The following is a 72,089-nucleotide window of genomic DNA, read 5'->3' on the forward strand; positions in this document are numbered from 1 at the left end:
CAGGACTGAAGGCCCTAAGTTTCCTGACTGAAAAAGCCCACCAACAGCTTGCCACAATAATTGAAATAACAGTAAACACGTCAAAGCAAGCCACCTTAAAATTTCAGAAAACTGGGAAAAGTGAAAAGACCCTAGTATGTGCTAGAGAGAAAACCAGGCACACATAGTGGGCCAGGAATCAGAATGGCATTGGACTTTTCAGCAGGCAGAAGAGTAATGCCTTCAAAATGACTTTCAGCATAGAATCGTTAAGTTGAAAACATCATCCCAAAACATCAGTCAAAATATGAAAGTAAAATAAATACTTTTTCAGACAAACCAGTCTCAAAAAAAGAAAGAAAGGAACTATTAGAGGTTGTAATTAACCATAGCAAAGAAATACACCAAGAATGAGAAAGATATGGGATCCAGGTAACGGGATATCCAACACAGATGAGAATTCTTAGAGTGGTGGATGAGATCTCCAGACTGATGACAGAGACTCTACAACTGGCCTAAGAAAGTACCAGTCCAGTATTGGAAGTAGAAAAAAAAAATGCTCTGGAGGAAAAAAATCTATGGGAAAATGAGGACAAAGTAAAATGCTTGATAGACTGGAATAGAAATCTCTAGAAGGATGTTAACCAAGAAAAATATGAATCACATAGATTACTTGATATGTGGAAATGTTTTAGGAATTTTATACTCTGGCAAAGAATTTGAGGATATACAATAAAGGATAGGTACATTACAAAAGCGGGAAATTTGAGGGAACTATTAATTCCCAGGGAAACAAACAATGACAGTGAAAGAAAATAGTTACAGTATACTCCACAACATAGTTGTTTATACAATCGTGATGCTGGAAAATAGAATTTTGGTTTAATCAAACATGAATCTATAGGATTAACTATTTTGGGAGAATGTGAGGAGGGGTATGAAAGGAATTAAACTTATGAAAGGAGTTAAACTTCACATTCTATATGTGCTGTGCTTAGTCGCTCCATCGTGTCTGACTCTTTGTGACCCCGTGGGCTGCGGCCCACTGTTCTCCTCTGTCCATGGGGATTCTCCAGGCAAGAACACTGGAGCGGGTTGCCATGTCCTCCTCCAGGGGATTCTATGGTTATAAGTTAATAACATGGTGTCTATTACAACTGAATGTTTGTTTTCCCCTGAAACTCATATCTTGAAATACTAACCACCATGTGATTATGTCAGGAGGTGTGGCCTGTGGGAAGTAATTAGATGAGGTCATGAAGGAAGAGCCCTCATAAATGTGATTAGTGCCCCCGAAGAGTCAGGCTTTAGCTTGCTTCCTCTCTCTGCTCTCCTCCACTCATGGACACAATGAGAAGGTGGCATTCTACAGCCCACAAAAGGGTCTTTTCAGAACCCAACCATGCTGGTGACCTGGTCTCAGACTTCCAGCCTCCAGAAGTATGAGTAATAAATTTGTGTTGTTCATAAACTACCCAAACTGTAATACTTTGTTATAGCATCCTGAATGGGCTAAGACAATGTCTAAAACTGTACAATAAAAAAATAGCAAGTAACCTTATTATTTTACATTGTGAAGATAAGAACCAAAAAAAAAGAACTAAAAGAGTTTAAATATTTGCCACAGGAGTAGGAATTGGGATAGGTGAGGTGGGGTGGGGAAAGACTGCTTTGATTTTTTGTTGTTGTTGTAAAACTGTTTCACTTTCAAAACTATGCACATGTGTTGACAAAAATGAAAATTAAATGAAAAATGTTTGTTGACGGTCTGTGGCTCTTACAGTAAAAAAATTAAATTAGTGTAACAAAGTCCTTACTAAGTACATGCTCGTATGTAGCAAGTTTTAGCTTTCATAAAAATTATTTACACTACACTGCTCTTTAGAAAATATGTTTTCATATACATTATCAATTTTCTTCAAAAAACCATAACAGAGCTTCCACTGTGCTCTGTCACTGCAGTGGAGGCTGAAGGTGCAAAGATGATAAAGCTCTGTCTTCACACCCACAGGAGGACCCCACAGTCTGGCAGTGTGGCCCAACCCTGTGGCACACGCCATGCTGGGAAGAAGCCCATGGCACTGTGGGAGAAGCATGCATCCTGGGGCAGCCGTTTAGACTTTAATGTTGCTTGTGTTTCTGAAGCCAGGGCACATTATGAACAGTATCCTAATGAGACAGACTTTACTGTCCGCTTTAGTTCGATTTGTCACATTTTTTCACACCTAATACTTACGTGATCAAAGAAGTAGCAAGAAAGCTTTTTTGTGTATTAAAGCAGAGTTAGCTCCTAAAGGTGTTATTTGTCCTTCCAAATTTTCATTATAAAGAGTTCAGCAACATAAACACTATCAAACACTGAAAGAATCGTAAGATGTGAGATTGCAATCTGGAGCTGCAGACCATTCAAAACCCAGCATGAGAAAAGGGAGTGAGCACCAGTGAGGCTCTCTCACTGCCCCCTGGCTCTAGGGGTGGCCACATCTGCACAGGATGCAGCCAACTTGCAACAGTGAGGATGGAAGCCAAGGCTAACTTGTGAAGGATGACAGGAAGAAAGAACCTGGGTTCTTGGTGGTATCATCTGAGCTATGAAATTAAGCAGTCCTAGAACTGTCTCACTTCTGGACTTACAGTTACTTGAGAAAATACATTTCCTTATGAGTCATTCTGTTCAGTTCAGTTCAGTTACTCAGTCATGTCCGACTCTTTGCAACCCCATGAATCCCAGCACGCCAGGCCTCCCTGTCCATCACCAACTCCCAGAGTTCACTCAGACTCACGTCCATCGAGTCAGTGATGCCATCTAGCCATCTCATCCTCAGTCGTCCCCTTCTTCTCCTGTCCCCAATCTCTCCCAGCATCAGGGTCTTTTCCAATGATCAACTCTTCACATGAGGTGGCCAAAGTACTGTAGTTTCAGCTTTAGCATCATTCCTTTCAAAGAAATCCCAGGGCTGATCTCCTTCAGAATGGACTGGTCGATCTCCTTGCAGTCCGAGGGACTCTCAAGAGTCTTCTCCAACAGCACAGTTCAAAAGCATCAATTCTTTGGCTCTCAGCTTTCTTCACAGTCCAACTGTCACATCCATACATGACCACTGGAAAAACCATAGCCTTGACTAGACGGACCTTTGTTGGCAAAGTAATGTCTCTGCTTTTGAATATGCTGTCTAGGTTGGTCATAGCTTTTCTTCCAAGGAGTGAGCGTCTTTTAATTTCATGGCTGCAGTCACCATCTGCAGTGATTTTAGAGCCCCAAAAAATAAAGTCTGACACTGTCTCTACTGTTTCCCCATCTATTTCCCATGAAGTGATGGGACCAGATGCCATGATCTTCGCTTGAGATCTAAGCCAACTTTTTGACTCTCCTCTTTCACTTTCATCAAGAGGCGTTTTAGTTCCTCTTCACTTTCTGCCATAAGGGTGGTGTCATCTGCATATCTGAGGTTATTGATATTTCTCCCGGCAATCTTGATTTCAGCTTGTGCTTCCTCCAGCCCAGCATTTCTCATAATGTACTCTGCCTATAAGTTAAATAAGCAGGGTGACAATATACAGCCTTGACGTACTCCTTTTCTGATTTGGAACCAGTCTGTTGTTCCATGTCCAGTTCTAACTGTTGCTTCCTGACCTGCATATAGGTTTCTCAAGAGGCAGGTTAGGTGGTCTGGTATTCTCATCTCTTGAAGAATTTTCCACAGTTTATTGTGATCCACACAGTCAAAGGCTTTGGCATAGTCAATAAAGCAGAAATAGATGTTTTTCTGGAACTCTCTTGCTTTTTCCATGATCCAGCGGATGTTGGCAATTTGATCTCTGGTTCCTCTGCCTTTTCTAAAACCAGCTTGAACATCTGAAAGTTCATGGTTCATGTATTGCTGAAGACTGGCTTGGAGAATTTTGAGCATTACTTTACTAGCATGTGAAATGAGTGCAGTTGTGCAGTAGTCTGAGCATTCTTTGGCATTGCCTTTCTTTGGGATTGGAATGAAAATGGACCTTTTCCAGTTCTGTGGCCACTGCTGAGTTTTCCAAATTTGCTGGCATATTGAGTGCAGCACTTTCACAGCATCATCTTTCAGAACTTGAAATAGCTCCACTGGAATTCCATTACCTCCACTAGCCTAGTTCGTAGTGATGCTTCCTAAGGCCCACTTGACTGCACATTCCAGGATGTCTCAGCCTATATGAGTGATCACACCATCGTGATTATCTTGGTCTTGAAGATCTTTTTTGTACAGTTCTTCTGTGTATTCTTGCCACCTCTTCTTAATATCTTCTGCTTCTGTTAGGTCTATACCATTTCTGTCCTTTATCAAGCCTATCTTTGCATGAAATGTTCCCTTGGTGTCTCTAATTTTCTTGAAGAGATCTCTAGTCTTTCCCATTCTGTTGCTTGCCTCTATTTCTTTGCAGTGATCGCTGAGGAAGGCTTTAGCTGTCATTCTGTTAGCTGTAGCTAAAAACATCCTATATGATACTCTTAGTGCCTTGCCTCTGCCGATACTGGCTGTATGATACATGTAATTTGTATACATAGCTTCACTCCAACTTCTGGAGGCTCAGTTTTAAATTTTTAAAATGGTTATTAGATACTTTATAAAAGGAAGGGTATAAATAGCACCTGAGACAAAACAGACTCAATACATAGGAGGTCATGTTATGTGTACTAATATACCATCCTTCCAGGTTAGCCTGGAACACACAGACATTCAATGCACTGAGCCTGAGGAAAAACAGTGCTAGCACAATCTTAGGCTTTGTGACCAGAAGACTGAGACATGAGGACTAAGTGCAAAAGAACCCCTGCTGGTGCTCAGTTCATTGCACCACAGATTGTTTCACCCCTGAGTGAAATGATGATTCCTACCAAGGAATGGGGCTTCCCAGGTGGCTCAGTGGTTAAAAAAAAAAAAATTCTGCTGCCTGCAATGCAGTAGACCTGGGTTCAATCCCTGGGTCGGGAAGATCCCCTGGAGAAGGAAATGGCAACCCACTCCAGTATTTTTGCCTGGGAAATCCCATGGAGAGAGGAGCCTGGTGGACTACAGTCGCTGGGGTCGCAGAGTGAGACATAACTTAGAGTGTCTCCTGCAGAGGTACAGGTCAGCAGTGGACTGCCGCAGGGCAGGGGCTCTGGATGGGTATGGCATAAGCCCTCTTGGAGGAGGTCACCATTAACCCCACCATAGAGCCACCAGACCTTAACACAGGTCTCTTGGAGGGCACAAACAAAAGCTTGTGCACACCAGGACCCAGGAGAAAGGAGCAGTGGCCCCACAAGAGACTGGCCCAGACTTGCCCAAGAGTGTCCAGGAGTCTCTGGTGGAGGTGTAGGTTGGCGGTGGCCTGCTGCATGGCTGGGGACACTGACTGACATCCTTTGGAAGGAGGTCGCCATTATCTTTACTACCTCCACAGGCCTCAGGTCAAACAACAGGGAGGGAACACAGCCCCACCCATCAACAGAAAATTGGATTAAACATTTACTGAGCATGGCCCATCAGAAGAAGACCCAGTTTTGTCCAGTCAGTCTCTCCCATCAGGTAACTTCCATAAGTCTCTTATTCTTTTCAATTAGAGGGCAGAGAGACCAAAAACCGCAATCACAGAAAACTAACCAATCTGATCACATGGACCACAGCCTTGTCTAACTCAATGAAACTATCAGCCATGCTGTGTAGGGCCACCCGAGATGGACGAGTCATGGTGGAGAGTTCTGGCAAAATTTTGTCCACTGGAGAAGGGAATGTCAAACCCCTTCCATATTCTTTCCTTGAGAACCCCATGAACAGTATGAAAAGGCAAAAAGATAGGACCCTGAAAAATGAACTCCCCAGGTGTGTAGGTGTCCAATATGCTACTGGAGATTAGTGGAGAAATAACTCTAGAAAGAATGAAAATACAGAGCCAAAGCAAAAATAACACCCAGCTGTGGATGGGACTGGAGATAGAAGCAAGGTTCAATGCTGTAAAGAGCAATATTGCATAGGAACCTGGAATGTTAGGTCCATGAATCAAGGCAAATTGGAAGTGGTCAAACAGGAGATGGCAAGAGTAAACATCGACATTTTAGGAATCAGTGAACTAAGATGGACTGGAATGGGAGAATTTAACTCAGATGACCATTATATCTACTACTGTGTGCAAAAATCCCTTAGGAGAAATGGAGTAGCTATCATGGTCAACAAAAGAGTCCAAAATGCAGTATACTTGGATGCAATCTCAAAAACAACAAAATGACCTCTGCTCATTTCCAAGGCAAACCATTCAATATCACAGTAATCCAAGTCTATGCCCCAACTTCAGATATGCAGATGACACCACCCTTATGGCAGAAAGTGAAGAGGAACTAAAAAGCCTCTTGATGAAAGTGAAAGAGGAGAGTGAAAAAGTTGGCTTAAAGCTCAACATTCAGAAAACAAAGATCATGGCATCTGGTCCCATCACTCCATGGGAAATAGATGGAGAAACAGTGGAAACAGTGTCAGACTATTTTTTTGGGCTCCAAAATCACTGCAGATGGTGATTGCAGCCATGAAATTAAAAGACGCTCACTCCTTGGAAGAAAAGTTATGACCAACCTAGACAGCATATTCAAAAGCAGAGACATTACTTTGCTGACTAAAGTCCGTCTAGTCAAGGCTATGGTTTTTCCAGTAGTCATGTATGGATGTGAGAGTTGGACTGTGAAGAAGGCTGAGTGCTGAAGAATTGATGCTTTTGAACTGTGCTGTTGGAGAAGACTCTTGAGAGTCCCTCGGACTGCAAGGAGATCCAACCAGTCCATTCTGAAGGAGATCAGCCCTGGGATTTCTTTGAAAGGAATGATGCTAAAGCTGAAACTCCAGTACTTTGGCCGCCTCATGCAAAGAGTTGACTCATTGGAAAAGACTGATGCTGGGAGGGATTGGGGGCAGGAGAAGAAAGGGACGACTGAGGATGAGATGGCTAGATGGCATCACTGACTCAATGGATGTGAGTCTGAGTGAACTCCGGGAGAAGGTGATGGACAGGGAGGCCTGGCATGCTGTGATCATGGGGTCGCAAAGAGTCGGACACGACTGAGTGACTGAACTGAACTGAATGCCCCAACCAGTAATGCTGAAGAAGATGAAGTTGAACGGTTCCATGAAGATCTACAAGACCTTCTAGAACTAACACCCCAAAAAGATGTCCTTTTCATTATAGGGGACTGGAATGCAAAAGTAGGAAGTCAAGAAACACCTGGAGTAACAGGCAAATTTGGCCTTGGAGTACAAAACGAAGCAGGTCAAAGGCTAAAAGAGTTTTGCCAAGAGAACACACTGGTCAGAGCAAACACCGTCTTCCAACAACACAAGAGACAACTCCACACATGGACATTACCAGATGGTCAATACCAAAAACAGATTGATTATACTCTTTGCAGCCAAAGATGGAGAAGCTCTATACAGTCAGCAAAAACAAGACCAGGAGCTGACTGTGGCTCAGATCATGAACTCCTTATTCCAAATTCAGGCTTAAATTGAAGAAAGTAGGGAAAACCGCAAGACCATTCAGGTATGACCTTAATCAAATCCCTTACAATTATACAATGGAAGCGACAAATATATTCAAGGGATTAAATCTGATAGAGTGCCTGAAGAACTATGGACAGAGGTTCGTGACATTGTACAGGAGGCAGTGATCAAGACCATCCCCAAGAAAAAGAAATGTAAAAAGGCAAAATAGTTGTTCAAGGAGGCCTTACAAACAGCTGAGAAAAGACAAGACACAAAAGGCAAAGGAGAAAAGGAAAGAGATACTCATTTGAATGCAGAGTTCCAAAGAATAGCAAGGAGAGATAAGAAACCTTCCTCAGTGATCAATGCAAAGAAACAGAGGAAACAATAAAATGGGAAAGACTAGAGATCTCTTCAAGAAAATAAGAGATACCAAGGGAACATTTCATGCAAAGATGAGCACAATAAAGGACAGAAGTGGTATGGACTGAACAGAAGCAGAAGATATTAAGAAGAGGTAGCAACAATACACAGAAGAACTATACAACAAAGATCTTCACGACCCAGATAATCACGATGGTGTGATCACTCACCTAGGGCCAAACATTCTGGAATGTGAAGTCAAGTAGGGCCTTTGTAGTGGGCCATCACTACAAACAAAGCTAGTGGAGGTGAGTTATGGAATTCCAGTTGAGTTATTTCAAATCCTAAAAGATGATGCTGTGAAAGTGCTGCACTCAATATTCCAACAAATCTGGAAAACTCAGCAGTGGCCACAGGACTGGAAAAGGTCCATTTTCATTCTAATCCCAAAGAAAGGCAATGCCAAAGATTGCTCAAACTACTGCACAATTGCACTCATTTCACATGCTAGTAAAGTAATGCTCAAAATTCTCCAAGCCAGGCTTCAACAGTATGTGAACCGTGAACTTCCAGATATCGAAGCTGATTTTAGAAAAGGCAGAGGAACCAAAGATCAAATTGCCAACATCTGTTGGCTTATCGAAAAAGCAAGAAAGTTCCAGAAAAACATCTACTTCTGCTTTATTGACTACATCAAAGCCTTTGACTGTGTGGATCACAATAAACTGTGGAAAATTCTGAAGGAGATGGGAATACCAGACCACCTGACCTGCCTCTTGAGAAATCTGTATGCAGGTCAGGAAGCAAGAGTTAGAACTGGACATGGAACAACAGACTGGTTCCAAATCAGAAAAGGAGTACATCAAGGCTCTATATTGTCACCCTGCTCATATAACTTATATGGAGAGCACCCCATGAGAAATGTTGGTCTGGATGAAGCACAAGCTGGAATCAGGATTATCAATAATCTTGAAATATCAGGAGAAATATCAATAACCTCAGATTTGCAGATGACACCACCCTTATGGCAGAAAATGAAGAACTAAAGAGCCTCTTGATGAAAGTGAAAGAGGAGAGCAGAGAAGTTGGCTTAAAACTCAACTTTCAGAAAACTAAGATCATGGCATCTGGTCCCATCACTTAATGGCAAATAGATGAGGAAACAGTGGAAACAATGACATACTTTAGTTTTTTGGGCTCCAGTATCATTACAGAACCATGAAATTAAAAGACTCTTGCTCGTTGGAAGAAAGTTATGACCAACCTAGACATTATATTATAAAGTAGAGACATGACTTTGCCCAAAAAGGTCCATCTAGTCAAGGCTATGCTTTTTCCAGTAGTCATGTATGAATGTGAGAGTTGGACCATAAAGCTGAGTGCTGAAGAATTGATGCTTTTGAACTGTAGTGTCAGAGAAGACTTTGGAGAGTCTCTTGGACAGCAATAAGATCCAATCAGTCCATCCTAAAGGAGATAAGTCCTCAATATTCAATATTCATTGGAAGGACTGATGTTGAAGTTGAAAGTCCTTGGCCACCTGATGCAAAGAACTCACTCATTTGAAAAGATCTTGATGCTGGGAAAGATTGAAGGCTGGAGCAAAAGGGGATGACAGAGGATGAGATGATTGGATGGCATCACTGACTCTATGGACATGAGTTTAGGTAAGCTCCAGGAGTTGGTGATGGACAGGGAAGCCTGGCGTGCTGCAGTCCTTGGGGTCGCAAAGAGTCGGACACAACTGAGTGAGTGAACTGAAATGAGCACACACTTACACATCAAGGAATATTCAGATTCATGCCTGCAGAATTTTTCAATAATGTATTTGAAGTCTGCCATGTGTAAACACACTATTTTTTTCTTCTTCAGATGGCCTAGGCAGTTTTAACCCAAGTTAGGAAGGTCCCCAAAGTTGCTAATGATAATCCAGACCCTGCCCCAGGTGGAACAACCTTGCAGACAAATCCTCTGGTAAAATCAGCAAATGTTACAAAGGGACCACATCTGGTTCCTTTGTATTTATTTCATCAGACAGACCAAAATTTGAATAGGAAATAGAAACTGAGCCTCCAACTCAATCTCAGATGGTCCCCTAATTTCTGACCAAAGGATATTCATTAGAAGCTGCAGAAATGTCACTACTGCTTACATCAGCCTTCTCTTAGACTGGTATATTCATTTCTGCTTTGAAGCTATTCCAAAAAAAATAACCAACTTTAATTTTTTTTCTTCACAATTTGTTTTGTGGGACTATGGACTCTTACAAGTAGTTCTAAGGAAGTTCTAAAGTTTATTCAATCACTTCTCCTTCGGAACTCCATCTTCCTGCAGGGTGGTCGGAGGGGAGGGAGGCAGTCTGTCCATCATGGCCCCTCCTCCACCAGGCAGTGAACACAGGTCCCAGAAGGCTGGAGAGCCCCAGGCCCTGGACTGATCAAAGTAACTGCTTCAAGAATGAGTGAGCAGCTAAGGCTGGTTCTCCAGGACTATTCTTAGAGAGCATAGGTTGAACACTGAATGCCTACATGGCATTTTAAAAAGCAGAAATTTTTATATGAAAAATCCAGATATCAGGCTTTTCTTAAAAACTGGAAGATCTGGCGACCCTGGGCTATATCCCTGAAGTAGCCATGGCTGTTGTTGGAATCTCAGTTTGTCACCGTGCCTGGCACCCTTGTCAATCAGATACATTTCCTGTCTAGACCAGTTCCTTCTCTATAGAGCTACTGGGAGAAACTGCCCTGTCCTGGAGACCCTAGGTAAGGAAGCTGTCCAGTGAGGGCTTCTCCAGGCAGGGAGGAAGCCTGTGCCCGGGAGGGGAGAATGAGACAAATTCAGAGGGTAACAGATCCAAGAAGTGGAAAGAATGGACCTGGGACACTGCAGGCAAGACTGAGCAGTGCTGAGGGACTCAGCTGTTTACACCCTCATGGTCCCATCTGTGCCATGGGCCTGCCGCTTTCCAGCTGTGGATCTTGCTTCTCAACCTGTCCCTCAGAAAATGAGATGAGGAGAGAGCCTGGGCCATTGTGTGGGTGGAGGTTAGATGCCTGGGCGTGAGCATCCTCTGTTCAGCGCTCAATGCATGTTCACTTTCATTCAGCTCACTGGAGTGCCTGAGCTAATCTGAACTTCCAGCTGCAGAAGCCCAGAAATTTCCTTTGCTGCTTTGGCCAGTGTAGGGCCTCCTTTCACACACAAGTTAGTAGCCATTACCACAACCAGAACTCTTTATTCCCAAATCATGTTGTTTTCAGGCCTCCCAGGTAGAGGGAAACTTGTAATCACTCCTTTGCAAAGACCCCAAAAGTCTCTGGCTTCCCAGATGTGAGTAGGATCTGGGGTTCATAAAGTAAGCATGAAAACCCCGAAGTCTCTGACCCACCTTTTCTCAAGAGGGCCTGACATTATCAATGTGACTTAAATTTGGAGTAAATTACAAAGGCAACATGCAAATACTCTATGTTGTTTGCTTACAAGTAACTTGTGAAATGGAGTTACTGTGACAACACACCTTCAAAGAACGCCACCACGCCAGCCGCCAGGACTGCGTGCATCACCCGGAGGCAAACACATGTTTTGTTTCAGGCACCACTGGTTGTGTGAATCAGGGGATCCAATCTCAGGGCACAGGCTGCTGAGAAGCCCTGATGGTCTTCGGGGTTTTCTTCTATTTGGGAGGTTGTATAGGTTTGCGAGTGAGTATGTGTGTCTGTGTGTGCGTCCCTCCTCTCCATTGGAGAGCTGAGAGCTGAAGCACTCGGTGGGTACATTTGCAGCTTCTCAAAGGAAGTAAAGAGCCAGTAAAAGGAACTGGTGCTTTTTCTGGAGCTGTTTACAGGGAAGTAACCCCTGTGTCATTTTCTCTCACAGGGAGGTCCTTCCCTTGATTGCTAATCGTCTGTGTACTTTAGCCATGTGTGGTGTAAGCCGTGGTCGAGGCCCTGAGAAGCAAGTTCCCTCCACCCTGCAGTTTTCTTTTAACTCCACAGAGCACAACAGGCGGGGCCACCCAGGGAGCAGCCATGGCCGAGCTCTGTGCATGCAGGAGGCCTCCCTGCATTCCCCCCACCTCCCCTTGCCCACCCGCCCATGGCTCCCCACCAGAACAGCCAGCAGCCCTCCTGACCTCCTGCTCAGGACACCTTCTCGAACCTTCCATCCCTCATCAGCAGCATACCCTCCCTGCAAGCCATTGAGCAAGCAGCCCTCTCCTAAAGGGCTCAGCAGTCGTCCAGAAAGGAAATGGGCAGAGGAGTGTCCCCCTGAGAGCATGACTGCCGGCCTTGCTGCCTCCACAGGGCACAGCTGGAGGGCAGCACTGGCACCTCCAGGAAGGTCTTTTTTGGAGCTTCACATGTGACCCTCGATGGCTCAGACTACCTGGGGTAACTCAAAGACATCACTTGGGGTGACTGGGAGCCAGTGTGTCTGGCTGAAGCCAAGGGACCGAGGGAGGAAGGAAGGGGAGGTCAGGGCCAAAGCACAGCTTGCCTTGTTCTAAGGACTAAGAGCGAAGGATTGACGGGAGTCTCACAGAGATCACACAGGCTCAGGATGGAGCCTGGCCAGGGGCGGGTGAACGGAAGGAAGGAGGGGGACCAGCCGAGGGCTCTCATGGTCCAGAGTGAGAGGACAGCATGCAAGACAGGGTCAGTCTTGGCACGTTTCAGGAGCCAGCTAGGCCCTGGCCTCTTGGGATTTATGTTCTAGAGGGGCTTCTGGACAACCAAGCAATACATAATCCAATAAAATTCCAAGTTGTGATGAATTCAGTGAACAGCACTAAGCAGAGTGAAGGTAAAGGAGAAGGCAAATGAGAAATACCGCTAAGAGGAGAGCAAAATGACTGAGCCAGGACCCATTAGAAAGTGACCGTGCTGACCTCCTGCCCCTGCCTTCTGCTTCCTGATCAGCGTGGGTCAGTGCCACCCAGAGGGGCCTGGTGACAGGCCTGTGAACACGCAGATCCTAGGCCCCAGACTCACTCAGTCAGCCATCCAGGGGTGAAGCCCAGCTACACGTTCATTCAACAAATATCCCAGGTGAGTCTTATCAGATAGCTTCAGGAAATAGAGACATGAAGACTGTGGTTTGTGGAATCAGATAAAAACTAGAGCTTTAGTGCTGTTCCTACCACTTTTCTTATGACCTTGGGCCCTCTGCTTAATCCTCCTAAGCCTCACCTACCTCATCTGTAAAATGGGAATCATAGCAGTGCTAACGTCACAGGGTTGCTATGAAGATTAATGATAAAATGCATATCAACCTCTTTGTAGGCTGCCAGGTTCATAGTGTGGCTGATAAAATCTGAAGGAGGGACTCTACAGTATGATTTGTATACCTGAGGATACTTTATCAAGTCAACGAGTCTGTATTTAGCTCTTCTGTTTATGTTTTATATCTTAGAATCCAAACTCCTTTCTCTTGCTCCTCAAGTTAAATCAAGTTCCAATGATCACATCTCATGACCATGTGTCCCATCCCCATGGCCAACACTCTGGCCCAGCCATCACCACCCCTACTGCAACAGTCTCCCGCTGAGGCCTCCCTTACCACCTCCAAACCACCCAGCTCCAAGCCCCAGCCCTGCTATTGTTTTAGTTGGATTGGGTCACTCTCTCCCTGAGTTTAACAGCCTTTCTTTACTTTTCAAACAAAATTCACCTTCATTACCATAGCTCACCCAGGCTTCCCCTAATCAGGCTCCAGTGTCATGCTCCGGCCTCACTATGGAAACTCTAACCCTGGAGTCCTCAACTGCAACTTAAATTTATGACTTCTTCAGGAAGTCTTCAGTTCCCTACTGATTTGCTTTCACAGCAACCTTTTGTAAAACTCATCAGACTTGCAATTACTGGTTTAATATCTATCTTCCCTGTGAAGATAGTAAGCATCATGAGAGCAAGGGTAGGGCTAGTCTTCCTGGATCACGGGTTGTATCAGGATTAAGAGTACCAACACAGGTGATAACTCCCTAGGTCTGAATCTCAGCTCCACCAATTACTAGATACGTGACCTCACACAAATTATTTGGACTTTCTGGGTGGTTAGCCTCCAAGTCTACAAAATCTTTCTCATGGGATTATTTTACAGTTAAATTAGATAACAAGCAAGAACTGCATAGAGCATTGCCTGATAGAAGACATTTACAGAATTCTAACTGCTATTATATTTATTCATTGATCAGTATCTAGACATTATGTACTTGTTGAATGAAGAATACTCTTTACCCCTTTGAGTATTGTGGCTTACATATGTGCAACAGCTAGCACTTAGTGATGCTTCCCTTCTATATTCAGGCAGAGAGGCCTGAGTAGATCAGTTCAGTTCAGTTGCTCAGTTGTGTCCAACTCTTTGTGACCCCATAGACTGCAGCACACCAGGCTTCCCTGTCCATCACCATCTCCCAGAGCTTGCTCAAACTCAAGTCCATCGAATCAGTGATGCCATCCAACCATTTCATTCTATGTTGTTCCCTTCTCCTCCTGCCTTCAATCTTTCCCAGCATCATGGTCTTTTCCAGTGAGTCAGTTCTTTGCATAAGGTAGCCAAAGTATTGGAGCTTCAGCTTCAGCATCAGTCTTTCCAATGAATATTCAGGACTGATTTCCTTTAGGATGGACTTGTTGGATCTCCTTGCAGTCCAAGGGACTCTCAAGTCCAACTTTCACATCCATACATGACTACTGGAAAAACCATAGCTTTGATTAGATGACCTTTGTTGGCAAAGTAATGTCTCTGCTTTTTAATATGCTATAGGTTATAGATTCATCACAGCTTTTTTTCCCAAAGAGTAAGTGTCTTTTAATTTCATGGCTGTAGTCACCATTTGCAGTGATTTTGGAGCCCAAGAAAATAAAGCCTGTCACTGTTTCTACTGTTTCTCCATCTGTTTGCCTGAATAGATACTGCTTGTGTATTCTATGCAGAATTAAGAATAGATTCCCTTGAGGATAGCTTGGAGAAGAGCTCTGTTTTCAGGAATAGGATGTGTGTCATCAGCTAGAATTTTCTTGATAAAGGGTGATTTTGGAGTAACATTTTCAGAAGTTCTAAAATACAATTAAAATAATAGAAATACTATTGTGTGTTGGAGAAGACTCTTGAGAGTCTCTTGGACTGCAAGGAGATCAAACCAGCCAATCCTAAAGGAAATCAGACCTGAATATTCATTGGAAGGACTGATGCTGAAGCTGAAACTCCAATACTTATGGCCACCTGATGTGAAGAACTGACATTTGAAAAGACCCTGATGCTGGGAAAGATTGAATGCCAGAGGAGAAGGGGACGACAGAGGATGAGATGGTTGGATGGCATCACTGATTCGATGGACATGAGTTTGAGCAAGCTCCGGGAGTTGGTGATGGACAGGAAAGCCTGGCATGCTGCAGTCCATGAGGTCACAAAGAGTTGGACATGACTGAGCGACTGAACTGAACTGAATCTAATTCCTTCCTTTTCCGTATGGAATGCTGACTGCTGGTTGAGGTCTTGGTTTTAGTGTGTAGATGCAGGCTACACAATACTGTGAGTTGGGCTCAATCAACGTCTTTAAATGGTTGAAAACATCCATGCTCTACGTCATAAGGGGTTGCCTACCTTTGCTGACACTTTATTTAAGGCAGTCTTTAAAACCCTCACACATATAATAGAAAAATATGAGAGGAATCCAGTAGGTAAGCTCTGCAGAGCTCCCAACCACAATTTGGTGCATTTGATGTGGGATTTGGAAATGGTCTGAACTGCACCTCCTTCTGACCGCACGCACCTCAGCAGGCAGTTCTTTCTAATCATTAAGGTTTGTGGTGATATAGAGTTACCCACATTGTTAATTACCAGGATTCCATATGAATGACCCTTCCTCCAAAGACATGTGGAGAGAAGTGATAACAGACGTGCTCCAGCCACACGTTCAAAAAGTAGTTGACCTATAGTGCCAAGTTGCATCAATAGATTTGGGGATGGAGTGAGCCTATATCCTTCACCTTTGGGTGCCATGTTGCCTAGGGAGAACAGGGAGGGATATGGGTAGGTGGTGGCTGGAATTCCCATGTGCAACCGAGGTTTTTTTATTTAAAAAGTAGGTTATAGTCATGTACAAATCACTTGTCTTCTGAAGAGACCAAAATGTTGTAGGTCACCACCCTGGTACTTACCTACTCATGCTTGTCCCCACACTAAGACCATCTCAATGTCTTTGCTCAAAATGAGCCACTCCTATCAGATGAAACCCTATCCCAGGGTAACTTAAGCCAGAGCTTCTCAATCTTGACTAATTGTAGGAACCCTTGGGGATCACATTAAGCTACGGATTATGCACTTTGCTGTATACCTGAAACTAACCCAGTATTTACTGTAAATCAACTATAGTTCAATTTACAAAAATGTAGATTGTGACTCAGGAGGTCTCCAGTGGGGCCTGAGACTCCGCATTTCAAGCAAACTTCCCAGTGATATTGATACTGTCAGTCTATGAGCAACACATGGGTTTGGGGTTACCAACTAGGGTTAGCCAGCTGGCTGCCTATGGGGTGGGGTGGGGGGGACCCTAAGAAGCAACAAAATCCTTGAAATGGCACTCATTTTATTTATAAGACTGGGTTTCCCTGGTGGCTCAGAGGTTAAAGCGTCTGCCTGGAATGCGGGAGACCCAGGTTCCATTCCTGGGTCGGGAAGATTCCCTGGAGAAGGAAATGGCAACCCGCTCCAGTACTCTTGCCTGGAGAATCCCATGGAGGGAGGAGCCTGGTAGGCTACAGTCCATGGGGTCTCAAAGAGTCGGACACGACTGAGCAACTTCACTTCCTTCCTTCCTTCCTTCCTTCCTTCCTTCCTTCCTTTCTTTATCAGACATATCCCCATCTCCCATTTCTGGGTCTCCACACCAGTTTATTCACACTCTGAGGTCAGTCACCTTCACCTCAACTGGGACTGGTAAGAATATGTTTCTGTTGTGCTCAGAAGTAATTTGCTCTGCCTGCCTCTATTGTCCACCTCTGGAGATGGAAACAACGTTTCCTACTTTATTAACTTTCCACAATCTTCCCAGACTGTTGGTTGCTGATTTTAACAGAGAAAATAAGCACATAACTAGGAGAAAGGGAGCTGGTTTACATGGATGGCTCTGCTTCTCTGCTAACTTTAACATTGTGATGGAATTTCTGCTTTAGCTCAAAATATCTGCCAACCTTATTCTCCTACGTCAGCATTTTAAGTGGACCCTTCGCCACAAAACCCCCACATTCGGTTCTGACAGGGTCTGACAGTCTTTTAATGTATAGAATTGTAGGCGAAGATGTTTGTGTTTATGTCCCTAGCCCAGAATAAATAAATAGCTTCATGGTATTGAAATCACCTGTCAAAATATCCACTGCAGTTCTGGGGCACAAAGAGAAGTCTCTCAGTGTGATTGGCTTCCTTGCTGGAAGAATTCAAAAGCTGTTTATCTCATTTAGTAAAAGGGAAAAAAAAAGAAAGACCTGTAATTACTGCATTTTGACCCCAAGGCAGGCAATTACTTCACAAAAGCTCTCCCCAGGAAACCAGACATTAGCCTGGCTAATTAGGCTGACCTCACTCACAAACCCTCTCCTTGAGATCAGTGCTTGGACACCGGAGGCTGCTGCTGGGCGAGGGTCCTGCCAGTCACGGGGGACGAGGTGGCACTGCACCGAGCTGTGTTATGTTTTTTACTACTTTCTTTTATGTATTCCTTGAAGCTCAATCCCTTTCCCAGAGACAGGCTCTCATCAAGAAGAAGGCGCTCCCGAACAGACTGATCTCCTTTATTGCACGAGGAGGAAGCTGGAAAAAAGAAAACAGAAAAGAAAGCAACCAAGGCTGTAAATTCTTTCCCACATAGGAAATCATTCTTTGCCCTTTAGGAAAATGGTTTGTTGTTTCAGCCGTTTAGGCACATTTCCTACCCCCTTTTGTTCTCACACATTTTGGGGGTCAACTGAGTTCTACGAGAGTGTTTTAAATGTCCCCCCTTCTAAAGAATCAGCTATCTCCCAAAGGGAGCCCTGCGAGGTGGGCTACAAAATCATCAGGGCCCTTCTAAATCCATGAAGAAAGGGGACCTGTGAACCTCTGGCTGCCCAGTCCTCAGCCATGTCCAGCAGTCAACATACTCTCACTGGACCTTTAACTCCAGGCAGTCCCAGCAACTGAAATATCAGCAGATTCTCAGGAGCAAAAGAGGAACAGATGATTCTCTTCCAGGGATACCAATGCACAACAGGAAGACTTGAAAGAAGAGGAGATGGTGATTTGGTATGAGTGGGTCTCCAAAAGCAGTCCAAGTCAGCTTGAGCTGGCTTTGCTTAGGGGTCAGAATAGCCAGGGTGTCAGCCCTTTGAGCTCATACCCTAGTGATGGCACACACAAAAAAGTTTTCTTACCCTTGTTAAATAGTAAAGTAAGACTTCAGGACTGAAGCAAGAGGCATCATGACTACGGCAATAAGGAAGAGACATGGGGCTCCACTCTGAATACAGCTAAGACAGCTAGGGATTTACAGCAATGGAGCAGAGTTGAGGGGCTCAGTGGATAGAAAAGTACTCAGCAGAGACAGCAAGGGTAAGGGGATTCTTCCTAAACCAACTTAAGATTCTTGCTGAAGGCAGTCCAGGGTGATCAGATACCAAGGGTGCTGGGATTCTCTCTAAACTGATTAGCAGGATTCTTGCTATTAATAAAACAGCCTGGGAGGCCTCAAGGATGAGGCCTCATCAAGAAGAGAGTTCAGATGAATACTACCAAAGTGTGGTCAAGGAGAGTCTTCATCCATGAAAAGCTGAAAGGTAAAAGGTGCAGGCAGCACCTGGACCTTTTGCCTAATGCTCTTAAAACAAGGACCGGAAGTGGAACGAAGCAGTGCAAGGCCAGGAGAAGCGGGTGGGTGTCCTTCGGTATGCACGTGACTCGGCAGTGCACTGCTGGTTCTGGATGGCAAAGCAGCCAGTCGCCTGGCCAAATGAGATCCAGGAGGAGGAGGAAGGCATTCCGGGAGGGATGCTGAGACAGAATCTCCCTGGCCTCCTACAGATTAAAGAGTCACGATATTTTGTGACTACACTCTGAGAGAGAGCAGTGAGATTATCTGATGGTTCCTCTTGTGTGGCACTTTGAGATTTTCAGAGGCAAGCTCCCAGAAATGTATGGAAAAGCTAAGAGTAACACTACCTACTCATTCTTACTCAAAGGCATCTGAGATGAGTGAATAATTATAAAATGATGATGCCAGCATTTTGAATGACCAGTTTAAAAGCAAATTATCCAATAAAGCCCCAGTTGCATGTTTTGGCCTTTCAGTAGTTCCCAATCTGTCTTTCCCATGAAACTAAGCCATTTAACCCAGGGCGAGATGGCTGAGCCAGATGGGGCCTATGTATGTATATGCAGGTTCTTCCCAGGTGGCACTAGTGGTGAAGAACCCACCTGCCAATGCAGGAGACACAAGAGACACAGGCTTGATCCCTGGGAGACGCGGGTTCTTCTGGGTTGAGAAGATCCTTAGGGGAGGGCATGGCAACCCACTCCAGCATTCTTGCCTGGAGAATTCCATGGACAGAGGAGCCTGGTGGGCTACAGTCCATTTGATCGCAAAGAGTCAGACATGACTGAAGCAACTTAGCACACATGCGCACGTAAACACACCGATTGTGTTTTCCTACCCATAAGCCATTTATTCAAAGTGCTCTTTCCTGTTGTTCCATCCAGTTCAAATATGAGTTTCCCCTCCTACCTAGACCTAACAAATCAGAATCTCTGAGGGAAGACCTATAAGTGCATTTTAACCAGCTTTCCCAGGCAAGACTCTGATGTGAAGCCACCAGCAACCCCCCAGTGAGGAATGCAAGTCCAGCCTTTCAGGATTTGGAAAATATGCTGATATCACCACAGCATGAGGAGATGGTTCATACAAGTGGTGAGTTTGGAGAAGCAAGCAGAAAGCATCCCAGGAAGGGGGAAGCCATGGAGGAAAGGGCAAGGCAGTAAGATAAGCACAGGGGTGGTGGGGGGAGGCAAGGATTCCCACCTGAGTGAAGCAGTGGGGAGGAGGGAAGCACAGATTGGCTGAGCATGGTAGACACAGCACGTTAACTCAATCCAGCATCAGTGCGCATTTTTAAAGCAGGGAATTAACATAAGAAAAGCAGTGTTTAAGAAAGTCTTGTGGGGACAGAGAATACAGCCCGGGATCTGCTCTTCCCGCAGATGGAGGCATGGTTCCTGAATGTGCCTCTTCAATTCAGTCTTGGAAAGGACAGTGTTGTTTATTCAGAGGCCAAGATGTGGTCAATTTCCCTAAGTATAACCACTGAGAGACAGAATACACAAGCAGGCAATGGCCAGACCATATATAAAAATAGAACTCTGACCCACAATCTGCATCACCCACCGAGGATACAGACCTACAGGCAGCCTGCTGTCTATAATGCTTGCAGGAAGTCATACTACTATCTCTAGCCACTGGTCCAGGAAGCCAAAATATAAACTGTAAAAGTTAGTTCAGAACAGCCAGGACTTTATTAGTAACTGACAGCTTCCCTAACTTTTGTCTCTACTTCCAGCTTAAGACCAAAAAGATCTTAGAAGCAAAAGCCAAATTAACACCCCAACCAACTACATAGGAAGCCCCTCTTCTAGTCAGTCCTTCTTGCTTCCCCAGGCCCAGGGCCTCCAGACAGGAACACCTGAAGCCTTTCCTTTTTTTCTACAACTATAAAGCTTTGCAACTCTTCTACCTGTCTTTGAGTCTCTGCCAAATGTGAGTGATAGTGGCTGACCCTCTTGCTGGAGCCAGTTCTGAATAAATAGTCTTTGTTTATTCTCTGTGGGTGGTCTTTGTTTATTTCCACATCACAAACAGTCATGTACATCTCAGCTCATTCAGCAGGAAGATGTGCTCAACCCAAAGACCTGCCCGTTTGAACCATCAAGGTTATTTCTACCATTAATTTGTTTCATCTGCAGGTGGAATATCATGATTGACATTTATTATTTCTACACACATCAATAGACATACCATTAGGCAGCTCTGGTAAGTAAAAGAAAAAGTGGGAACTTAGAAGACATGGATTCTAGTCCCAACTAAGTACCCACTCTGTGAAAATCACAACACTGAATGATTTGGTGGTGAAAAAAGATGAATAATTTGGTTTATGCCTTGAGGATCTTACACATTGATTGAAGGAATTTGAAATTTTTGCTTGTAAATCTATCTTAAAAATACAGATCCCAAAAATGGGTCTGGAAAGAAGTGTTTCGGGTGAGCAGAAGAGAAGTCACTGAATGAACTTGTCGCAGTGAAGGTGGAATGTGAGCGAGGTCTGGAGAAAGGCTATCTTTGAACAGATGGAGAAGAAAAGAACAGAGGTCATTCTAGGAAGGATTCAGAGCCCTGTCAGACTGAACTGTTTGAGGAGGTAGAAATAGTGATTTTAAGTTGAAATGCACAGGACTGCAAATGCTATGCTGTGAGTTTTACCTTTTCTAATTGTTGCTTGGCATCATTTCAGTTTGTCATGAATCCTGTTGTTATTTTTCTTGAGCCTGTGATACAACACTTTTCTTGAGGACTGAAAGAAATACAGAGAATGAAGGGAAAAATCTGACAAAGTTTGACTTATGCATGTGTGAGACTCTGTTTCTAGTAATACTCCTTAAAAATATTGCGTGTGCTCAGCTATGTCCAACTCTTTATGACCCCATGGACTGTAGCCTATCAGGCTCCTCTGCCCATGGAATTTTCCATGAAAGAAGAGTGGAGAAGGTTGCCATTTCTGACTCCAAGGGATCTTCCTGACCCAAGGACTGAACCAGTGTCTCCTGCATTGGCAGATGGATTCTTTACCACTAGCACCACAAATTTACCATTTTAAAGTTAAGTGGTATGAAGTACATTCACATTATTGAACAACCATCCCCAACATCCAGAACTTTTCCTCTTGCCAAATTGGAACTTGATACCCATTAAACAGTAATTCCCATTTCTCTTTCCCTAGCTTCTGGTAACCACTGTCCTCCTTTATGATTTAGCCTCCTCTAGGTACCTCACACAAATGGAATCATATAGTATTTGTCTTCTGTGTCCAGTTTTTTAGCGAGAATTCATTGTATGTATATACCACATTTTATTTATCTATTTACCTGTCAACAGATATTTGAATTGTTTTCATTTTTTGGCCATTGGGAATAATGCCACTATGACCACGGGTATACAAATACCTGTTCAGGCCCTTGCTTTTAATTCTTTAGGGTACATACCCAGAAGTGAAATTGCTGAATTATATGATAATTCTATGTTTAATTTTGGCATTTTCTTTAAACTAACCATACCATTTTCCACAGCACCTGCACTATTTTATGTTATGCCAGTAAAGCACACGTTTCCAATTTTATCTTTTGTTTTTTCTTAATACAAACTTTAATGAGTGTGAAGTGGTATCACAATGTGGTTTTGATTTGCATTTGATTAATGATTAGTGATTTTGAGCGTCTTTTCATGTGCTTTTTGGTCATTTGCATATTTTATTTGGCAAAATGTCTATTCAAGTTCTTCGTGCCTTTTTTTTAATAAAAAGAACTTGGTTATTAGGGGTTTTTGCTGTTAAGTTGTAGGAGTTATTTATAGATTATGGATAGTCACTCATTATCAGGTGTCTCCCACTCTGTGGGTTACCATTTCACTGTTTTCCTTTGATACACAAAACTTTTTAATTTTGATGAAGTCCAATTTATCTGTTCTTTTACTGCCTCTGGTTTTGGTGTCACAGTCAAGAAATTGCTGCCAAATGAAGCTTTTCTATATGTTTTCTTCTAAGAGTTTGATCATTTTAACTCTTACACTTAGATCTTCGATCCATTTTGAGCTAATTTTTGCATATGACATAAGGGAAGCCTCTAACTTCACCCTTTTCCATGTAGATTTCCTGAGCACCATTTGTTGAAAAAAATATACGTTCCCCATTGAGTGGTCTTGACACCCTTGTCAAAAATCATTTGACTTTATGTGAGAGAGTTTATTTCTGGGCTCTCTTCTATATAATGTTAGCCTTTTAAGGTGACTAACAATTATACTGAAGACACAAAGATGTTGTGCGCTACTCCAAAAGAGAAAAATTAAATTGCTTTTCTCAGTAATTATAATGAATTTCCAATGAGAGAAAGTGCATTCCTTATATATTTATTTTTCTATTCAGGAATTTTTTTTTTAACTAAATATAGGTTCACAGGAGATTGCAAAAATCATGCTGAAGTCCCATGTATCCTCCACCCAACTTCACCCAATGCATCTTACCTATATGTAGTACAGTATCAAAACCAAGAAATTTACATTAGTATAATCCCAGATCTTATTCTGATTTCATCAGTTGTACATGCATTCATCTGCATGTACATGTAGTTCTTTACACTTGTATTATTACATGTGTAGATTTGTGTAATCACCATTATAATCATGGACTTCCCAGGTGGCTCAGTGGTAAAGAATCTGCCTGACAATGTAGGAGCCACAGGAGATGCGGGTTTGATTCCTGAGTCAGGAAGATCCCCTGTAGAAGGAAACAGCAACCTGCTCTAGTATTCTTGCCTGGAAAACCCCATGGACAGAGGAGTCCATAGCATCGCAAGGAGTCAGACACAACTGATTGACTAAGCACACACACTATAACCACTAACCTTCTCTCCATTTCTATGAATTTTGTCATTTCAAAAATATTATATAAGTGAAATCATATAGTATGAAACACTTTGAGATTGCTTTTTTTTTTTACTCAGCATTATTACCTTGAGATCCATCCTACTTGTTGCATGTATTAATAGTTGACTAACACTTTCACTTTGTATTCCATGGTGTCAGCTACAAACTGGCACTTGCCGTGGGTGCTCACCATGTATCCTTACAAGGATTAAATCAAACCTGGTGTCATGGTTGCTGATCTTCAACAACCCCTGCAGGGAGTTCAGGGTGGAGATCAGGAATGAGGCACTCTGTTCCAGAAAACTGGCAGAACAGGTCTTCAGATAGTTATATATTTTCAGGAGATAATTTTATAAGCCCAATTCTTGCATCTCTTCATATCGAGAAAATCACTACATTCCTTCATGGCTGCAAAAATATGTGCTTGATTGCATGTACGCTTTCTCTCCCAAAATCACATATATACTGACCTTCCCCCTACCTTTTTGGAGCAATTTCTCAGAGCTCTCAGAAATGCTGTCTCCCGGGCTATGGTCCTCATTTTGCCCCAAATAAATCTTAACTCAGAACTCTTATGTTGTGCATTGTTAAAGTCAGCAATGGTGTGAATATTCCAGTATGTTTACACATTCATCCATTGATGATATTTGGGTTGTTTACAATTTTTGGTTACAACAAATAAAGCTAGTATAAAGATTCCTGTACATGTTTTTGTGTGGACATAAATTTTATTTTCTCTGAGATAAATGCCCAGGAGCGCAATGGCTGGATTATATGGTATATTTAGTTTTGTAAGAAATTGCTAAACTATTTTTCAGAATGGCTATGCCATTTGATATTCCCATAAATAATATCTGAAAGACATCTGGTTTTTCTGAATTATCAACAGCATTTGATATTGTCACTGTTTTTTATATTCACTCTTCTAACAGATATGTAGTTATGTCTCATTGTGATTTTTCACACATATGATTTATAATTTGCTATGTAGCAGATCAACTACTTTGCATTGCTATCTTCTTCCTCCTCTTATTCTCATATTCCCTTCCCTTTCCTTGCTTCACTATTCCTCACAGGATTAAAAAATGTAAAAAAAAAAAAAATACCTTCTGATTTTTTATTGGGTTATATTGTCCTAATGAAGTCTCAGTTTTATCATCCTTTATTTGCTTTAACCATTGGCTTTGTAGTCAGCAGGAAATAAAAGAAAGAAGCAGCTGGCCAGAGGGCTAAGAGGAGGAGGTCTGTTCTTTGTGCCTGTGTATATTCATTTTCTAGTCACAGCTCAAGTTGTTTTGCTTTCCACTGCTCAGGGAAAGAGGGAAATGGAAATGTACTCTCTGTTGTTTAAGCCTCCTGGACAGTAAAACAAAGGCAACTGTACTGCCTTTGTCCTAGATAATGTCACATAACCTCTTTGAGAGCTCTTCAAAAATGATCTACACATTTCAAAGACTTTTAAAATTAGAAAGGGTGCTGGACAAGGCCCTCAAAAAACATTGATTAGGTGCCTACTGTATGCCCTGCTCTAAGAGAAGTCCTAGGTTAGAAATGTGGATCATAATCATTCAGGCTCTCCATCCAGTGTCAGCAGCTATGAGTGAGATGGGTGAAGTGCTTATGCAGAGAAGTGAGCAAGCAGCTGCTGGATTCCTAAGGGCCCAAAGCTCATTGCCTGGGAGTCAGGAAACTCAGTGAGCAACTTACCCAGAGCTTCCCAAGCCTGAGTGAGCCTGAGAATCATGTGGTGTGGCTGCTAAAAAAAAATTCTGTATACTGCCCCAAACAGACCAAATTAGAACCTCTGGAGGAAAGACCCAGGAAGCTGCATTTTATAGAAACTATTCATATGTGTGATGGACTGAAATGTGTCCCCCTGTGTTAAAATTCATATGTTGAAGCCCTAAACCCAATGTGATGATGCATGCGTGCGTGTATGCTAAGCCACTTCATTCATATCCAACTCTTTGTGACGCTATGGACTGTAGCCCACCAGGCTCCTCTGTCCGTGGGTATTCTCCAGGCAAAAATACTGGAATGGGTTGCCGTGCCCTCCTCCAAGGGATCTTTCTGACCAAGGAATCAAACCCGCATCTCTTATGTCTTCCTGCACCGGCAGGCAGGTTCTTTATCCCTGGCACCACCTGGAAAGCCCGTGATGATGCACTGAGGTGGGCTTTTTGAAGGTAATTGGGTTTAGGTGAGGTCATGAGGGTGGGACACACATGGTGGGATTTGTGCCCATTTAAAAAGAGACATAAGACATGCATACACACAGATAAACAACCATGTGAGGACAGAGAGAATGTGGTTATCTGCCCACCAAACAGAGAGGCCTCAGAAGAAATCAAACCTGCTGACATCTTTATCTCAGACTTTCTGCCCCCAGAACTGACATAGCAAGAAGTCACTGTCTGCCAGGCAGGGAGAAAGCTGCCACCAGGAACCGAATCAGCCAACACCTTGATCTTGGAATTTCAGCCTCCAGAAGGGTGAGAAATTAATTTCTGTTATTTGTCACCCAGCCTATGGCATTTTTTTCATGGCAACCTGAGCAAACTAATACAATAATACAATGTGATTCTCAGAGTCATCTCAATTGAGAACCATTGACCCAATTCAGCCCTCTCATTTGACAGGTGAGGAAACTTGCTTTTTTAATTTTAAAATGAATTTATCGAAGAATGGTTTTAGGAAGGCAACATTTGATTCATCATTTTTAAAACGTTCTGTTTCTTTGTGCTGTATAATAAAGGTAATGTAAGAGGGTTTGGAGTTAGAAACTTCTTTCTACTGAAATCCTCTGATATTATAGCACAGTGCAGAACAAATTTTTTAAAAAGTCTCTTCTATGCTTCTCTTTCAAAAGAGATGAGTAACAGACGACGATATAAAAAGCTATTTTTCCTAGTCATTCTGTAATGACTAGGAGCCAGTATTTTTACCATCACAGGCTACAATTTTCACTTTATCCACTTTAATAAGTTCTGTCACCTCTCTGAATTCAACATCATACAATACAAAAGGCCTCATATTATTGCAGAATTTGTACATATTTAGGCAGGTTAAAGAATCTCATCTGGTGCCCCTACATCTAGTTAATAGCCTAAAAGTGAAAGTCACTCAGTTGTGTCCAGCTCTTTGCAATCCTATGGACCGTAGCCTGCCAGGCTCCTTTGTCCATGGAATTCTCCAGGCAAGAATACTGGAGTGGGTTGCCATCCCCTTCTCTGAGGGGTCTTCCCAACCTAGGGATCAAGCCCAGGTCTCCCACATTACAGGCAGATTCTTTACTGACTGAGCCACCGGGGATGCCAGTTAATGGCCCAGTCATGATTAAGTCCAGGTTCTCTGGATTTTAGACCAGTGCCCATTCCACCAACTCAAAGATGACAGATAACATTATATGTATATATTGTGTGTGTGTGTGTGCATGCTTTACAACCCTATGGACTGTAGCCCTCCAGGCTTCTCTCTCTGTAGAATTCTCCAGGCAAGAATACTGGAGTGGGATGCCATGCCATCCTCCAGGGGATCTTCCTGACCCAGGGACTGAACCTGTGTCTCTTATGTCTCCTACATTGGCGGGTGAGTTCTTTACCACCAGCACCACCAACTCTGGTCAGTTGTTTGTGGCTGCTAAGAAGGCTGTGCCAGGATGGATTCTGAGTACAAGTCGAGGCTCAACTGATGTGGGCACCATGACTGGCAGGGGAAGCATGTGAGGAGTAAGAAGCATCATGATACTGGTGGGAAACCCGGACTTAGAGCCCAGCTACCCTGGTTGTTACTGAAGCTCACTGAGAACAGTAGGGTTCAAAGGTGTTGTTCATGATCAGCAGCATCCGCATCACCTGAGAGCTTGTTAGAGATGTACATTCCTGGGTCCTATCCAGACCAACTAGATCAGGAGCTCTGGAAGCAGGCCCCCTGAACCTGTCCTGCTTTTGCACACTACAGCTTAAGAAGCACTGCATTAGAAAATAAAGACAATAATGTCAGTGTCTCCAGATGGTGACCGTGAGAAGATGTCATAAACTACAAAGCAGTTCACAGGCATAAACTAGCGTCCCTCTTCCTAGCTGGAGTCTTGTTCCATGGGCTTGCTCTGTATGTTGTATAGATCATAGTATTTAGCATAGCACCTCTCACATCCACTCCTCTGGTTGTGGGTGGAACAAATGGAAGCCCTCAGGGACCTCCTGAGAATATCAGGAAGCTTCTTCCAGCTCTCATCCCTTACAACCAATGAAATAATGCCAGGGTTATGTATTTTCAGTTGAGGACATCTACACTTGCCAGCTCCAAGCCCGCCTTCTAACCATGTGGCCAGCATTGTGCAACTACTACACTCCTTTATGACAAAACCTTCCATTTTCTGTTAAGTAATGTGTTTGGAAGCTTGAGTGAATCAGAGACAGTAAGCATTTGATTGCTTACATTATTTTGGTTCAAACATGGCTCACAGCCCAGTAGTAATTTATTTATTTTTATATGGTACATTTCTATTTCACTTGGGAATTTGCCACCCCCCATTCCCTCTTCCAGCTGCTCTCCCTTTTCCCACCCACCCCCTCTTGCCACCTTTCTTCCCAGGCCTGCCTCTCCGGTCGGGTGGAAAGTCTGTGAAAGACGCCCCCATCAGCAGCCTCCATGCCACAGACTGTTCTCTGCCACTGCGGTTCGCTCGCACGTTCCGCCGCCCACCCACAGCCTCAGACCTGACAGGCAGAGACCACCTACTGCTGGCCCAACAAAGGCCCACATTTTCCACAAGCGAGTCAGCCTTCTCCGTCTGAGTGCACCGCTAACCATGTGGGTCTGGGTCTGGGCTCATTTTTCCAGGAGCCACCAAGCCCAGACACAAAGATTGTAGAAGGTTTTTGCTCAGAGTCACCCTGGGGAGGAAAGCCAGCAACCTGGACACGACAGAATCAATATGCTATGACAGGTCCCTTGAATAGAGCTGTCCCCTGCCTACCCCACCCCCATCTGCTAAAACAGCCTGTTCTGCATATGTGATGGAAATTGTGTCCTGGCAAAACACTAAAAGTAAATATTTAAAGGGAAAAAAGCACACACAAGGAAACAAAATGCCTTGCGTTTATGTTTCCATGGTCTGCCGCCAAGTACCTCCCAGCCTCTCCCGGCTCGTGTTCAGCATGCCATATGGTTTGAGACCAGTGGATTAAACCCTCCACGGTTGTGAAAAACATCAGTCCATTTGGTCTGGCCTTTCTCTCCCTGCATTTGTTGTTCATTTGCAAGTTTCTCACATCCCTCAGCTGACTGCTGTCAGTGTGTTTACAGGTTTTAGATTTCTGATGGAATCTAAAACACCGCACCACCCAGAGCCTGCTGCAGACCATCTCCAGGAGGAAGGGAGGCAGCCCTGGGGTGTTCAAATGGACTTTTGCAAACAGGGCCCTGGGACATGTGGGACCCAACAAAACACACATTTTAATGTATCAGTGACACTTCCCCTCTGAAACTCAGGCCAAATAAAGAGTGATATTGTGCTTTAGTCCCCACTTGACATCCTCCTGAGACATTGCTGAACCAGGCCTGGAAGGGTAAGTCCTTGCCAGGAGTAGAAAACTGGCCAGCACTGGAGGGGAAGGTGACTGCACCAGGATCGGCTGGAACAAAGCCTTGTTCACTTTTCACTTAGACAAGGAACTAGACCTCTAACTCTTCACATGGAGGGTATAGCATTAAATAGTCATAGGAAATACTCTATACAAGGTCTGACACTTCCTACTACAACTTTGGGAGTGAAAGCACAGCACTGACGTGAAGATTGGGAAGGACAAGCAGATATAAGGGAATGTCTTTCCTATTAAAGAAGTTCAGATAAGTGGCTAGAGCATAATATGCAAGTCCAGATCAGACTTCCAAGCCTTGTGCCCACAACGTTTTCCTACCACCCATCATTTTTTGCCTTCATTTCTAGAGACAGAACCATATGGAGTAAATTCCAATCTTATTTCTCACTCAGTTCTATCCAGTTCACATTGGGATTCTGTTTGATTCAGGCCCTGCAACACATTTAGTTGGTTGTGGGAGATTATTTAGCAAAATTCATAGGCGACTTTCAGCTGTGGATATACGGGTGGGCTAAGGGGCCAACAGATGTGTGCTCATCTTTGAAGACAGAGGAAGACATAATATAAACTCATTGCATTTATTTTTTTGCAGCTTCTAGCCTGGGTTCACAGAGAGGCTATCACTATCCTGATTTGGAAGAATATGAACTACACTTTTTCATTATAATAAATCATGCCTCAAAGTTGCATAATTATTGGAGCAAAAGACTTTAGGGACCTTAAGAAGTCATTTTGCCCACCCTTGACTCCATCCTCACCTCTGTTCCTTTGAGTACTAACTTTCAGCTTGGAGTTTTATAGGACCCTTTTTTGATAAAATGCCCTAGAGCTGCTCAGATAATGAGTGCTGTTTGTGAGACCAGAAGTGATTAGACATTAACACTTGGATATGCCCTGGTAGAAAGGCACAAACTCTTACAGGTAACTTCATGAGCCAATACCACCAACGTTGCTACAAAAGGGTAGAACCACATGGCACAAGACAAAGTAAATCCCAGAATAGGCATAAGAGGCAAGTAAAGGAAAGCACTTAAAAGAAGTGTCCCTGGAAAGGCCCCACTTCAGTCAAAGCCAGAAAGCACCCATCCTCCTGAGGTCACAAAGAGACTAGCAATCTTAACTATAAGAGATATAGAAATGGAGTACAACATTCTTCTGAAAAACATTAATATCTTTTGAAGACTATAAATGTTGCTCAGCACACAGCCCTGACCATAATTCATAGTTTTTGATATAAAGTATCTTTCTTTTCTTTAATTTCCAGATAATTTGTCATTTTAAATTTGCCCTTTTTTTCATTTTAATAGGTACCACCAAATTATTTTCCCAATATGTGTGCCAGTCCAGGCCCCACTGGCATTATAAGACGAGACAGAAGTTTCCCACACCTTTACTGGCATTGAATATTGCCACTAAGTTTTGCCAACCTAATCGGCAAACTATTGGATCTCTTTATTGTTATATAACATTCTGCCTGCTAGTAACATTGGGCATATTTTCTATTGTTTGATACTTACTCATTGAACTGCTCACTGTCTTACTTTTTTCTGCTTAATAATTTATGAAGCTATCAATATTAGGGAGATTAATATTCTATCATCTGTGTTCCAAATATTTTCTCTAGTCCCATCATCTTTCTGTCAATATTTTTGTATTATCTTTGGCCACAAAAAAATATTGAATTTTTATGGAGTTAGACTTGTCAGATTTTTCCCTTAAGACTTTTTAGTTTCCTGCCTTGCTTAAAAAGGTGACCCCTCGGAAAGGCTGAAAAACATTATCTTAAATTCCTGATTAGAATTGCATTAAATGAGGCATTAATTTAGGAAGTTTTATGTTTATGATATTTTCTTCCTCCATAGCAGGGGTCAGCAAATCACAGCCTGTGGGCTGGCTCCAACCCATTGCCAGCTTTCCTAAATAATGTTTTATTGGAACCCAGCCACATTCATTCATTTACATATTGCCTGTGTCTGCTTTTGCACTGCAATGGTAGAGTTCTGTAGTTGTAACAGAGACTCTAGAGCCTTCATAGACTAAAATATGTTATCTGATTGTTTATTTTAATGCTGAAACAAAAGAGTTGCAATAGGCGGTAAGACATAATTCTTGCCATTCTGAATTTCTTGATTACTTGTAGATTTTCTTTAAAATCATCTGCTGACTTATTAGAATTATTTTTCTGGATTGTAAAGTTAATACAAATTCATTCTAGAAGTTAAAATTAAAATCTCCCCTGACCTTCTGACCTAGAGAAACTACTATCACTCTGTTGGTCTATATATAGTGTGGTTTTGTCTGTACATACTACCTGTCACGTGATTACAATTCCTTGACATTTGGCTTGTAGAGATGTCACATTTCTTTTTCTAAAGCAAATTTTCATTCTGGCTGAGCCTGGTGAGACGGCCAAGGTCAGTCCCTTGGGGCCTCTGTCTAGGCCTTATAATGGGATCACCTAAGGACTCTAGGCTATTGTGCTTTTGGAGAGAAGGGCAGACACGGTCCTTGCTTCAGGGTGGTCACTGCTGTTACTAAGAACCGTCAACTAAAAGCACTGTTGCCACTGGACAGCATTTCTTCACCATGGGTAGGCACCACTGCCCCAGATAGTTCCAGGAAGGTCCTCCTCACTGACTACTACCTGAGCCCTGAAGACCCTGACTGCTGTTCCAAAGCCAAGGCTTAGTGACCAACCCTCACAGGCACCTAGGCAGCCATGAAGACTTTACTACTGAAAACTGTTTTCAGTAGATGAAGACAAAGGACTTTGTGATTTACTGAAGTGATTAGGTACAAAGTTCCTTCTGGGAAACATAATGTTAAAAAGCTTTTTCTCCTGAATTATATTCTGCTATGTGCATAAAGCATAATGGTGTTATTGAACATGCTACTTTTGTACTTTTTACAACAGTTGACAGCACAGTGGATTAGTGATGAAGTCAAGTGCATTTCATCCTTATTTTGGTGCCAAGAGGTTCTGGTTCTTCCCAGCATAGTGAATCAGACTGAAGAAATATTTATGAAATGAAAAGTCCATCAAGAAAAGTGTTGGGCAATTGTCTCTGACAAGGGAACAAACACAGCAAAGGCTATGAGTGATTTAAGGATCACAAGCACCCCACGTAGTTCACACTCTTCAGCTGCATGTTGATAAAGCTATTATGGCACAGAATTGCTGCCTGTAGTCACCAGGGATGGGCTGCCTGTCATCATTCTTTTTCATCCAAAGATAAACTACATGATATAGAAGAGATTTTGGAACTGCCTTATCACGTCAATTTACAAAACGTTCCAACAAACTAGAACAGCAGCTATTGTGTGTTCAAAGGCTACTTGTACCAAAAAACCTTGAAATTGTATCTTGCAGCATGCCAGTTCAGCATGGGTACTAACAGCCAAATGTTGCTTCCAGAGAAAGTAGTTTATTTGTGAAACATGCTGAAGAAGTAAATCACCTAACAGATTTTAAGAAGGCAAGTATTTCATTCTTGAACTTGCTTTAAGGTCCTCCTATGTTCCTACTGCTGAAAAAGTGCTGGACTTAGCAAGGGACGCTGAGGAGCAGGTGGAAATTCCCAGATGATAGTGTTATCTTGAAAGCCAATTACAAGTTTTCCCCGCTATCCAAAAGTAGAGCATTCCTATGAAATCTTTTATAGCATGAAGCTAAGAAGTAATTACCTCAGGACATATCTTGCTAATGCAGACATAGAATAATTAGAGATAAAGCACAGATATTCACAACACAGCTCAAAGCTGTAGCAACTTGAAGCTGAGATGCAGAGTGCAGTTCCCTGGGGAGCAGCGTGGAGTACCCACCGACTGTAACAACTCACTGCAAAACAAACACTGACACCGTTTTGCAGTTTTACTTTCTTCCATAAAATGGAAAATCCTCTTCAAATTTCTCTCTGTTGGCTAAAGGAAGTACTAACATAGGTCTTCCGTAAAAGCAAAGTGGTGAAAAGTGAACTTTGGAAGAGCAGGGGATACTTACACATTGTTCCATTTTTAGATTGAACATTTAAGGACAAAATTTTCCTGAAGTCCAAGCAGAAACAAAGATGACCAAGTGAAGGCAACAGTCAAAGTTCTGCTTCTGAAATACTCAGAAACCCTCTTTAAGGTTTCCTGCATACAGCTTTGGTTTGAGTGTTGCTTCAGCTCCCTAAACCAAATCTTCAAGCCCAGGAGATGAAGAGGGGGAAAGACTTGACTTTAGTTGGTTATTAATATTTAGAGCAAGTTTTCTTAACATCTGCACTATTGATATTATAAATCAATAATTCTTCGCTGTGAGCTGCTGGCTGTCCTGTGCACTATAGGATGTTTAGCAGCATCCCTGGCCTCTATTCACTAGATGTCAGTAACATGTCTCCCTTGATTATCACAACCAAGATTGTCTCTAGACATTTCCTAATGTCTCCTAAGGGGTAAAACCTAAAATCACCCTGAAAACCACTGGTTTATAGGAAAGAAATCTTAATAACAGTACAGATGTTTCTTTCTATTATTATTATTATTTTCACTTTACAATATTGTATTAGTTTTGCCATACATCAACATGAATCCACCACGGGTGTACACGTGTTCCCCATCCTGAACCCCCCTCCCACCTCCCTCCCCGTACCATCCCTCTGGGTCATCCCAGTGCACCAGCCCCAAGCATCCTGTATCCTGCATCGAACCTAGACTGGCGATTCATTTCTTAAATGATATTATACATGTTTCAATGCCATTCTCCCAAATCATCCCACCCTCTCCCTCTCCCGCAGAGTCCAGTACAGATGTTTCTAAAGGTACATGAAAACCCTTCAGAAAGATGCTGCTGTTAACTCTCCTCAGGCCCTAGTGACTTCTTCAGAACACAGCACTGACAAAGCTGCCAAATCCACCACACTCCCCACTGACTTCAGTTGGAAACAGGCTTCTGTTTTGCTCACACCTGTGAGCACTGCACCAAGGGGCCTTCTGCCGGTTGACGGTGCTGAGACATCATTGTTACTGTACTGTACTATCCAACTTTAAAAATTTAACTCCTGGACTTCCCTGGTGGTATGGTGGTTAGGAATCTGCCTGCCAATGCAGAGGACACAGGTTCAATCCCTGGTCCAGGAAGAGTCCACATGTCATGGGGCAGCTACGCAGGTGCGCCACAACCCCTGAGCTCATGTGCTGCAATTACTGAAGCTCACACACCTAGAGCCTGTGCTCCACAAGAGAAGCCACACAGTGAGAAGCCCGTGCACCACAACAAAGAGCAGCCCCTGCTCTCTGTAACTAGAGAAAACCCAGCACAGCCAAAACATAATTAACTAATTTTAAATATTAAAAGAAAAATTTTTAACTGCTAAAAAATTTAACTACTCAAGTTCTTAAGTGAATATCGAAATGTTATTTTCATTTTTAAATAAAATTTCAGATGTATCTATGTAACCTGGAAGTTCTAAAATGGCAATATGTGGCCTTGACAGAATATCCATTTACAAATGTGTGCGTTCAACATTAGGTCAAAATTCACATTCAGGCCACATGTCTGAGAATAAGCTGCCTGAAGCAGGACCAGGGCTGGACCAGCAGTGAGCACTGTGATGGGGTGTTCAACAAATGATTCGCTTGGCCAGTTACATGGGTGAGCATTGAAGTCATTTGCAGTATCTTGGTCTTAACATTACTTTGTGATGAACTTTCCTATTTAGAAAACAATGCGGTCTTATTTAATCATCCCCTCAGAAACATTCCTGTAAGTAAAATTATGGCATCAAAAGGCCGGGACACTTTTATGCTTTTTTATACCTATTATTGTGTCCTCCAGAGAAATCCCATTTGCACTATCAGCAGTGAGGGTCTTGGCAGACCCTAAATTTATCATTTTTTCAAAGAACTTTATTATTATGACAGGGGAACATCATAACTTCTTTTAATTATTTCACAATTCTCTGGTTTAAGAAAAAACAACAAAAATTACACAGTGTCAAAATGACCATTGATTACTGTTCCTTTAATTAAGCCCCTGATGACACAGTTGAATTACAGAAAGGGCACATGAGATATGAAATGTACACAGCTTCAAACTCTAGAGTGACACTTGGCATGGTGAGACGCTTACATTGAGGGGGATGTGGGAACTGAGCTCTGTTAGGGAATAGCAGATGCTTATCCCCCAAATACAAGTTCATTGAGTGAAAGAGCAAATAAACTCGGGAGATTTTCAAGCTGCCTTGTTTGAACAAGATTTTTACACAAACTGGAACTACTCATGTTATTTTAACTTCTTCCACACTCTTTCTTAGCCAAGTATGAGCAGTCAAATTTGCAAAGTTCTAACTCACATGTGATATGACTGATTTGTAATACTTACTGAGTTGCTGCCATGTCTCATAGATGTCAATTAATCCCATTCAGTCTTTGAAACAGTCTTGCCAGGTAGATAACATCTCTATGATGTGAATAAGGGACTTGAAGTTTTAAAACTTGAGGTTCAAAGCTATTGAGTGGCAGAGCTGGAATTCACATCCAGTTCTGCCTGATTCCAAAATTTGTACTCTTTTATTTCCCATACCATATAGTGTACAAATATCAGTCTCAAATATTCATGTTTCCTCATGAATCCTCCCTCCCCTTAAGAATGAAAAACACATGATTCTGTCCAACTTGAGTTCAGAGAGAACTATTGAACTTATTTAATTATTTTGATGGCTATTATAGAACACCATCATGTACAGATATGAGAGTTGGACCATAAAGAAAGCTGAGCGCTAAAGAATTCATGCTTTTGAACTGTGGTGCTGGAGAAGACTTTTGAAAGTCCCTTAGAAAGCAAAGACATCAAACCAGGCAAGCCTAAAGGAAATTAACCCTGAATATTCATTTGGAAGGATTGATGCTGAAGCTCCAAGGCAGAGGATGAGACGGTTAAATAGCATCATCAACTCAACGGACATGAATTTGAGCAAACTCCAGAAGATAGAGGCTTCTCCGGTGGCTTAGATGGTAAAGAATCTGCCTACAGTGTGGGAGACAATGGTTCTATCCCTGAGTCAGGAAGATCCCTGGAGAAGGAAATGGCAACCCACTCCAATATACTTGCCTGGAGAATTCTATGGACAGAGGACCCTGGTAGACTACAGTCCGTGAGGTCACAAAGAGTCAGACAGGACTGAGCAACTAACACTTTCACTTTCCTGGAGATAGTGAAGGACAGGGCAGCTTGTTGTGCTATAGTCCATGAGGTCACAAAAAGTCGGACACAATTTAGTGATTGAACAACAATGGAACACCTGGTCTCTTTTTGTCCCTGTTTTATAATGGGGGGAAAATAGGTAGGAATAAAAGGGGAATCGGAGAAGGCAATGGCACCCTACTCCAGTACTCTTGCCTGGAAAATCCCATGGATGGAAGAGCCTGGTGGGTTGCAGTCCATGGGGTCGCTAAGAGTCGGACACAACTGAGCAACTTCACTTTTACTTTTCACTTCCATGCACTGGAGAAGGAAATGGCAACCCACTCCGGTGTTCTTGCCTAGAGAATCCCAGGGATGGGGGAGCCTGGTGGTCTGGCATCTATGGGGTCACACAGAGTCGGACACGACTGAAGCGACTTAGCAGCAGCAGCAGCTGCAGCAGTGCAAAGAAGCACAGCATATTACAACAGAAAGCACGCAGTCCCTTGCTCTCTTAAAAAACCTCTTGTTTTCAGTTTGTGTCACAGCAACATGACATGGGCAGAGCCTGGCCTACGCTGTCATTTCACGTTCCCCCTCTGAGAACATTTGAAAAAGTGTAATCATTTGTTCCTTCCCCAATAGGACTCTTTCTGGCTAAAGGGCAGACTTAGCCTCCTGGGTGGTGTTGCTCTGATGCCATCCTTCTGTGGTTATTTCTGCCTAGCCCTCACAGGCCCTTGCAACTAAAGTCGGCATTACTGAATGACCCTAAAATTCAAGTCTCCAGTGAGTACTAAGAAAAGACAGGCGTTTGAATTTCTGTAGTTAAGTTTTATAGACGAAAAGGACACTGAGCATCCCATGACATGCATTCTAATTCCAGAAAAGTCACTTTTACTCATGTGAACCTGAGGGATTTCTGTGATATTCCAGGCAGTTTACTCTTGTGAAAATCACATAGCATATACACGTCTTGGCCCACGGAAATGACGAAGTCTCATGTAAGGCATTTTAGTGCTACTCATAATAGCACTTTTCACCATTTATTAATAACAGATTCTATATTTGACTCACTTTTGTTTCTTTTCTAGCCTCACGTTTTCCAAATTTTCCCCTCCCCCCATTTAGAATGTAAGACCCATGAAGGCTGGGATTGGGGCACTTAATTAATTATTATATCCCCAGAGCTCAGAAAAAGGCCAGGCACAAAGTGCATATTTGACAAATATTTGTTGAATGAATTTATGATAATCCCTCTTGGGAATGAACAGTGTAGCTTGTAAATTTTTATTTCCTGGAAAGCTTTTAAGAGAAGGGCAGGCAGGGACTTATCCAAATGAGTTTAGCGATAATACTACTTGGAAGACAAGACTAGGACCAAGGAACTCAGTTACTTAGGATCCTGATTCTATGGTTTTATGGCTCTTTGTCTACTGCTGGTTTCACTGAGCCTGCCCACTCACCATGTTCAAGTCACGGGTCAAAGTTTTCCATTAAAATGTGTAAAACTCTGGCTCAGTGAATCTTAAAAACTTGTCATAGACTGATCCCCTCCTCAATTATCCCTGGGGAAAAACTGCTCTTATTGATCATACATTTAGCTACTGGCCACTCTGATACTCATGAGGCACTGATGCTGCCCAGGACTTTCCTAAACAGCCTTCAACTTGACAGACTGGCTAAGGTCTTTCCAGGATCCTAGTGACTAGCTGCCAATGGAATCCAGGGCTGCAATATTTAGTTAGCATTCAGCTTGTACATTCTGTCCCCTCCTTCTTCCCTCCAGGAAAACATATGGTGAGAGCTGCTTTTTTTGGAGCAAACTCTTAAGGGAAAACAAGCTTTTCATCTTAAAAAAAGGTTCCAGGAAACCCTCCTTACTGATTTCTAAGGAAATCACTCTAGAGCTTAATTTTGCATTTCCCATCAGAGTAATCACTTCTGTTACTGGAGAAAGTGCTAACTGACAAGGATTTTGAGACAGCAGTGGGTGGGCTTTAGTGCCCTACCTGCAGGTGTGTGCACACATACTTGTGTATACAAACCAATGTATATGGTATACTTAGTGATCACTGCTCAAGAATAGTCTGTTTCCTTTTCCAAAAATGTTAAAATCATGACATTGCTGACAGCTCAGCTGGGCAATATCTGATGAAGTTCTTGGCCCTGGAAATGCCAGGTGTTGATGCCTCCAGCCTCCATCAGCACCTCTGAATATGAAAGGGTCTCAGTGTGTATGTGTCAGTGTGGAGGGGCAGGGAGTGCACAAGCAGGAACAGAGGGGAAGACAAGTGTGGGTTCTATGGGTCTTTACTTCCTTTGCTTCTCCTAACAAAGGCAGGAGTCAAATGCCAAGGCCAGAGCTGGGGGCAGCCAAGCCTAGCATCAGTCCTGAAGACAGGAATGCATTTGTAATTACTGCAAATGTTAATTATGTTGAAACAGAATCGGGCCAAATTTGCCCTGGGTATGTGGATCATGTCCCATAGGAAAGCCCTGTTTCTCTTTTTATTTGCAGTGTTTAGTTTTGTTTTTCTTAAAAAGTAGATGGAGGTATAAACAACACAGTTTTCTTTTTCTTTCCCCAGATGCCTGCAATATCAGCTCTTTTAATACAAGAGCTGATACAATACAATACAAGTGAAAGAAAGTATTCTTTCACTTTCTGAGAGCTAAGACATCTCTGCCTGGGCCCAGGTGTGCCAGCTCTGAGAGGTTGCCAGGTGTCATCTCTCAGTCATTACCTGAAGGGGAGCTCAGTCCTGGTTCTCCCTGGAGCACCGAGCTGTTCAGAAGGACAGCTCTTCAGGAAGGGAGAAGCACGTATCGTTGAGCACGTAGACTCTGCAAGGCCGTGTGGGAGAAGCGGTATCAGGCGCCGCAAACTGCAGGAAATGGAGAGAAAGGTCCACGTGGAGAATTTAGCAACATGTCTTAGGAGCAAAGAAGCAGCACTGAGCATTTGACAGCTTCAGTTTTTATCAGAAGGTATTACACACTTTGGCTTTTATCATAGTTCTCCCTGAGATAAAAACCTTGATGCCTTTCCAAATAAAAAAAACAGAGCCAGAAGTCAGAGAAGGGAAAGCGTGTATGTGTGTGTGTTCTCAGCACAGATTTTGAGAAAACCCAGGAATATCTTCAGGTCTCCACTTACAGTTTTCTGCCTCAGGTGACACACAGATCTCATCTGCTTCTTTATTTCCCTGTCCAGTGTTTTCTAGGTAGCTGGCTAACAGGAAACTTCAGTAAATCAAATTCAAAGTCTCAAACCTGTGGGGTACCTCTGGGAGAATGAGAAAAAGTGCACCCTATGAGCAGACCCAGATCCTCACCAGAGCACACGACTTTGCAAACAGAGCAGGCCAAAGTCTAGCCCTGCTCCTTTGGGGGCCATTTGTATCATGCTTCGGTTGTAGACGTAGGCAGAGCAACACTCACCAACTTGAAATTGGGGCTAAGAGAGGGAGAAGGCATGACTTTTCTTTCAGCTTGGGATGCTACCAGCTTGGGATGGCCCCTTCAAAGAATTCCAAAGCGTGGAAAACTGTTCTTCAGTTACCACCACAGCTGTGGTCTTCAGTTTCCTAGCTCAGTGGTCAGACTCCACCTGGCTTTCTCTTTGCCTTCTACCCATCGCTTGCAAACAGTCTTACAGTGGAGCTCTGGTATCCAAAAGATGCTCCATAAATATTTGGAGTTGGCTGAATGGCCTGGCTACCGAGCACCCTCCGAGGATATAAGCATTTCCTTTGGCAAGCTTTCTTCCCACTGCTGGCTTCATTGACCCCTTTGTTTCAGAGGATTGCATGCAGGGGACGGCTCGCTGAGATGCATCCCAGGTTTCATGAAAATCCACAAATAACAACAGATGAGGTCTTAACATAATTAGCATAATTCATATCATTCACACTCCCAAAGAACAGAAAAAGAATCCTACTAAAATAACAGACCAAGAGAAATTTGAGTTTGTTTCACCCTGGCAAGACTTAAGATCAGGTTAGAAGAGAAATAAATGTCTCTAAGGCAAGAAGTGCTAGTGACCTCTCACTGGTCCTGGAGGTAATTCAATCACGCTCCACAAGAACCCTTCCTCCACCACCACTCTTAGCAGTTGCCTCAAGAGCCTTCAGCACAACTATAGTAGGTATTTTTTGTGGTTTTCCCTGAAAAACATTAAGCTCAGATATGATGGGACAAACGGCAAAGACGTTTACTGGCTACAGAGAATCTTTTCCTTTTCTGCCTAGAGCAACTCCTCTAAATATTAAGTTGTTGATAGAAATCACTGCAACAAATGTAGTTTTTAAAACAAGACCAACTCTGCAAACACAGGCTCAGACCTTGGTACTATGCCATATTAACCCCTGAGCCCACTGCTTATTATAGCTTTAAATTTTAAGCCATATTGAAATCTGGCTAATCACCTCAAGGTTATACAAAATTATGAACATTGTTATGAATAAAGAAGCAACAAATCTACTCTTCTCTTGGAAACCAAGCATTATTTTCACAGCATGTTTAAGGATTTAAGCATCAAACAGATTGATTTACTTTTTAAGATAAAAGTGGTTATTCCAATAACCATATCTTGATACACTGTCTAGTCTCCCCCAAATTTGCCTTCCCTCTGGCGTTAGCATTGCTGTGTGAAGTTGTTCTCGACAATAAGTCACCTGAGAAACAAAAGTTTCCTATATATCTTTTGAGGTAGAATTCTCCCAGAGAAACACAGTTAGGCTGGGGACTCTATAAAGACTGCTGCCAAGGTGATAGACAAGCACCTCTGGATGTGAGAGACTTCCTCATGGGCCACTGGGGAAAGGCAAGGGCCACAGAGCCTGGGCATGCTTCCAAGAAGAGAGAGGAACTTGCTGAGACATCCAGGATGGAGGGAAAACAAGATGAAACAGAAAGAAGATGCAAGCAGGCCCATTTCTCAAGTAGGAATATCTACCCTCAAGGACTTATGAACAATAGTGACAAAGAAGGTAGACAAGGAAGGAAGGGAGGGAGACAAACAGGAAATAGGAGATGAGTAATTCCACTTTCTCTGTCTCGTGTTATCTTCATACAACCTGCATTCCAAAAGGTAATGTCTCTCTTTTTCCATCTTCGTGTTCCTAATGGAGTTTTTATATACACTTTTTGGTGGTTCTTGAGCTAAACCTTACATGATTGGATCTAAGGCCCCACCTACACAGAGTTGGGCAGATCCATTTCAAGATAAGAATCAGAAGAAATCAAGAAACACAGCTAACTAGGAAGTCAAAGAAGAAGAGAAAATGAAAAAAAAAAAATTTAGCCTTCATTGCACATAAATGGAGGCCAGAAATGCCACGCTGAATATAGATTTCTTGGCAATTTGTAATATTCTCATTGTTTATTATTTTTGTTAATATCTGTCTATTCCCTATAGGTACTGCTAAGTCACTTCAGTCGTGTCCAACTCTGTGCGACCCCATAGACGGCAGCCCACCAGGCTTCCCCGTCCCTGGGATTCTCCAGACAAGAACACTGGAGTGGGTTGCCATTTCCTTCTCCAATGCAGGAAAGTGAAAAGTGAAAAGTGAAAGTGAAGTCGCTCTCATGTCTGACTCTTAGCGACCCCAGGGACTGCAGCCTACCAGGCTCCTCCATCCATGGGATTTTTCAGGCAAGAGTACTGGAGTGGGGTGCCATTGCCTTCTCTGCCCTATAGGTACAAGCAGTTAACAAATCTTGAAACAAACCAAAATTGGCAAAAGGGTTATGAGATTTATTCTGGAGGTCAAAAAAGGTATATCTTATCTCACTGCTCTTTTGTACAATCAGGAGAGAGAATCCTGAGAGGAAAGCAGATGAAAACAGATTAGAAAGAAAGGTAACCCCTTAAGTTCTCTGGACAAAAATAAACAGAGGAAATGTAAATTCGGCTTGGGGAGAACTGTTTCTAAAGAATTAACCTCCACGATAGTCACTTTCCTCCTGATGTCAAGTCATAGAACTTCCCAATAGATTTTTTTGAGTGCTAAGCATATGATCACTCAACTAGAGCCAGACATCCTTGAATGTGAAGTCAAGTGGGCCTTAGAAAGCATCACTATGAACAAAGCTAGTAGAGGTGATGGAATTCCAGGTGAGCTATTTCAAATCCTAAACGATGATGCTGTGACAGTGCTGCACTCAATATGTCAGCAAATTTGGAAAACTCAGCAGTGGCCACAGGACTGGAAAAGGTCAGTTTTCATTCCAATCTCAAAGAAAGGCAATGCCAAAGAATGCTCAGACTACCACACAATTGCAGTCATCTCACATACTAGTAAAGTAATGCCTAAAATTCTCCAAACCAGGCTTCAGCAATACGTGAACCCTGAACTTCCAGACATTCAAGCTGGTTTTAGAAAAGGCAGAGGAACCAGAGAGCAAATGGCCAACATCCACTGGATCACTGAAAAAGCAACAGAGTTCCAGAAAAATATCTATTTCTGCTTTATTGACTATGCCAAAGCCTTTGACTGTGTGGATCACAATCAACTGTGGAAAATTCTGAAGGAGATGGGAATACCGGACTACCTGACTTGCCTCTTGAGAAATCTGTATGCAGGTCAGGAAGCAACAGTTAGAACTGGACATGGAACAACAGACTGGTTCCAAATACGAAAAGGAATATGTCAAGGCTGTATATTGTCACCCTGCTTATTTAACTTCTATGCAGAGTACATCATGAGAAACGCTGGGCTGGAGGAAGCACAGGCTGGAATCAAGATTGCTGGGAGAAATATCAATAACCTCAGATATGCAGATGACACCACCCTTATGGCAGAAAGTGAAGAAGAACTAAAGAGCCTCTTGATGAAAGTGAAAAATGAAAGTGAAGTCACTCAGTCATGTCCGACTCTTTGTGACGCCATGGACTGTAGCCTACCAGGCTCCTCCGTCCGTGGGATTCTCCAGACAAGAGTACTGGAGTGGGTTGCTGTTTTCTTCTCCAAGACATCTTCCCAACCCAGGGATCGAACCCGGGTCTCCCACATTGCAGGCAGATGCTTTACCATCTGAGCCACCAGGGAAGCAAAAGAGGAGGGTGAAAAAGTTGGCTTAAAGCTCAACATACGGAAAACTAAGCTCATGGCATCCAGTCCCATCACTTCATGGCAAATAGATGGGGAAACAGTAGAAACAGTGGCTGAGTTTATTTTCGGGGGCTCCAAAATCACTACAGATGGTGATTACAGCCATGAAATTAAAAGATGCTTATTCCTTGAAAGGAAAGTTATGACGAACCTAGACAGCATATTAAAAAGCAGAGACATTACTTTGCCAACAAAGGTCTTTCTAGTCAAGGCTATGGTTTTTCCAATGGTCATGTATGGATGTGAGAGTTGGACTATAAAAAAAGCTGAGCACTGAAGAATTGATGCTTTTGAACTGTGGTGTTGGAGCAGACTCTTGAGAGTCCCTTGGACTGCAAGGAGATCCAACCAGTCCATCCTGAAGGAGATCAGTCCTGGGTATTCATTGTAAGGACCGATGTTGAAGCTGAAACTCCAATACTTTGGCCACCTGATGCGAAGAGCTGACTCATTTGAAAAGACAAAGATTGAGGGAAGGAGGAGAAGGGGACGACAGAGGATAGATGGTTGGATGGCATCACCAACTCAATGGACATGAGTTTGGGTAAACTCTGGGAGTTGGTGATGGACAAGGAGGCCTGGCATGCTGTGGTTCATGGGGTGGCAAAGAGTCAGACACGACTGAGCAACTGAACTGAAGCATATGTTGGATTATGCAGAGCTGAGCTATAGTAGCTTTCCATCATACTTCAGGTTCTCAGGATAGCTTGTTAGTTATCACTGAAGTGACGTCAAGAACACCCAAGTTTACCAGAAGTGGAATTAATTTCCAGTGAAAATTTTCAGTGAACATTACAAATTTCTAACTGCCACTCTCAACCAGTTGTCTTTTGTTCTACATCTGTTAACATTAGCTATTAAGCTCCTGCAAGTGTCATCCTTATATGATAATTATAAATGTAAGGATGATAATAACAGTAATAACAATAACATTAACATTTATTGAACATTTAATATGTGCAAGGCAGTACTTTGTGTGCTCTGCATATAGTAACTTATGCCTCACCAAATCCCCTTAAAGGAAAAAAACCACTCTCATTTTACAGATGAGAAAACTGAGGCTTAAAATAACTCAGCTAGTTAGCCAGGAAGCCAGATGTGCTTGTACAGCTCCTAACCTCAGAAACCAAGAACATCTAAACACTAAGCATCCTCCATCAAATACAGATTCTCCCAGACCACCCACACTCCTGTGGCTTTTGAAACATTTAACCCCATGCACTCCTTTCTTCAAGTAAAACCTTGCACAGAAACCCCAAATCTACATTAAACAGATGAAATTGAGGTTTGCTGATTAAATCGGGTGGAGAAACAAAGACCGTTGCCTGTCCCATCTCCACTCAGCCCTTCCTGCTGCCTCAGAAGGTTCTGCAGAGCCTTGGAGCTTCTGTGAAACACAGAAAACCCTTAACAGTCTTTAGCTGATCTCCTTCCACCTGTAAAATTGCCAACTCAAGAGCTACTTTCCAATCTGCTTTCAAAATTTCAAGGTTTCTTGTGGCGTCTAGGATAAGTTTTGAAATTCTGCATCCCCATGTACCCATATTCCATCCAGCTGGCCTGACCTCCTTGTCTCCCCTAAAAGGCATCATTCTTTGAACCATTTGAAATGACCTCTGCTTTCTCCTCCACTCTTGCAAATTCTGGCATCAGAAACTGAGTCGAGTGTGAATTCTCCATAAAATCTCTGACTGCTCTCGTCCTGCCCACCTTGTCACCATGCTTAGCGCTCACTCAGGCCCTGCCCCTTCCTGTAGTAACGAGTAGATGGGTTCCGCTGCCAGAAAGAGACTGAAACAGTGACTCAAGATACAAGTTTTTTTCTCCTGTAAGAATTGTCTGAGGTGCGCACAGTGGGCCAACACAACACGCCACAGTGTGGGACCCAGGCTCCTTCCATGTTGTCACCCTGCCTGGCTCTCTCAATGATGGCTCACCACTGTATCTCCATCAGAATGAGGAAAAGGGAAGGAAGGACATATTCTTTCCTTTTAAAGACTTCTCCCTCTACTTAGAGCATATCCCATGTGCAAGATGAGAATGGGTATTTAAAGAACAGCTAGCAATCTCTTCCACATTTAACTATTCCAAGGAGAAATTAGGGAGAAACATTTTGTCTCAGCTCTCATACACTCCTGGAATAAAGGGACTTTGTTTCACACATTGCATCCCCAACAATACCTATCTAACCTGGGCATCTTAAAAGTACTCAAAAGTAAAAGTAAATTATTAAAGAATTAAAATATAGATATAGGTATTAGTGCATGAGAAAACAGATGTGCAGACATTTTTGGAAACCACTTTGGAAACCAAAGATAATGTTGGCTTTCTTTACATCAGTGATAAATTAAGTTTCTGATTACTGGGTCCTAAATCTAAAGAGGTTTTAACTTTTAGAAAAGTTACCCAAAGAGAGTATTTAAATGGGTGATATTCTTTCCAATTATCTTCTTCACACACACACACACACACACACACACACACATCCAGCTTATTAAAATACAAATTCTAGGAAACTGCTTCACTGATACTCATATTTTTCCCCCAAGATAGTTAATACAAAATCAATGAAAGGTTTGGAAAGCTAGACTTTAAAACATAAAAGTATAAAGATAAAATTACCTTTTCAGATACAAATCTATTGTGATAACATCTTAGATAATTCACTGAGCTCTTTACCAAGTGATGAAAACTTTGGCAATACTTTGAGCCAGGTGATGTTACTATATTTAGGAGTATGAGTTTTAGTGTACCTCCTTTTTCAAAGACAATTTATTTTTAAGTAGGTATTGAGGAAACTACCATATTCTTTTATTTTAGGCAATAATTGGGTTTATGTGTTGATTAATTCATCTGTACACATACATTACCAATACTACTAAAAATTTTAAGAAGCTTTAAAGCAACTATAGTTAAGGAACAGTAACTAACTACAGGAACCCTATTGGCCAGTTGCAAAAATACTGTGTCAGTTCAGACTTCCCCAGCCTTGAATGAAGCCTGAGAAATAACAACAGTAATAAAAGCAGCTTCCTTGTGTACATAGTTTGGGCCAGATAATGTACTGTGTTGCATGAATACTTTCCATCCTCTAACAATACTATAGATAAGAAATCTAAGGCTCAGAAAACTATAATGATCTTACCGAATATTAGAAGCCCTTCCGAGCTGGGTTCAAACTGAGCACATTTATTTCCGAAGACCTCTGTTTTTTCAAATGTAGATAAATTAACAGTTGTCACTCTGCTGCTACATGTGTGCTTGGTACAGAGTTCTACGCAACTATCTACAAGAAGGCGCCAGTTTGTGTCACTGGTGCTTGTACTCATGTCTCACGGAAGGATTAAAGGGATTAGTTAGAATGTGTCCACAGATGCCCCACCAATGAGCTCACACAGAAAAACCCCCTTTGTTGGCTGGGAACCTCAGGAGACTCTGGATAGGATGGGCAAAGGCAGTCTAAGGATACAACCCAGACTAGACATAGAAGGAGGCACTTCCCTCAGAGGAGGCCCCCCTGGTCTTTCCCTTGCTCATGCTGACTAACCCTCCCTCGATGAGGCATTCTCCCATCTGCCTTGCCCCTGAAATCCCCAGTTCTTGTGGCTGGAAGTCTGGGCTTCCGGCACAGCCTGAGTAAAGAAAGACCAATCCACTTTATTCCTGGCTATCACTGCAATACAGTTACCACTAGGGGCACTGACAGAGCTAGTTTGTGCTTTGAATACGATGTTTCTAGCAAATGAAGGACTGATCCTCAAGGCCTCTAGGTCTAGCCACACTCAGCAGGAGTCTGGCAGCATTCCAGCTAACATATTCTTCCAGGTCCCTCAAGGAAGTAGTGGGGATTTTCACTTCCCTTCAGTACAGAAAATCATCCAATCCTCCTTCAAAAGACCTGGCTGGGAGACCCTGGCTCAGAATCACATATGCATGAAAATATTCTAGGATTTAGCTCTCCCCTGGTGCCAAATTTGCAGAGTAGGACACAGGCCAGCACATCTCAAGCAGCTTCGGGTGGCTTGTGTCTGCCGTGCTTTCCTCAGTGGAATGGAATCTTGCATAGACCTCCTGCATCATTCTGGCTCTTCCACATGAACCTTGTCTTCAAGTGTTTCTCAAGAAGCTCTCTCTCCCTGTTCTAGCCCAGAGTTGCTCAACAGCAGTACAACTGACATGTTAGGTTGGATGATTCTTTATCATGCAATTTTCCTGTGGACTGCAGGAAGCCTAGCAATGTCCCTGGCTTCTACCTGCTAGTTGCCAGTAGCACCCACCTCCCCATTTGTGACAACCACCTGTGCCTCCAGACATTGCCCAATGTCACCTGGGAAGCAAAATCACCCTGTATGAGGACCACTGGTCTAGCCAGTTGAAACCCAGCTAGTTCTGAGGGTCTCACGCTGCCTCTTCCCAGGGCAGCAGGCACACTCGTCTCACCAGAAACTCTCAACACAATCTTCAGATACTAAAACTCTTGCATGTTTGAAAACACCTGTAAAACAGATGTCCCAGAGCTTTCTAGCAATTCAAGTTTGCTCTTCCCCACTAAAGTTCAAATTATTGTAATCTGAGTGCCTTTCCTGAGGAATTACAAGAATATCCTTTCCTGGGCATTTCTGCGATCCCACTCTCCCCCAGCCCTTTCATCACTACCTTGCTGCTCCAGAATGCCACTCAGTCCAACCACAGGGCCAGGATCTTTTCTAAGCCATAACAGAATGAGATGGTCACACTTAATGATGTTAACCAGCAACCCTGAGAAATTACAAAGTAAAAGGGGAAATAAGCATTAGATATTAGCCCTCACTATCACTTTCATGCACTGGAGAAGAAAATGGCAACCCACTCCAATGTTCTTGCCTGGAGCCAGGGACGGGGGAGCCTGGTGGGCTGCTGTCTGTGGGGTCGCACAGAGTCAGACATGACTGAAGAGACTTAGCAGCATTAGCCATGTCTTTTGCACTGGCTCATCTCCCTCCCACCCCACCCCCCAGCCCCCAGTCTCTCCTAGACCACAAGCCTAGCACATTTCTCCCCACCCCTGCCACTCCCCACTCCAGAAGGGTCAATAATTCCTGCAGAGATGCAGCCACCCCAGTGAAGGCCAGCATTTGCCCTTCATTACACAGAATACTGAATATTCTAGCCTGATGTGGAAACCAACTGCATTTCGACACTTCATTAGGCAGGACTCCCACAAAGAAAAATGAGCAGGTGCAGCTTCATGATCAAAGACCAAGTTTCATGCAGTGAGCTGCATAAAGAAATGGTTACAAAGCCAGTCCACCCTGCTCAGTCTTTCAGGACTTTGTTCCTTCTCAGTATCACACTAGGGACCAGAATCAATGTTGATGCACCCTTAAAACATGACTTCCCTTTTTAATCACTTCTATGCTGTAGGGCTAAGAAGCCAGGAAATTTCTAGTTTTAGAACCATCCTAGTAAGGGACACTAGTCATATGAGCAGCAGTTACTCATCATCATTCCAGGAATATCCCTACTCTGTCACTTTTCAAAGAGCCAAGTTAGAGTCAAAGGATTGCTAGTGGTGGTTTTCAAACTTCTCTCATTGTCAGGATCCTTCTGACACATGAGTCTGGCTAAGGCCATACTAGCTGATGTGGGATGGGCCTGGAGACCCTGAACACACCTTAAGTACTGATGACCTGAAGTATGATCAGAATAAAGATGACCTGGGAATTTGGTATCTAGAAATCTGGTCTCAAAGGCTAAAGAAAATGATGTGTGGGTCCGTGTCGCCTTCTGCCCAAGCCAGGTCAGATTTTATTGTCACAAACAAGGAAAAGGAATGACATGTCCGGCAGGCAGAGGAAGAGCTGTGCTGGCTGGTGGACTAAGAGAAAGGAGGAGAGCCCAGCAGTGTTGCTGGGCTGTTAGCTTCCCTGATTTCCCAGGAACTAGCTTGTTAGGAGGAGGATGTTGCAGGAAGAATCCAAAGGGTTTCCCTAGGCCAGACTTCTCAGCCCCGCACCATTGATATTTGGGGCTGGGTAATTCCATATTGGGAGAAGGCAATGGCACCCCACTCCAGTACTCTTGCCTGGAAAATCCCATGGACAGAGGAGCCTGGAAGACTGCAGTCCATAGGGTCGCTGAGGGTCAGACACGACTGAGTGACTTCACTTTCACTTTTCACTTTCATGCTTTGGAGAAGGAAATGGCAACCCACTCCAGTGTTCTTGCCTGGAGAATCCCAGGGACAGGGTAGCCTGGTGGGCTGCGGTCTATGGGGTCGCACAGAGTCGGACATGACTGAAGTGACTTAGCAGCAGCAGCAGCAGCAGCAATTCTGTATTGGGGGTGGAGGCTGTCCTGTGCACTGCTGGATGTCAGCAGCATCCTTGACCTCCACCGGCTAGATGTCGATAGGACCTTGTTCCCAATTTGTGCAAGTTGTAACAACCAAAAATGTCTCCAGATGCTGCTCCAGCAACATTACCCCAGCTAGAATCAATGGTATGTACACAAGGCCTACCAGGCTAAGAGGAGATAAAAGGATGTAAGACATTGTTCTTATCCTCCAGAAACTTAACATCCAGCTGGAAAGACAAGAAGTAAACATGCTAAATTAGTGAAACAGGTAAATAATAACAGATCAAGGTAACAAGAGATGTCACAAGATGGTATGTAATTAGAAGGATCTTAAATAACACTGTGGACTGAAAGGAGATCAAAACAGTCGATCCTAAAGGAAATCAGTCCTGAATATTCACTGGAAAGACTGATGCTGAAGCTGAAGCTCAATACTTTGGCCACCTGATGCGAAGAACTGACTCATTAGAAAAGACCCTCATGTTGGGAAAGATTGAAGGCAGGAGAGGGGACAACAGAGGATGAGATGGTTGGATGGCATCACTGACTCAAGGGGCACGAGTTTGAGCAACCTCAAGGAGATGGTGATGGACAGGGAAGACTGGCATGATGCAGCCCATGGGGTCGCAAAGATTTGGACATGACTAAGCAATTGATCAACAAAATAACACTCTCCTAGCACTTGTCACATTGTATTTTATTGAAATTATTTATCTATCTTCCTTGATGTGAAATGAAAATACCATGAACACAGATTCTGACTCAATTTTCTTGACCACAGACATCCTCCCCCCCGGGTCTGGCACATACTAAGTGCTCAATATTTATCAGGGGCAGTCTTGTACAGGATCAGACCTGACAGAAGAAGGGCATTGAAGGGGATCCTCTCCAGGTTTCACGCACTACGTGATAACCACGTGAACTGGGCCTACCTGAATGCTTGACCATCCAAAAACATCTCTCTCTCTCTCTGTATATATATGTGTGTGTGTGTGTGTGTGTATGTGTATGTGTGTGTGTGTGTATGTATAGTTGCTGTTTAGTCGCAAAGTTGTGTCCAACTCTTCTGCAACCCCATGGACTGTAGCCTGCCAGGCCCATCTGTCCATGGGATTTCTCAGGCAAGAAAACTGGAGTGGGGTGCCATTTCCTTTTCCAAGGGATCTTCCTGACCCAGGGATCAAACTCACATCTCCTGCATTGACAAGCCTATTCTTCATCGCTGAGCCACATACTCCTATATATATATATGGTCAACAAAATAAGAGGCAGAGTCTATGCTCATGGCAGTCTTCGAAGAGGACTATCCCATAGCCCTCCCATCCCTCCATCACGGAACCTGTCTGTGGCATAATCCTCTCAAAAAGACAAGTGGATGGAAAAACCCAGTGAAAAACCCTGGGCCTTCCGCTGAGATATACTGTGAAGGGCCGGGGCAGAGGTGAACTTGTGGGAAGGAAAAAAAGAAAACACCAATCCAAATCAGCTAGCTGGCCCTCCCCCCTGCAACACCTGTTCATTTGTAAAATGCACATTGAGCACCTGCTCAGGGCTGGACAGCCCTCGGGGCCTGAGGACCCAGCCACACAGAACAGATGAAAGCCCAGCTCGTGGGCAACCAGCAGCCAGACTCCTTGGTTCACATGCTTGGGTGTGCATGGAGTCACCTGGAGAAGCTGTAGAAAATGCTTTCCCAGCGTTTCCGATTCAGCAGGTCCGAAGCAGGGCCTGAGAACTGCATTCCTGGCCAGCTTCCAGCTGAGGCCGCGCTCCCGGCCCGGGACCACCCTTCGAGCCTCCCTGGACTCCAGCTTCCGCGCAGAAGATGCTAACTGGCCGCGGGGAAGTGTCTGGGGCAGGAGGTGGGCCAGGAAGAGAACCCAAGGGAACATCTGAAAAAACAAGATGAACGGGCCCAAGTGCCTCCCGGTGGCCCGGGACAAAGATAGCGCTTCTCTGTTTACTGGAAAGTCCAGGGACTGCCCGCGGTCCCGCCTGCGCGGTGGGTGGCGGCGGTGGCTCCGGCCCGGGGGAGGGGCGGTGGGGGTGGGGGTGGGGATGGGGATGGGGGGGAGGCCTGCCCGGTCTGGCCCGGCGAGAGAGGGCGGGGGCCGGCCAGCCCGGCCTCCGACCCGTTTATTTACTGAAACAACACAGAGCCCGCCCTCCGCGGGGCCAGGCCCGGGGCAGTTCCTGAATGGGACTGGACGCCGCGTCTTTGCAGCAGCCCACCCACGTCGCCGGAGGCGTCCTCGGCTGGGCCTCCGTCCGAGGAAATGACGGGCTGCGCTGGGGCGTCGCCGGCGGCCCGGGGACGTGGGTGAGGCCGCGCCGCCGCAGTGTCCCGGGGCGGCGCCCCCCTCGGCAGAGCGCCCTTCTCCGCCCGGCTTTAAATCTCCCTTTATTTTGCTTCAGAGCTTTTCACTCTTCTCGATGGCGATACAGAAAAGCAGATAATATTTTTTAAAGAAGAAGGGGAAAAAATGTTAAGCTGTCTCCCTCAGAAGGAAAAAAGGGAGCTGAATAAACAGAACGTCACTGAAAAGACAACAAACAAGACTGTTTCTGAAAGAACCAGATGGACTTGGAAATTGCCTTCGATTGCGGCCACGGGGCTGCATCCGGAGCAGCCCCGGGGACAGGGGACGGCCGGGACTGGGGCCGGGGGTGGAGGGGCGGGGAGGCGGGCTGACTTGGTAATTTAGTTCGGGAATCTAAAGCCTACAGGTACGCCTGTGAAAAAATAGGCGATTTTGGAAACCTCAAACCTCAACTGAAATGAAATAAAACGAACCCCCTATTACCTTCCCTTTCTTCTGGCATGTCCAATATCATTACTTTCTTTCTGACAGATCACCGATGTCTTGAAAAAGAAATTGCTGACTAGATGTTTCTCCTTATTGCAAAGTTGAGGGAGGATTAGGTGTTTGTTTTTGCTTTTTCATTTTTCTAAAGCTTTCTCAACTTAGCTAAATGGACTTGTGCAGAGTTAGATAGGCGAGTTTGGCCTTTTCTCCTTATCTGTTTAACTTATCCTTTACCCACTAAATCAACTATATTTCAAAAAATGGTACCAGACTGGTATCCAAATTCCTGTAATAATTTCTCAGCTGCCAGATGGTGTGTACCACATAGATGGAAGGGGAAAACATTTGTCTTAAGAATCATGTTTCCATTCTCTAAGGATTAATTCCACTTTTTAAATACACTATTTTTAGAGCAATTTCAGGTTCACAGCAAAATTAAGCAAAAGGTACAGAGATTACTCATGGACCCCCTGTCCCCACATATGCAGAACAAGCTCTCCTTGGGTACAAATGAAAACAAGCCAAGCAAAATGTGAAACTGTGGTGAAACCTAGTGGGTACACATGAGGTTAGAAGGCAGAAATTCTGAGCAATATATAGACTAGTTCCATTGCCATTTATCAGCTGGATCCTGGACAGGTCACTCTCTCTGCAAACCTTGGTGTCCTACCTGCAAAGGGAAATAGTCACAAGGCATAGCTTGTTGTGGTGATGTAGAAAGCAAGTACCTATAAAGGTTTCTTCACTATGATGTGTATTTTCTTTTAATGAATGTTTATATAACAGACCTATTCCTTTTGTTGCTTCTTTTCCAGAAAAGGAATAGGTAGGTGAGATAAATTTAGATGAGTGCTGGAGGATAGAGACATCTCATCAGATTTAAAATTGCTGATATAAAATAGGGAAAGCAGGAAGGGAGGGAGGGAGGAAACAAAACATAACAGGTCATGCTTTTTTAAAAGCACTGATGGAAGAGTTTTTCAGCTATAGCCTCAGTTTTCAGGTGGAGGCAATCCTAAGAAGTATTATTTTCTGGTATCAAAACTGCATTACAGGCTACAGTTAAGGACCAGCAGAAAGAGGAAAAATACTCATCAAGGCTCTTAAACTTGTTCACAGCAAAATTACAACATTATTTCATGGCTAAACAATTTCAGAATTTCCTAATATGTGGCAGAGCTTCAGAGGACATAGTGACATTTTACCAGAACATAAATTCTTCATCAGCGTGGACTCCTTTTCATTGGCTGGCAACCTTAATGAATTCTTTCTGAGCAGCAGTTTATCAGGAACATTTTATGATCTTTACCACACAGGAACAAGGCCACTGAAGTCATGCCCAGCAGTGTTGCTACTTTGGCCATGTCCCACCACCAGAACATTCTCCATTTTTAGCGTTACTCCAGAATCACCTGAAGGACTTGTTAGGACACAGGCACTGGCTACCACTCCCAGGGCTTCTGATCCAGCAGGTTATGGATGGGCCTGAGAGTTTGGGTTTCTTATAAGTGTCTGGGTAATGTTAAGGCTGCTCGTCTGGAGGCCACATTTGATATCCACTGGCATAGAATAAGACTTGGTGCATACCAAGTCCTTAATAAATGTGTGCTGGTTGGAGGAAAAGGCAGTGTCTTGGATTATTTTTGCCAGTGAAGAGTGGAGAAGGCTGAGTGCTTTGGGTTGCTTTGCAGGGTTTCTGGAACTTTGGAAGAATCTTAAAGCTCATTAGTCCAACCACAGCCAAAGTAGACATTTTTGTAAGGCCAGGCTTTATTGATCAAATCTATTCAGTGCCTAAAATAAAAGCAAGAGCATCAGGATATCAGAAATCTGTTCCATTTCTTTACACTAATGATGAATTATCAGAAAGAGAAAATGGGAGGGGAGGGGAATCTCGTTTAAAATTACATCTAAGAAAAACACCCTTAGAATAAACCTAACCAAGGAAGTGAAAGACCGATACACTGAGAACTATAGGACATTGATAGAGGGAATTAAAGATGATTCAAAGAAATGGAAAGATATTCCATGCTCTTGGATTAGGAGAATGAAAATTGTTAAAATGTTCTTATTACTCAAAACAGTCTACAGATTTGATGCAATTTCTATAAAATTACCCATGACGTTTTTCACAAAAGTAGAACAAATAATCCTAAAATTTATATGGAAAAACAAAAGACCCAGCATTGCCAAAGCAATCCTGAGGAAAAAAGAACAAAGCTGGAGGCATAATCCTCCCACACTTCAGATAATACTACCAAGTTATAATAATCAAGACAGCATGGTATTGGTACAGACATATGGAACAAAGTAACCCAGAAATAAACTCACACTACATTTAGTTAATCTTCGACAAAAGAGGCAAGAATGTACAATGGAGAAAAGACAGTCTCTGCAGCAGCTGGTGTTGGGAAAGCTGTATAGCTACATGCCAATCAATGAAATTAGAACATTCCCTCATACTATATTAAAAATAAACTCAAAATGGTTGAAAGACCTAAGTATAAGGTATGACCCCATTTAACTCCAAGAAGAGAACATAGGCAAAACTTTCTCTGACATAAATCATAGCAATATTTTCTTAGATCAGTATCCTGAGGCAAAAGAAATAAAAGCAAAAATAAGCAAATGAACCTAATGCACAGCAAAGGAAAACATCAAAAAAAAAAAAAGGAAAGAAAGAAAAGACAGCTCGTAGAATAGGAGAATATATTTGCAAATGATACAACGGACAAGGGTTTTATTTCCAAAATATACACAGTTCATACCACTCAATATCTAGAAAACAAACAACCTAATAAAAAAGTGGGCAGAAGACCTAAATAGACATTCACCAAAGAAAACATATAGATGGCCACCAGACACATGAAAAAACACTCAGCATTGCTAATTATCAGAGAAATGCAAATAAAAATTACAATGAGGTTATCACCTCATACCAGTCAGAATGACTATCGTGAAAACGTCTACAAATAATAAATGCTGGAGGAGGTTTGGAGAAAATATAACCCTCCTATGCTGTTGGTGGAAATGTAAATTGGTGACGTCACTATGGAAAATAGTATGGAGTTTCCTTAAAAAACCTAAAATATGAGCTACCATGTGACCCAGCAATCCCACTCCTGGGCATATATTCAGAAACAATAAAAACTCTAAATCAAAAAGATACATGGACCCCAATATTCATAGCAGCACTATTTACAATAGCCAAGAGATGGAGGCAAACTAAGTGTCCATCAACAGATGAATGGATAAAGTTTTGGTACCAAATATGGAGCTTCCGCTGGAGGAGGAAATGGCAACCCACTCCAGTATTCTTGCCTGGAGAATCCCAGGGACAGAGGAGCCTAGTGGGCTGCAGTCTATGGGGTCGCACAGAGTCGGACACGACTGAAGCGACTTAGCAGCAGCAGCAGCAGCAGCATGGAGCTTCCCCATTGGCTCAGTGGTAAAGAATCTGCCTGCAATGCAGGAGACGTGGGTTCAATTCCTGGGTTGGAAAGATCCCCCGGAGGAGGGCCTGGCAACGCACTCCAGTATTCTTGCCTGGAGAATGCCATGGACAGAGAAGTCCAGTAACCTACAGTCATAGGGTCACAAAGAGTCAGACACAATTGAAGTGGCTGAGCACACACACTCATACCAAGTATGAAATGAAATATTACTCAACCATAAAGAAGAAATGAAATATTGCCAACTGCAGTGACATGGACAGACCTAGACAATATCATACTAAGTAAAATAAGTCACACAAAAACAAATATTATATAATAGCACTTACATGTAGAATCTAAAAAATAATACAAATGAATTTATCTACAAAATAGAAACAGACTCACAGACGTAGAAAACAAACTTATGGTTACCAAAGGGAAAAGGTAAAGGGAGGGAGGGATAAATTACGAATAGGGAATTAAAAGATGCACACTACTATATATATATATAATATATATATATATATAATAGGTTAACAACAAGGACTTACTATGTAGCAAAGGGAATTATATTCAATATCTTGTAATAACCTATAATGGAAATAAATCTTTAAAAGTATATACCCTCATATCTGAATCATTCTGCTGCACACCAGAAATTAACACAGTATTGTAAATCAGCTACACTTCAGTGTTTTTAAAAAGCAAGAGCACCCAGTGTTTGATTCATCCCACCTTCTCCTTCCCCAGTGCTAGCTGACCCTGAGTACTTAACCAGAATTGCCATCTTATTGCTCTATTTCTACAACCAAGAACTACTTCTGTTACCAGGCCTTGTGTGTCTTCACAGACAACCTTGAATTCATTTCTGATCTTAGGCAAGTTTCTTTGGCTCCTCTGTTTTAAGGATGAAGGGACTAAGGCAGTCAACTGAGATTTTGAGATTTATCCTAAGAACTGTTTCCTCATACGGCTGTGGTAGGATTATCCGCCTCTTCCTGACCAATAGCTTTCCCAACAGTTGGCCTGATGCTCATAGGTTACATACAGGTTTGGTCACCTGATAAGCACAACTCAGCATACTCTTTTTCTTATGAAATATAGGGTGCCTCATTCAGACCTCTGTGTAGTAGAAGTCCCACCATAATGTTCTTCTGGATGATAAGACAGAGATGCCATGTCTCTACCTGCCCAGGCAAGATGAGAGCTGTACTCTCTCTCAAGATAGATTTGTATTAAGCATGTTAACCCCGATCATTGGGTTGAACCATTTCCAGTGAGGAAATAGTGCTGAACTATTGATTTTCCAACCAATTCAACCTTGATTGAATCCAGTTGTGCTTTTCAAGGAGCAAATCTTTGACAATGAGCCTGAAAGTTTTTAAGGGCAAGAGGAGGGAACAAGTGAAAGTTTGATAGTAAGCCAAAGAATTGATCCTACACCAGGCCAAAGAGAAATACTTGCAACAGCTTGGGAGGATAAAAAGGGAAAGAGGAAAAGAAAAATTAGATTAAGTCATATAAAGTTACTATTTTGTAGGTCAAAAGAGGTGCATTATGGACAGTTTCATATGGTTCAACTTAATAGGTAAGAGAAGTTCTGACTTATTACACACCTGGCATATACGGCTTCCCTTTCCCAAAGTCTGGGCGGTTCTACTTTCAGCCACTTTCTTTCAGCCATGTGAACACTGTTTCCTCAGTGGAATGAGCAAGAAGAGTAATGGCCCTGGATCAGCTAACTCAGAGCATAGGCAGGAAGCAATATATGCTAACTCCAAGCACTTTTAGTTTTCCCCTTTCCTTTGACCTCTAAAAAATAAGCTGAGGCAAATAGAACATCTCTTTTGGTTAATTCTCAAGTCACTAGCATTGTCCATTAAGATAAGCCAACTTAAAATCAGACATGAGCTGAGCAGTAAAATGTCCTTCATGGAATAAAGCCTGAAACTTTTGTATTTGGTAGACATATTACACTAGTGAAGCTAATATTCCACAACTATAACTGTAATAGAGTAACATGATAAGGACCCATAAAATAAGGGATTGTCATATTGAGAGCATCATTCTTTTTATGTAGACTAAGAGGAAGGGAACAAAGCTCTTTGACCAGCTTTGCGCCCTTGGGAGTCCATTTCACCTCTCTGAGCCTCAGATCCCTCAGCAATCAAAGAAGGGGGTGGGATCCAGATCATTTAAAGCTGAATCTCCCCTGTTTACTGAACCTCACTGGAGTCTAGGACTTTCTGGAGCTATGGATACAGCATGACTGTCCTGAAGGACAGTATTAAATAATGAGAAGGTACATAAGGGGGTTGGGCAATAACAACATATATGACAACAAACCTCACCATTTAATTTACGCTGTTTCAAAATAATTAATTCCAGCCTGGATGAAGGAAACTTCCCAGACTTCCAGTTCAAGGTGCTTATCTGAAAGAAGCAAAGGCAAAAGGGAAACATCCCCATTGGGGTGACAGGTTTTCCTCCACCACACACATCCAGTGTTTGTCTGTCTGTTTTACAGGGATGATCAGTCCAGTTTGGTGCAGCAGAAGATCATCAGTAAAGAGCAGAGACTGGGGACCGCACTGATGGGGTTAACTGACACTGATGATAAAGGGCCATGTTATGAAAAGTTTTCTTTCAAACTTGAATAACTTAGGTCTTGGTGATGATGGTAATCACCTGTTACTGACAATTGAAAACAAATGCATTGCGTGTCAAAGCTGTTTTACAATTGAAGTTAAAATGTGATGGTGAGTTTCCATGTTGCAGGCTCAGTCCCTGCATGGCTGAACGCTGTTGACAGCGCAAGGCAGGGCCTGAGTCTCGGCCCTTCCTCTTTTGTTCACTACTGTGTAGCTAGTGCCTGAAGAGCAAATCCTCCTCAACACACACTTGTGGAATGAACGTGCTACCTATTTTTACAAGATTGTACACAGTGCACGTGACTCATGCACATGACTCTCCAAAGCTTTAGAAATAAGATAACTTGAGTGGCTAGCAGAGTCAAAATCTTTCTTAACAATCAGAAGAAAATTCAGCTGATACTTGCACAACACTTTCTACGCCATTTTCAGACTAAATTTTTACAATTTAAAAAATTATGTAATAGCTGAAAGTAGATTCAATTTCAAAACAAGTAAGTAGGTTGTAGGTTAGGTAGGTTTGGAAAAGATGACTAGACTATGCTTTCATTTTGACCACCTTGTCCCAAAGGATGCAAATAATAAAGTTAAGCGTTAAGTGAGGAGAAAACTTTTGGCCCTATGTTTAATATCATTTTACTGTTTTGCTTAAGTCTATTTTTAACAGAGTACTCATAAGGTTGGGGTTTTCCTAATTCCAAACTCTTTAACAGAAAACAGAAACCAGTTAAGAATAGAACGCTCTATTTGTCCTGCTTAGGAAAAAAAAAAAAATACTTTTGAGGAAACAGATGGTATGTAGCTAACCCTAACCATGAAAGAGAAGTGTTGCCGAAACTCAGCCTTGGTTCACCAAAGTTGAATAGAAACACGGAGACAGAGTTTTAGGGTGAAGTAGAAAAGAGTAGCCTTCATTGCTTTGTCAGGCAAAGGGGCCACAGAAGGCTAATGCTCTCAAGACTGTGTGACCCACAGGAGGGTACTTGGAGAGGGTAGCAAGGAGTTCTATAGAGTTCAAAGAGCAGGGCATGGTCAGTTCAGGAACAATTTTGGGGTTGGTTGGCAAGGAGATCCGACCAGTCCATTCTGAAGGAGATCAACCCTGGGATTTCTTTGGAAGGAATGATGCTAAAGCTGAAACTCCAGTACTTTGGCCACCTCATGTGAAGACCTGACTCATTGGCAAAGACTCTGATGCTGGGAGGGACTGGGGGCAGGAGGAGAAGGGGACGACAGAGGATGAGATGGCTGGATGGCATCACTGACTCGATGGACGTGAATCTGAGTGAACTCTGGGAGCTGGTGATGGACAGGGAGGCCTGGCGTGCTGCGATTCACGGGGTTGCAAAGAGTTGGACACAACTGAGCGACTGAACTGAACTGAACTGGCATCATGATGAAGTTTCAAGCATCATCAACCTTCCACTTCCAGCCAGTCTAGGGTCTGTTTTCTTGTGGTCAACTGTTTTCATTTGAGGGTGAGGTGGGTGTCTGCTTCCTGTAAAAGCAATTTAGGAGTGAGTGTCAGGTCTTTATCTCTATCTGTCAGGGAACTGGGAGTTCAGTGATTCTGCTCTGTGGCAGAATCCTAGTGTAAATTGTTACCAGTTCCCCAGCCCAACAGCTATTCTTTGTTTCTAGAGCTTCACATTTCCCAATCATTAACTCTTTAAGTCAGCCTTTTGCTTCGAAACAAGGACACAGGGACTCTTACATGGTTTCGAAAGGAATCCTTGTACTTCTTGGAATTTAGAGATAACTGATTCTTTTCTAAAATTAGCAGAAAGCGGTCAGGGAAAGATTATCCAAGGACATTTGAAGATCCCAAGGGAACTTTAAGAGACGAAGAGCTGCAAGATTTACAGATCTACTGCATTGAACGTGAGAGAAAGAACTAAAAAGTCTTTATTTTAACAAGATAAGAAAGGGAGGAGAAAAAGTAGTAACTCTCAAATTTTAATTTTAGATTTACACCAAAGTGCTTGTATTCCTTTACATTTTTCTCTATAATACATTATACTTTAAAATTTTAAAGTTAAAAAAATTCTAAGTACAAATATTAGTAAATATTATGTTTTGATTTTAATAAGTTTCATTCTGATTAAGGAAAACAAGTTTAACTAGATAGGAAAATGCTTTATATTCTAACATCTCAGTCAACCATGACTATGGAAAGTCACTTCATTGGATAACAAAGCTTAAAGCAGAAACACCCACTCACCTGCATCAATACACACAAGAAAATAGTTTCCCTTGAGCATGTCTCATAAAACTAGGAATGATGAGAAACATCTCCTGTGCTATCAACATGGCTTTGAAATTTCCTAGTCTTCCTAGCTAAGGATATGAGTCATAATTCTGAAGGCAAATATAAAGTGTGATTCAAATGAACATCTACTGAGTTTCTAGTGTTAAGTTTTATCAAATACTTATTGAATGTCTACCATATACAAGAGACTTGCTGACCATTTCCAGGGAAACAAAGATGACCAAGGCATAGATCTTCATCTTCAGGGAAGTTATACACTACCAGAAAAGAAAAATGTATGCACAGATAATATCAAACACAGAAGTATTTTCTGTAAAATACTTAAAACATATACATTTCCCTTAAAGAAAATACTTATTCAGATGTTCAGAGCCATCTTTTTAGTGTTCAGAAGATAACTTTTAGATGGACAGCTCTGGGATGAAACATGGAGAAACTATCATTTAAGCTAGATTTTGAGGGGAGGAAGGCATTTAGAGAAAGAAACAATAACACAAAGCAATGGAGTTTATTGGCGGAAACTAGAAATTACAAACTGGCAGCCCATGGCCAAATTTAGCCAGCAGATGTGGGTTTTATTTTATTTTTTGGCCTGAGCCATGTCTTTAAAAAATCTTGAATCTGTTGCCAGTGTTTAAAAATTGAGATTTTACATAAAATTCTGGACTTGCAGCTGCTCTTAAAGAAATCAGAAGATGTTAGCACTGGGTCTGCAGCCCACCTAATACAAAGAGCTTTGTGGCAGTTGCTCACTTTAGCAAGGTCACAAAGCCCGCACTGTGAGCCCCCTCAGCCAGCCTCATTCTTGGTGTGTCCCACAAGTACTCTGCAGGGGATTACATCATGACTTCCAATTTAAAGTGAGCACAGGTCAGACCAGTGCTAGATACGCTAGTCAATGTTTAACAGACTCTCTAAGGGGGTGGGGGGGGGTGCGGAAAAGCTTCAACAGTAGTATTTGGCAATTTCTATGGTATAAATACTCTTACCGTGGTCAATTTCAAGCTACTAATTTTATGGCACTGAAAGTGGAGTTGGGAAGAGATGCACCCAAAGGGTTCTCCCCAGGCGGTACAAACCAGGCCCAGCATGCTGCTGGGTAGAACAGATCTGAGGTGCCCTCCTGAGAAAGTTTCCTAACTTTTCCTGTGTTAACAAGGACAAACAATTGCCTGCCTTGAAGTGTCACTGTTTAAATGATCTGCCTGTCATTCATCAGCTCATGACTAAGGTTAACCTGAGATTAACCTCCTGTTTAATCCTTATCCTTCTATGAATATTACAGTTTTTAATCTCATAATTTTCATTTGGTCCTTTATATAAATTTTTCTCTTTTTTTAAATGAAATCTCAGTTTTGCCTTATACAGGGTTGTTACTGCTCTCATCTCCCTAAGCAAGGGGCTCAAGATGTCCTACTATTTGCATTTTTAGGGTGTGAAATCTCTGTACATTATTGCACTGAGAGCTTGTTTACTGTGCAACTGAAAGTTTCTTGTGAGGGATCATCTTCAGGAAGAGTTTTGTAGGAGAACAACTGTCTCTGTAACAATATGATACAGTTGTGCAGGTCTAGCCTACTGTTTTATATTAACTTATAGGCTCAGGATTCCCACAGTTCATTAATAATGTGGACACAACTGCACATGGGCAGCGTGGGATTTACATTTTTGCTGAAGGTTCTTTTATTGCCCACATTGAATGAGCAACCCTTCCTTGTAAGAGTACAGTTCAGTTCAGTTCAGTCGCTCAGTCATGTCCGACTCTTTGCGACCCCATCAATCGCAGCACGCCAGGCCTCCCTGTCCAACACCAACTCCAGGAGTTCACTTAGACTCGCGTCCATCGAGTCAGTGATGCCATCCAGCCATCTCATCCTCTGTCATCCCCTTCTCCTCCTGCCCCCAATCCCTCCCAGCATCAGAGTCTTTTCCAATGAGTCAACTCTTCACATGAGGTGGCCAAAGTACTGGAGTTTCAGCTTTAACATCATTCCTTCCAAAGAGATCCCAGGGCTGATCTCCTTCAGAATGGACTGGTTGGATCTCCTTGCAGTCCAAGGGACTCTCAAGAGTCTTCTCCAACACCACAGTTCAAAAGCATCAATTCTTCGGTGCTCAGCCTTCTTCATAGTCCGACTCTCACATCCATACATGACCACAGGAAAAACCATAGCCTTGACTAGATGGATCTTTGTTGGCAAAGTAATAGCTCTAATTTCAAGATGCTATCTAGGTTGGTTATAACTTTTCTTCCAAGGAGTAAGCGTCTTTTAACTTCATGGCTGCAGTCACCATCTGCAGTGATTTTGGAGCCCCAAAAAATAAAGTCTGACACTGTTTCCACTGTTTCCCCATCTATTTCCCATGAAGTGATGGGACTGGATGCCATGATCTTTGTTTTCTGAATGTTGAGCTAAGCCAGCTTTTTCACTCTCCTCTTTCACTTTCATCAAGAGGCTTTTTACATTTTCTTCGCTTTCTGCTACAAGGCTGGTGTCATCTGCACATCTGAGGTTATTGATATTTCTCCCAGCAATCTTGATTCCAGCTTGTGTTTCTTCCAGCCCAGGGTTTCTCATGATGTACTCTGCCTAGAAGTTAAATAAGCAGAGTGACAATATACAGCCTTGACATACTTCTTTTCTGATTTGGAACCAGTCTGTTGTTCCATGTCCAGTTCTAACTGTTGCTTCCTGACCTGCATACACATTTCTCAAGAGGCAGGTTAGGTGGTCTGGTATTCCCATCTCTTGAAGAATTTTCCACAGTTTATTGTGATCCACACAGTCAAAGGCTTTGGCATAGTCAATAAAGCAGAAACAGATGTTTTTCTGGAACTCACTTGCTTTTTCCATGATCCGGCAGATGTTGGCAATTTGATCTCTGGTTCCTCTGCCTTTCCTAAAACCAGCTTGAACATCTGGAAGCTCACGGTTCACGTATTGCTGAAGCCTGGCTTGGAGAATTTTGAGCATTACTTTACTAGCGTGTGAGATGAGTGCAATTGTGTGGTGGTTTGAGCATTCTTTGGCATTGCCTTTCTTTGGGATTGGAATGAAAACTGACCTTTTCCAGTCCTGTGGCCACTGCTGAGTTTTCCAAATTTGCTGGCATATTGAGTGCAGCACTTTCACAGCATCATCTTTCAGGATTTGAAACAGCTCAACTGGAATTCCATCACCTCCACTAGCTTTGTTCGTAGTGATGCTTTCTAAGGCCCACTTGACTTCAGATTCCAGGATGTCTGGCTCTAGGTGAGTGATCACACCATCGTGATTATCTTGGTCATGAAGATCTTTTTTGTACAGTTGTTCTGTGTATTCTTGCCACCTCTACTTAATATCTTCTGCTTCTGTTAGGTCCAGACCATTTCTGTCCTTTATCGAGCCCATCTTTGCATAAAATGTTCCCTTGGTATCTCTAATTTTCTGGAAGAGATCTCTAGTCTTTCTCATTCTGTTGTTTCCCTCTATTTCTTTGCATTGATCTCTGAGGAAGGCTTTCTTATCTCTTCTTGTTATTCTTTGTAACTCTGCATTCAGATGCTTATATCTTTCCTTTTCTCCTTTGCTCTTCGCTTCTCTTCTTTTCACAGCTATTTGTAAGGCCTCCCCAGACAGCCATTTTGCTTTTTTGCATTTCTTTTCCATGGGGATGGTCTTGATCCCTGTCTCCTGTACAATGTCACGAACCTCATTCCATAGTTCATCAGGCACTCTATCTATCAGATCTATGCCCTTAAATCTATTTCTCACTTCCACTGTATAATCATAAGGGATTTGATTTAGGTCATACCTGAATGGTCTAGTGGTTTTCCCTTCTTTCTTCAATTTAAGTCTGAATTTGGCAATAAGGAGTTCATGATCTGAGTCACAGTCAGCTCCTGGTCTTGTTTTTGCTGACTGTATAGAGCTTCTCCATCTTTGGATGCAAAGAATATAATCAATCTGGTTTCGGTGTTGACCATCTGGTGATGTCCATGTGTAGAATCTTCTCTTGCATTGTTGGAAGAGGGTGTTTGCTATGACCAGTGCATTTTCTTGGCAAAACTCTATTAGTCTTTGCCCTGCTTCATTCCTCATTCCAAGGCCAAATTTGCCTGTTACTTCAGGTGTTTTGACTTCCTACTTTTGCATTCCAGTCCCCTATAATGAAAAGGATATCTTTTTTGGGTATTAGTTCTAAAAGGTCCCGGAGGTCTTCACAGAACCGTTCAACTTCAGCTTCTTCAGTGTTACTGGTTGGGGCATAGACTTGGATAACTGTGATATTGAATGGTTTGCCTTGGAGATGAACAGAGATCATTCTGTCGTTTTTGAGATTGCATCTGAGTACTGCATTTCGGACTCTTTTGTTGACCATGATGGCTACTCCATTTCTTCCAAGGGATTCCTGCCCGCAGTCATAGATATAATGGTCATCTGAGTTAAATTCACCCATTCCAGTCCATTTTAGTTTGCTGATTCCTAGAATGTCGATGTTCACTCTTAACATCTCCTGTTTGACCACTTCCAATTTGCCTTGATTCATGGACCTAACATTCCAGGTTCCTATGCAATATTGCTCTTTACAGCATCGGACCTTGCTTCTGTCACCAGTCACATCCACAACTGGGTATTGTTTTTGCTTTGTTTTTGTTTTTCCATCCTTTCATTCTTTCTGGAGTTATTTCTCCACTGATCTCCAGTAACATATTAAGGACCTACTGACCTGGAGAGTTCCTCTTTCAGTATCCTATCATTTTGCCTTTTCATGCTGTTCATGGGGTTCTCAAGGCAAGAATACTGAAGTGGTTTGCCATTCCCTTCTCCAATGGACCACATCCTGTCAGACCTCTCCACCATGACCCGCCTGTCTTGGGTGGCCCCATGGGCGTGGCTTATGGGGCCTGGCTTAGTATCATTGAGATAGACAAGGCTGTGGTCCTACTGTGATTAGATTGACTAGTTTTCTGTGAGTATGGTTTCAGTGTGTCTGCCCTCTGATGCCCTCTTGCAACACCTACCATCTTACTTGGGTTTCTTTTACCTTGGACGTGGGCTATCTCTTCACGGCTGCTCCAGCAAATTGCAGGCGCTGCTCCTTACCTTGGATGAGGGGTATCTCCTCACTGCCGCCCCTCCTGACCTTGAACATGGAATAGCTCCTCTAGGCCCTCCTGTGCCACGCAGCCGCCACTCCTTGGACATGGGGTTGCTCCTCCCGGCCACCGCCCCTGGCCTTGGGTGTTGGGTGGCTCCTCCCAGCCATTGCCTCTGATCTTGGACATGGGGTAGCTCTGAGCCAAAGAGTGGAATTTTCCTCTAGTGGTGGAGGCACAATGCTTAGAGATCCCTGGCTTTGTGTAGAGGGCAATTCTAAGTCCCCCACCCTACCTGGATGTAAGGTCCCCTATGGGACATTCTGAGTTCCAGTCCTCTCATTGACTCTGGATTTAGCTCTTGCTCACCTCTCTGGAGTTGCTTCTAGCATCTAGGATTTCTCTTTCTGACTTTGGTGCTCACTATAAATTTTTTGTGTTACATTTGTTCCATTTTAGGCAGTAGAAAGGGACTGACTAGTTGTTTGTGAGGAGTAAATGAAATCGTGTAGGTGAGGTACCTAGGACAGCTCCCAACATACACTAGGTGCTCCTTAACTAGGATTATCCTCATGGAGACAGGACAGGCGGCAGGACAGCTTGGTTTGCAGGAACACAGGGTATAATGGGAGGCAAGGATGAGAGTGAAAGGAGGAGTTTCATCCAGATCGTGGGATGTTGCAGGTCGGAGGCCATGTTCAGGACTTCAGATGAGAGCCTCAGACAAGAGGGCTCATTGAAGAGTTTTGGAAAGGAAAAGGATTTGAGTTCTGCCTTTAGAATTTGATTCCACAAGCAGAATCACAAAGGTTAATTAAGAGGCTCTTGACACAGTAAAAGGAAGAGGCCATGGGAATCTGAGTTGGGTACTGAGTGTGGGGATGAAACTGAAGGATGGAATGCAGGATCAATACATTCCAAAGCCTGATTAGCTATGTGTTATTAACAGAAGTACATCTATACAGGAGGATACAAAAGTGAGGACCTTAAAATTGACTTAGACGTATTTGGCTGAAGTTGGATCTGCTTTATTCGAAATAGAAGAAAAAAGGAGGGAACTGATGCTGCTGAGGAAGCTAATACCACCTTGAGTCCACAGTGGACTTATAAATAGTAGGTGGCAGGGCTAATGGGCACGAGCCCTTCCATGTGCACCTCTAGGTCTATTCACTACCCTTATCCAACCTGTTCTGTGCCCTGAAGTTGACCTATGGCATCCACAAGATTTCCTCACCTTTAGAGTTCCTGTTGGGTTTGGGTAACAGGGAACCCCAGAGGGACATGAAGGAGGGGAGGAGAGTGAGCTTTGGCACTTATTCTCACCTTCTCCCCTTCAATCCCAGGGAGGTTGCTTCAGGCTGTCTGCTCCCCACAAAGCAGTCTCTTGTCAGGAAGGGCCCCTCATGAGCACTTTCTAGTTGGTCGATATGGATCCTGCCCTCAACCATTCAGGTCTCTGTTACCAAGTCCACATCTTTGTAAATAGTCCCCTGTAAGCTTTTCAAATAGAAAAGAGCTACAGAAATAATTTGACTAGCTTCTAAACTTTATCAAAGAGGAAACTGGAGCCAGTATACTGACTTGCACAAAAAAGGTTGATAGCAAATGAGGAATTAAGTAGAACACAGGTGTCTTGCATCTCCATTCTGACTGTGATCACTGGAGTCCACAGTGGTGGCATCATTCTTCCAAAGCCGTAGGTGAGGCCACTGTGTGTATGCACTTATACACACATACACACACAAGACCATAGCCTTGACCATACGGACCTTTGTTGGAAAAGTGAAGTCTCTGCTTTTCAACACACTGTCCAGGTTTGTCACAGCTTTCCTGCCATGAAGCAACTTTCTCCTGATTTCATGGTTGCAGTCACCATCCTCAGGGATTTCCTACCAAAAGGGGCCTATTCATTTAACATTCCAATTATATAAAATCTTCTATTTCATTTCAGGAATTCTTGGCAGTATTCTGAAAAGAAACAAGTGAAATGAAAGAAATACTGTGTCTATATATTTCTGACATAGATCTCAGAAAAGATTCTCAAGTGAAGTGTCAGATTTTAGACAAAACTCCAATCACATGTAGGCTGTGATATTTGGGGGATAGGATTGGTAGGAAATGTGCTCTTAGACATAGGTGCAGGTAGCTGGAGTTTCATCAGAATGCACTAAATGTTTTCAGAACAATGGACATGACAGGGAGAGCATTTAGCACACAGAATACTAGCACAACAGGAGCTTCCCCGGTGGCGCGGACAGTAAAGAGGCTGCCTGCAATACAGGAGACCCAGGTTCAATCCCTGGGTTGGGAAGATCCCCTGGAGAAGGAAGTGGCAATCCACTCCAGTGCTCTTGCCTGGAAAAGTCCCATGAAAGGAGGAGCCTGGCGGGCTCCAGTCCATGGAGTTGCAAACAGTCAGACATGACTGAGCGACTAACACACACACCAGCCACAGCACTGACAGCATTTATCTCAAAAGACATGTCTTTAACTAGAAGTTAGAAAAATCAAGTTTCCTGTAGTCTTCCTAATGGACGTGAAAAAGGAAGGGACAAAGAGGGGGATGATATTGCTGAGACCAAATGGGAAGCTGGAGAGGACATGGAACAGAGGGGACCCACGGCAGAGCACTCATTCGGCACTCGTTGCTCCTGAGGGAGCACTGGAGCTCAGAGGGGACCTACTGACAGAAGCCCCCTTTTGTGTGGAAAAACTATTGTTCAATAACATTTTCTGGTTTCACGACTCTTTAACAAGAGAAATGTTAACAAGGGACATTCCCTTCAAGCTTTCTTTATAAACCAGGGAAGCCAAGTTCACTATTTCTCCCTTAGATTAAGCTCTGTTCTAAGAGGCTTTCTTATTATCTTTCATATTCTTGTGTATGTGTGACTTATTTATACATTTTTTTTATTGGAATGTAGTTGTTTACAATGGTGTGTTAGTTTCCGATGTGCAGCAAAGTAAATCAGATATACATATTTCCATCCTTTTTTAGATTCTTTTCCCATGTCGGTCATTACAAGAGTATTGAGTAGAGTTTCCCGTACTACATAGTCACCTTTCATATTCTAAAAAAAAGAATAAGAAGTAATTGAGTCAATTTACTTGAAGATAATTTTAAAGAGAGGGGAGAAACAGAGTGAAATTGCATTTAAGGACTGGTATCTTCTCTGAGGTTGGTCTACCCAAGACTAATCCCCCGGAATCAGAGGCAACACAGCTCCCACAGTATGAGAGGGGCCTGGTAGCTTTTCCATGTCTCTAGCTGTGGGAGCTACTTATTATTTTTCCTCATTTAAGTTTTTCTGAGGAAATGTTTTGAAAAACCAGTAATGTTGTCCTAAGAATTATATCAGGAAATCAAAGTCACTTCAGTAGTACAAAGCAAAAAAGCAGACTCACCAAAGCAATGCCATTTCAGGAGGTGGCCATTTTGCAAATGACTGTCACTCTGACTTGGTGCTTCACTGAAATCCTGGACCAGAGACAATCTATTAGCATTCATCTCCCTTGAGAATCTAGCCTGTCCATTGGGTGGTTTGATGATAGAAGCCAAATTTTGTCTTGGATTTTTGGTTTCTATGTGATCAAAAGCAAGCCATGGCCTTTTCTCTGAGCTTCAGGTTCCTCCCTTGTCAATCAAGTCATGGCTCTGAGTCCATCTCAGTACACTGTGAAAAGAGATAGAGAAGAAAAGTGCCTGGTAAAACTCCTTACCCAGTAAGGAACTGACAGCTACTCATCCAGTGATGGTTTGCAGGCTCACTGAAGAATTGCAGAATCACTCCAAATAAGAAATTGTCCTGTATAGTTGAATCCGTTTAAATCTTACTTCTGATCGCCAAGCCTGTACAGTTATTGTGGGCTCACCAGCAATATGCAGATCACTGTGACAGGACTATGGGAAGTACAAAAAGAATAGAGACACAGTTGTGCAGTCCCCACTTGGGTGGGGAACCTTTCCCACTCTTACCTACCCATTGTTCTCATGGTCCTTACACCCTTCTGTTTCCCACATTCTCATACCACAACCTGCTTTCCACCAAAAGGAAAAAGGAACCAGTGTTCATTCACAAGATTCACAAGTATTAGGGTGCAAACGACCGACAGCAGCTTAAAGCCCACTGCTGCTGCTGCTGCTAAGTCACTTCAGTCGTGTCTGACTCTGTGCGACCCCATAGATGGCAGCCCACTCGGCTCCTCTGTCCCTGGGATTCTCCAGGCAAGAATACTGGAGTGGGTTGCCATTTCGTTCTCTAATGCATGAAAATGAAAAGTGAAAGTGAAGTCGCTTGGTCGTGCCCGACTCTTAGCGACCCCATGGACTGCAGCCTACCAGGCTCCTCCGTCCATGGAATTTTCCAGGCAAGAGTACTGGAGTGGGTTGCCATTGCCTTCTCTGTAAAACCCATTAGAGAGACTTAAAATTTCCCAGGGCATAGTAATGAGGCTGCTAAAGTGAGATTTCAGCCATCACAGTGAATGCAATGTGGGTTGGAAGTTCTACTCAACATCCAGGAGCTCTACTACAGAAGGCTCTGCCAAGACCAGCTCTGTCCAGTAGGAATACAATGGGAGTCACAGATATAACTTAGCATTTTCTAGTAACTATATTTAAAAGATAAATAGCTGAAATTTATTTTAACAATAGATTTTATAATTTGGCCATGAATATAGCCAAACTATCACTTCAACATGTAATCCATATAAAAAGAAATAGAAATAATATTGTACATTCCTTTTTTCATACTCTTTGAAATCCAGTGTGTTATACAGTTGCACCACTTGTCGGTTTGCACCAGCCAGGTTTCAGGGGCTCTGTAGCCACCTGTGGCCAGTGACCACTACACTAGACAGCAGAGTCTAATGAATGACTATGAATAAGACACTCATAACTCTGAAAAACTTCATAGTAAGTAGTTGATAAAAACCATTTATCTCCCTTTCTTCCCCTGCATTCACCCACCCTGTGTCTTTTTATAACACCTGCCATTCAGCGAGTACCCACAATACATGGGATTTTAAGCCTCATAACTTCCCTGCAAGCCAGGTTCAGGTGAGGAAGGAGGCACAGAAAGTGAAAAACTAGCTAGCAGTTCCCTAGCTCAGAAGTGAGGGAGCTGGAAAAAGCATGAAATGATCACAAAGGAAAGAGAAGAAAAGAGGACAAAGGCCATATGCTGAGCCGGCTAGATCCATTTGAAGACAAATGTGTGGGTCCCAGGATGGCAGATGAACTTACAAGTGTCACACCGCAAAGCCTGTCTCCCCCAACCACCTGTCTGTTCTTCCCCAAAGAGTCAGGTAAAATGGGATCTCCAGTTTCACAGCCTGTGTGGCTCTATGCCTGCAGCCCTCAGACTTGTTAGACAACAAGTACAGAATATAGAAAAATATAGGACACAAGGCTGCCTTCCAGGATCTTATAATCTACTTGGGTAAATAATGAAAATGCATTATATAACTCAACTCTTACAGTCAATATACAGACTCGAATTTAGAGCATTTAAGGAAGCCTTCATGGAGGAGAGAGTATGAGGCTGAGCTTTGAAGAACAGGAAACAGCCCTGGGAGGCTGTTCCAAGCAGAGGGAACTGTTTAAGTGATGGCTTGGAGGTGAAGAAGGAGGCAGGCTGCCGCTGACAGAAGGTGAACCCCTGGATACCACAGATACCAACCAGCTGTAGGACGGTCACCAGTGCTAAGACTTCCATCACAGTAGAAAAAAGGCCAGAGCTGTTTGTGACATCCAAGCTTCATTCCCACCCACCCTGAGGAGAGCTGTGTTCCAGGGTTCCCAGAAAACATCTGGACGTTCCTTCTGCTTTGGTCACACGCCCACCTCTCATTTAACAAGTTCCACCCCAGGATCTGGGGCGACATTCGATCTTCAGAATCTCCTGGAGATCCAGATGAAGCTATCCCAAAGAGGGAGAAAAGAATGAATTAACAATAGCGGGAAAGTAACCATAAATTGTCCATGACGTTGAGTCCCTTAGGTGTGCACACCTTGCCCAAGTTTTAAGGGAAAAGTATTGTGGTTTTGGTGTGGTTTCTGAAAAAATTTTGTACATAA

General features: G+C 43.0%; 1 long non-coding RNA gene across 1 annotated transcript; it reads right to left on the reverse strand.

Annotated features, from left to right (window-relative positions):
• Positions 1-17,458: 17,458 nt before the first annotated feature.
• Positions 17,459-39,192, reverse strand: LOC128051993 (uncharacterized). Its single transcript, XR_008199797.1, has 3 exons — positions 39,063-39,192; positions 21,331-21,421; positions 17,459-17,639 (listed from the first exon to the last, which is right to left on the reverse strand). It is a non-coding gene; the product is annotated as an uncharacterized LOC128051993 (long non-coding RNA).
• Positions 39,193-72,089: the final 32,897 nt, after the last annotated feature.

Source organism: Budorcas taxicolor, chromosome 8 (genome assembly GCF_023091745.1).
Source record: "Budorcas taxicolor isolate Tak-1 chromosome 8, Takin1.1, whole genome shotgun sequence".
Classification (NCBI taxonomy): domain Eukaryota; kingdom Metazoa; phylum Chordata; class Mammalia; order Artiodactyla; family Bovidae; genus Budorcas; species Budorcas taxicolor.